Source organism: Panulirus ornatus, chromosome 51 (genome assembly GCF_036320965.1).
Source record: "Panulirus ornatus isolate Po-2019 chromosome 51, ASM3632096v1, whole genome shotgun sequence".
NCBI lineage: Eukaryota > Metazoa > Arthropoda > Malacostraca > Decapoda > Palinuridae > Panulirus > Panulirus ornatus.
The window spans coordinates 952766-1024854 of NC_092274.1; the positions used below are offsets into that span (position 1 = coordinate 952766).

Here is a 72089-nt window from a genome sequence, read left to right on the forward strand (position 1 = left end):
CATGCACTCATTATGGTATAGGATGACATGCATTCTCTTGGATAGGGAGGTATACATTCACCAAAAAAGTGAAAGGATAGTATTCCACATGAAGCCTTATGTTATGTAAGTAACTCGATTGGTGTTGGTGAATTCAGCACTGGTGTTTTGCTTATTGAATTTACAGATTTGAAATCATGTACAGTTACAACTGCAAGAATAACTTGAGTATTTTTAAACGTGAAAAGCTTTGTTGATATTTGCTATGATATTCAGAGTACTTCAAATGTGGACAAGTATCACCCAGTTAATCCATTGAAACAAGATTGTGCACATATGGAATTAAGGTATGTAAAATTTTCCCTTTATCCGTTTGAAGGTAAGGTTAACAAAAATGCAGTCTCCTCTTACCCTTCCCGCCAAGAAAATAGCTTTTGAGTTACATCATACTCACATATTCAAAGTCTGACAGAGTAGTGTGCCACTTGCAGTCCCCATTGAACATTTCATTTTCCAAGCCCCAAGAGGTAGTAGCAATGCTTGACGTTAATCCAGACACTGCTGCCTGTTGGTTTGGCCGTCACATCATTCAGATATATTAAGTAGGTTAAGCAGGAATCAGAGATATATAAGAATGATAGGATTTAATTTCAAAACTGTGGTTTTCTTCTCTGCTATATTTGTCCATTTACCATTTAAGCACCATAACTGCTCCTCCTGCTCAACTGTAAAGCACATTTCAACTATTACGCGTAAAGTTGAGTAATGAGATTTATGTAGAAAATAACACTGTACTTTCAGACAGAAAAATATTAAGCGACATGGTACCATCTAGTCATGTAAATATCGGATTTAAACTTCGCATGGGTGCTTTTATGGTCCTTACTAAATTTAATCTTTTAGTAGGGATTATGATCGATTATTCAATTCCACTGTACTTGAACTCAATGTCTACCAGGGTTAATGTGTTGTTGCAGTATGACATGTTGGTGTGAGTCATAACTTACTTCTGCTTAATGCTTGCATAGCCAAAATTTTGAAGTAATAGATGACTTGCCATATTGTAATTCCAATATTATGACTTGATATGTCATATTTAAGTATGGGTTTTGCCCAGTAAGATAGCAAGATTTATTGAACAAGTATGTGCATAAAAGCACAGTATTGTCATATACTGTTGTTAAGTATTCATGACTTAGTTACTGTGGTACATAGCTACTCATTTGTTAGAGTTACCTCGATAATGAAGTTGTAAAGGCAGTTTTATTTCAGATTTCATGAATGTTTTGTATCAAAATTTATTACTCTAATTTTTTTTATACAGTATGGTATTCTTATTCTAAGGCTTATTTCATTGCACTTTTTTATTTTCATTATTTCTTTTTTTTTACATATTTCTCTTGTATTTCTATACTTCACAATATTATCAAGATGACATAACCAAGGACTTTTACTTATTTTTTGTGATGTAAATCTCCCGCACTCAAATATGAAGCATACATAGAGTATTGTATATTCATTGAAATATTGTAGATATTCTGCTTATGCCCTTATCCTTGATGCTGGACATAGCATGATATATGTCTGTTTTTGCACTTGTTTGCTTTTTTGATTTTAGAGAAGGAACAACTGAAATGGCCTCATTTGCTCACATATTCTCTCCAGCTGTTGTGTATGATGCATTGAAATGAGAGTCCTCCATCCACATTAGGGCCCTGCAGATTATTCCGTGGTTTCCCTTGGCTACTTCATATCCCCTGATGTTTCCCATTTACTGCACATACCCCATGTGCACCACAGTGCTCCAATTCATTCTACCTCATGCACATCTCTCACCCTCCTCAATATTCTGACCCTGATATTTCAAAGCCTTTTTTATTTTATTCCTCCAACTTCACAGTCTTCACTTTCTTCGTGGTCCCTCCAATTCTAACACATATATCTTCTTTGTCGCTCTTTACTCATCATTTCTGTATGTCCAAACCATTTGGCAACCTGTTTTCTTCTTATACTCTGTTTACTAACACATTGTTCTCTAACACTACCATTCCCTATGTTATTAACTCAGTAACACCAAATATCATCCTCAAGTATTTCATTTCCAACACTTCACCCTTTTCTGTGCTTTTCTAGTATGGGCCCTCCCAATGCAGCCTTAAATTCCATTTCATGCATACACCTATCTGAAATTACACTCCCCAGGTTTGTCTGAGTTACTCATTTACTTTCTGGGTACCACCTCTCTCTATAACATTGCAGACACTAGTTCAGTATATCACATCTCACCCATGATGCAGCTTCTATATTGAAGACACTGAACACTTACTCCTCAGCTTACCTGTTGAAATGCTTTGGACATATTGAGAGAATGAGTGAGGAAAGATTGACAAAGGGGATGTATGTGTCAGAGTTGGAGGGAACAAGGAAAAGCAGGAGACCAAATTGGTGGTGGAAGGATGGAGTGAAGAAGATTTTGATACATGAGGGTGTAAGGCATACAACAGTGTGAGACAGTGATTAAGTATAATAGATAAAGATATAGATAGATATATATTTATTTATTTATTAATTATACTTTGTCGCTGTCTCCCACAGATGAAAGAATGGCCCAACCCACCCACATACACATATGCACATATTCATACCTATACATTTCACTGTATACATACATTATATACATAGACATATACATATATATACTCTTGAAGTGGCACCCCCTCTCCCCTGTGCACACGCGAGGTAGTGCTAGGAAGAGACAACAAAGGCCACATTCATTCACACTCAGTCTCTAGCTGTCATGTGTAATGCACAGTGTCTAGCTGTCATTTGTAATGCACTGAAACCACAGCTCCCTTTCCACATCTAAGCCCCACAACACTTTCCATCGTTTACCCCGGACTCTTCACATGGCCTGGTTCAGTTCATTGACAGCACGTCAACCCCAGTATACCACATCGTTCCAATTCACTCTATTCCTTAATCGCTGTCTCCCATGTTAGCGAGATAGTGCAAGGAAACAGACGAGGAAGGGCCCAACCCACCCACATACACGTGTATACATATATTCCGAAACAGGCACATGTACATACATGTACATTCATTGTTATTTATTATTTATATATACGCAGACATATACCTATATATACGCATACATATATTCATATGTGCTTTCCTTCATCCATTCCTGTCATTACCCTGCCACACAGGAAATAGCATCACTACTTCCTGCTTCAGTGAGGTAGCGCCAGGAAAAGAGATAAAAAAGGCCACATTTATTCACACTCAGTTTCTAGCTGTTATGTGTATTGCACCAAAACACAGCTCCCTAACCACATCCAGGCCCCACAGACCTTTCCATGGTTTACCCCAGATGCTTCACATGCCCTGGTTCAGTCTATTGACAGCACGTTGACCCATATATACCCACGTATACCATATGTTCCAATTCACCTATTCCTTGGAGGCCTCTCACCCTCCTGTATGTTCAGGCCCCAACTGCTCAAAATCTTTTTCAGTCTATCCTTCCACCTCCAATTTGGTCTCCTGCTTCTTGTTCCCTCCATATATATATATATATATATTTTTTTTTTTTTCCTTGCATCAGTGAAGTAGCTTATGTGTGTGTGTGGATGCTGTATATATGCTTTTTGCTAAACAAGTTTACCATAGTGATCTTTGACATTAGGTTGAGGTTGAATATTATTAGTGTCAAAGAGCATGTGCAATATATAAATGCCATATGTCATAAAGTTTTAGTTTGCCTTATGTCAGACCCAGTCTTCTTATTACATGCAGGACCAGTTGTTAATAATTCATCATGTGAATTCATCTTCTGAAGAATAAAAAGTAGCACTTAGTGTGATGTGTGTTTGTAGGAAAAGATTGCACAAAGGGTTATTTTAGCTTGGCTAATTTTGTAAATGCATACTGCTGATGGAAATTTACCATGTGTATTGATTCATGTGAATTTACAGAAATTGTATTGATTCTTGTACTGGAACTAGTATTGTCATGAATAGTCTCTCTTGGAGAGAGAAAGGCAGATAGATGTCAGAATGTGAGCATCAAATGACTGACTATGTCAGTTGGTATTTACTGCATGGTAATTGATAAAATTTTATGAAAGTTGTAGTACTTATTATGATAATGTTATATTCAAATTCAGTTTATACCAGTTGTCCACTTTTTTGTTGTAGATTATTTTGAATCTTAGTATTTATTTAAAGTCCTTGTGCCATATTGTGTTATGTTAAAGAATTGTCCTTTATTTACATAGTAGGTATTGTATATGAGTATGGAATTATTGGTCATATTTGATTTTTCATTTTCCTGAAAAGTATGAGGATCAACCCATCTTGTAAACCTCATTCTTTCAATAGCCTTCCTGGATCATCCAAAAAGTGTACACAATTGTATTTCTCTTTGGGGATCAGGATGGTACATATCCAAGTTTAGCTCAGACAAAATTAGTTTTGACATCGTTTTTACTCAGTCTGTTTACATGTTTAACTCAGGTGACCTTCATAGTGATTATAGCACAGAACTTGTTTTCCTCAGCAGGACCTTGAAAGAACCAGGTTTTAATTGGGAAAATATCAAAAATGAATACTGCTGAAGAATTATTTGTCCATCATCTTTCTCTCTGAACTGATTTTGTGGTGATTTATGAGCAGTATATGAGCTGTTTACCAAAGAAACCTGGGTGACAGCAATCCTATGTGATAATAGAAAGGCTTTAATGCATCCCTACTATCAGTTCTTTTGCAATTTGCATCAGTAGTTTCCTGTAAGAGAAATTCATTGTACTATGTACTATGGTCACTAACTTAGGTAACTCAGCAGTATCTACTTCATGATAAGCAGGGTCATGCTCAGTTCCATACTGAACATAGTGAATAGTCCCCAGGGATATGATTTAAGACTCTAGGTGACCAATAGCTAGTGTAGAGGTTATGGTGGATATGGCAAAACAACCTAGAACTTTAACTGTTGTATGTTCAAGCCTTCATAAGATGTAAGGGATGAGCCATAACATATACTGTCTTTTGCTCTCTTTTGACTAAATAAGATAGGGTTACATTTCATTAGCTTCACATATAACTGTTTTTGCAGTTGATTGAAGTCTTCATTTAAGTCAGCACATACTTCAGTATTTATAAGTCATTATCATTACTTCATTTACAAAACATATTCATTTAGGTTGATTGATAAATGTAAATGATGAGCAATAATGCTCTGACCACTAATCTTGTGGGTTTGTAGATGGATGGGGCATTGGTTAGTATTCAGCATGTGTATGTATTTGCTTTCTTACCTCATTTTGCTAGCTGGTTGCCTTTGTCTTTCATTTTCATCTCTGCTACATTATCTTTGTTATTGGTAATTGCATTTGTCTTTATCCTTGTTACCCTCTTCACCTGGCCCTCATCAACTGTACAGAAATTTATTAGTGGTATTGCCTTCTGTGAAGGACCTCATGCCTCTTTATTGTGGTTGATCATTTGTAAAATGTCATTCCTTTACTTTAGTGAGCAATTGAAATAGTTTTTCTACCTGATATCAGCAGTTTTATAACAAGTCATGATTTAAAGGTGTATTTTACTCTGCTAGTAGAATGAATGCTTAAAGGAGTGTTTTTCCATCTCCCTCATTGAAGTGGGTGGAATGACAGCACTACGATTCTTTTTTTTGAAATACAATTATCAGTGTTTTGAACATGTAGAGATAAGAATATGATTTAAATTTTTTAGTAAGATTTACATCGGTTTATCCTGTTAACAGAGATGTTGCAGAGCCTTCATGCTTGAAGATGCTTAACTCCATCAGTATTGGATATATGTTTTTTGGAAACTTATGATCTTTATGATATGATTTGTATAGAATAATGATAACAGCTGCAATTTAGCCCATAAGCTTAGTTTTATAACTCATGTACCTGTACTGAGTATTTTGGAGTATGTTGCATCTCAGCTTTGACCCTGTTGATGCTGTAACTGATATTGCTATATCCTCTCCCATCTCCATATGTTAAGTGTCTTATTCAACTGTATATACTTTTTTTATTCTAATGCTACTGTTTCATCTCCTTCCATGTCTTATTGTGGTTTCAAACCGATTTTCTGCCATCTTTGAAGTTTATTGATTAACAGGCTTTCAGGTAAACACAAAACTTCTCCATGAATCAGGCCAACTTGATGGCAGAAATATGAATGGGAAACAAAGTCTGAAAGAATTTTTTATAATGAAACTATGCATTTCGTTAACTGAAAGACTTGGGCAACTTGGACCTCATCACTCTGTTGTGACTCACAGATATAGGCCCAATAAAAAGATAGAAGATACAATTTGTTTTATTTAAGCTTTTCATAAATTTGATGACATCATGCATTTAGATATTTTTTAAGTGTGTGCATGGTGGTTCTAATATGATTTTTATTTTTTCTGAGTTAAGCAAGGTGAAGGTATTGCATTTTTCACACATTACACACACACACACACACACACCATATATTGAATATCATGGGGAACTGTATAAACAAGCTTTTCCATACTTAACTCCATTTTATAGCAGCAAATCCACTTTTTTTCCATATAGAGAATGTAATGTGTGTGAATGGGAGGGGTGAGAATGTAATGTGTGTGAATGGGTGGGGTTTTTAGGTTCAGTGGGGTTTAGGAACAAGTTAATTGGGAGGTAAGTTTGAATGGAGAAAAACTGGAGGAATTGAAGTGTTTTAAATATCTGGGAGTAGATGTAGCAGCTGATGGAACCATGGAAGCAAAAGTGAATCACAGGGTTGGGGAGGGGGCGAAGGTTATGGAAATGTTGAAGAATGTGTGGAAGCTAGAATGTTATGTTGGAGAGCAAAAATGGGTATGTTTGAAGGAATAGTGGTTCCAACAATATTATATGGTTGTGAGGCATGGGCTATAGATAGGGTTGTGCGGAGGAGGGTGGATTTGTTGGAAATGAGATGTTTGAGGGCAATATGTGGTTTGATCAAGTAAGTAATGAAAGGGTAAGAGAGATGTGTGGTAATAAAAAGAGTGTGGTTGAGTGAACATAAGAGGGTGTATTGAAATGGTCACATCAAGAGAATGAGTTAGGAAGGATTGACCAAGAGGATATATGTGTCAGAGGTGGAGGGAATGAGGAGAAGTGGGAGACCAAATTGGAGATGGAAGGATGGAGTGAAAAAGATTTTAAGTGATTAGGGCCTGAACATACAGGAGGGTGAAAGGTGTGCAAGGAAAAGTGAATTGGAAGAATGTGGTATACCGGGGTTGACATGCTGTCAGTGGATTGAACCAGGGCATGTGGAAAGGGAGCTGTGGTTTCTGTGCATTACACATGACAGCTAGAATCTGAGCTTGAACGAATGTGGCCTTTGTTGTCTTTCTTGGAGCTAACTCGCACGCGTTCTGGGGGAGGAGGTTGCCATTTCATGTGTGGCGGGATGGCGACGGGAATGGATGAAGGCAGCAAGTATGAATGTATACATGTGTATATGTGTGTGTATGTATACATTGAAATGTATAGGTATGTATATGTGCGCGTGTGGGTGTGCATATATATTTGATTGATAGGCGCATGAAAGAGAGACTTTTGGATGGTAATGTGCTGAGAGGTGCAACTGGAGGGATGTCTGATCATTATCTTGTGTAGGCGAAGGTGAAGATTTGTAGAGGATTTCAGAAAAGAAGAGAGAATGTTGGGGTAAAGAGAGTGGTGAGATTAAGTGAGCTTGGGAAGGAGACTTGTGTGAGGAAGTACCAGGAGAGACTGAGTACAGAATGGAAAAAGGTGAGAACAAAGGACATAAGGGGAGTGGGGGAGGAATGGGATGTATTTAGGGAAGTAGTGATGGCTTGTGCAAAAGATGCTTGTGGCATGAGAAACGTGATAGGTGGGCAGATTAGAAAGGGTAGTGAGTGGTGGGATGAAGAAGTTAGATTACTGGTGAAAGAGAAGAGAGTGGCATTGGATGATTTTTGCAGGGAATTGATGCAAATGAGTGGGAGATGTACAAAAAAGAGGCAGGAGGTCAAGAGAAAGGTGCAAGAGGTGAAAAAGAGGGCGTATGAGAGTTGGGTTGAGAGAGTATCATTAAATTTTAGGGAGAATAAAAAGATGTTTTGGAAGGAGGTAAATAGAATGCGTAAGTCAAGGGGAACAAATGGGAACATCAGTGAAGGGCGCTAATGGGGAGGTGATAACAAGTAGTGGTGATGTGAGAAGGAGATGGAGTACTTTGAAGGTTTGTTGAATGTGTTTGATGATAGAGTGGCAGATATAGGGTGTTTTGGTTGAGGTGGTGTGCAAAGTGAGAGGGTTAGGGAGAATGATTTGGTAAACAGAGAAGAGGTTGTAAAAGCTTTGCAGAAGATGAAATCCAGCAAGGCAGCGGGTTTGGATGGTATTGCAGCGGAATTTGATAAAAAAGGGGGTGACTGTGTTGTTGACTGGTTGATAAGGTTATTTAATGTATGTATGACTGATGGTGAGGTGCCTGAGGATTGACAGAATGCTTGCATAGTGCCATTGTACAAAGGCAAAGGGGATAAAGGTGAGTGCTCAAATTACAGAGGAATAAGTTTGTTGAGTATTCCTGGTAAATTATATGGAAGGGTATTGATTGAGAGGGTGAAGGCATGTACAAAGCATCAGATTTGGGAAGAGCAGTGTGTTTTCAGAAGTGATTGAGGATGTGTGGATCAGGAGTTTGCTCTGAAGAATGTATGTGAGAAATACTTAGAAAAGCCAATGGATTTGTATGTAGCATTTATGGATCTGGAGAAGGCATATGATTAGAGTTGATAGAGTTGATGTATGGTGTGGGGGGGCAAGTTGTTAGAAGCAGTGAAAAGTTTTTATCGAGGATGTAAGGCATGTGTATGAGTAGGAAGAGAGGAAAGTGATTGGTTCTCAGTGAATGTCTGTCTGTGGCAGGGTTGCGTGATGTCTCCATGGTTGTTTGATTTGTTTATGGATGGGATTGTTAGGGAGGTGAATGCAAGAGTTTTGGAGAGAGGGGTACGTATGGAGTTTGTTGTGGATGAGAGAGCTTGGGAAGTGAGTCAGTTGTTCGCTGATGATACAGCATTGGTGGCTGATTCGGGTGAGAAACTGCAGAAACTGGTGACTGAGTTTGGTAAAATGTGTGAAAGAAGAAAGCTGAGAGTAAATGTGAATAAGAGCAAGGCTATTAGGTAGAGCAGGGTTAAGGGACAAGTCAATTGGGAGGTACGTTAGAATGGAGAAAAATTGAAGGAAGTGAAGTGTTTTAGGTATTTGGGAGTGGGTTTGGCAGTGGATGGAACCATGGAAGTGGAGGTGAGTCTTCTGGTGGGGGAGGGGATGAAATTTTGGGAGCATTGAAAAATGTGTGGAAGGCAAGAACGTTATCTCTGAAAGCAAAAATGGGTATGTTTGAATGAATATTGGTTCCAACAATGTTATATGATTGTGAGGTGTGAGCTATAGATAGAGTTGTTCAGAGGATGGTGGATGTGTTGGACATGAGATGTTTGAGGACAGTATGTGGTGTGAGGTGGTTTGATTGAGTAAGTAATAATAGGGTAAGAGAGATGTGTGGTAATAAAGAATGTGGTTGAAAGAGCTGAAGAGGGTGTTTTGAAATGGTTTGGCCACATGCAGAGAATGAGTGAGAAAAGATTGACAAAGAGGATATATGTGGCAGAGGTAAAGGGAACGAGAAGTGGGAGACCAAATTTGAGGTGGAAAGATGGCGTGAAAAAGATTTTGAGTGATCGGGGCCTGAACATGCAGGAGGGTGAAAGGCGGACAAGGAATAGAGTGAATTGGAAGGATGTGATATACCGGGGTCGACGTGCTGTTAGTGGATTGAGCCAGGGCATGTGAAGCGTCTGGGGTAAACCATGAAAAGTTGTGTGGGGCCTGGATGTGGAAAGGGAGCTGTGGTTTCGGTGCATTATACATGACAGCTAGAGACTGAGTGTGAACGAACGTGGCCTTTGTTGTCTTTTCCCTAGTGCTACCTTGCGCACATGAGGGGGAGGGGGTTGTCATTTCATGTGTGGCGGGGTGGCGACAGGAATGAATAAGGGCAGACAGTATGAATTATGTACATGTGTATATATGTATATGTCATACTATTCGCCATCTCCCTCGTTGGTGAGGTAGCGTTAAGAACAAAGGACTGAGCCTTTGAGGGAAATCCTCACATAACCCCCGTCTCTGTTACTCCTCTTGGAAAGTTAAAAACGAGAGAGGAGGATTTCCAGCCCCCGGCTCCCTCCCCTTTTAGTCGCCTTCTACAACACGCAGGGAATACGTGGGAAGTATTCTTTCATATATATATATATATATATATATATATATATATATATATATATATATATATATATATATATATATATAAATATATTAAAGTGTTATATTCATGATTCCTTGCAGTTGCCGCTAACCGCGTTTCAGTCCAATGTATTCCTTGACTTCATTTGAACGAAAATAAATAAAATTAAGGTTTTGCTTTCGCCTGATAGTTACTAGCTCGCTGATAGTGCTTTAGTACTTTCATGGTTATAGTAAAGAAGTAATTACGTTTGACCATGATACTGATAATAAGATTTTGATTGGTTGTGAGTTCTGACAATGTTTCGGAGACAGGCATGTCCCGACGCAGCCGAGTGTGTTTGTTGTTGATGGAAGCTAGGTGAAGGGGTTGACAGGACGAGAAAAGCAAACCATCATTTATAACACCTATTCTCCTCGCTTAGCCGAGTTCAGGTGAGCAGTATGGTACAGTCCGTGAGCTTGTGCTGGTCAGAACTAATAGTTTAAGAAGAGTGTGACAGGAGCGAGAAACATAAATAGTTAGTGTCCCGGCATAATAATGTCCTTTGAGGCACAAGTCACGAAGAAACTGTTATTAGTAATATAAGATTATACCCGTGTGAGGCATTGGTGCAGATGCCAAGGTCTTTCTTGGTATAAGGATGCGGCGATTAGTATAATAATAACGACTTCATTGGAAATGAAAATATTTGTGTATACCCTGTGTCATCCTCTATGATTATATATATATATATATATATATATATATATATATATATATATATATATAATATATATATATATATATATATATATATATATATATATATATATATATATATTTCTTTCATACTATTCGCCATTTCTCGCATTAGCGAGGTAGCGTTAAGAACAGAGAACTGGGCCTTTGAGGGAATATCCTCACCTAGCCCCCTTCTCTGTTCCTTCTTTTGGAAAATTAAAAAAAAAATAATGAGAGGGGAGGATTTCCAGCCACCCCGCTCCCTCCCCTCTTAGTCTCCTTCCACGACACGCAGGGAATACGTGGGAAGCACCCCCTCTCCCCATCCCCAGGGATAACATATATATGCATATATATATATATATATATATATATATATATATATATATATATATATATATATATATATATATTGGTATGTTTGAAGGAATAGTGGTTCCAACAATGTTGTATGTGGTGTGAGGTGGTTTGATCGAGTAAGTAATGAAAGGGTAAGAGAGATGTGTGGTAATAAAAAGAGTTTGGTTGAGAGAGCAGAAGAGGGTGCGTTGAAATGGTTTGGTCACATGGAGAGAATGAGTGAGGAAAGGTTGGCCAAGAGGATGTATGTGTCAGAGGTGAAGGGAACGAGAAGTGGGAGACCAAATTGGACGTGGAAGGATGGAATGAAAAAGATTTTGAGCGATCAGGGCCAGAACATACAGGAGGATGAAAGGTGTGCAAGGAATAGAGTGAATTGGAACGATGTGATATACTGGAGTCGACATGCTGTCATTGGATTGAACCAGGGCATGTGAAGCGTCTGGGGTAAACTATGGAAAGTTCTGTGGGGCCTGGATGTGGAAAGGGAGCTGTGGTTTCGGTATATGATACATGACAGGTGTAGACTGAGTGTGAACGAATGGGGCCTTTGTTGTCTTTTCCTAGCACTACCTTGCACGCATGCGGTGTGGGGGGTGTCCTTTCGTGTGTGGCTGGATGGTGACGGGAATGAATAAGGGCAGACTATGAATTATGTACATGTGTATATATGTATATATCTGTGTGTGTACATATATGTATACGTTGAGATGTATAGGTATGTATATGTGCGTGTGTGGATGTGTATGTATATACATGTGTATGTGGGTGGGTTGGGCCATTCTTTTGTGTATTTCCTTGCACTTCCTCGCTAATGCAGGAGACAGCAGCAAAGTATGATAAATATATATATATATATATATATATATATATATATATATCCCTGGGGATAGGGGATTAAGAATACTTCACACGTATTCCCTGCATGTTGTAGAAGGCGACTAAAAGGGGAGGGAGCAGGGGGCTGGAAATCCTCCCCTCTCGTTTTTTTTTTAATTTTCCAAAAGAAGGAACAGAGGGGGCCAGGTGAGGATATTCCAAAAAAGGCCCAGTCCTCTGTTCTTAACGCTACCTCGCTAAACGCGGGAAATGGCGAATAGTTTAAAAGAAAAAAAGAAAGAAGATATATATATATATATATATATATATATATATATAGGTTATTAGGTACAGTAGGGGTGAGGGTCAAGTCAATTGGGAGGTGAGTTTGAATGGGGAAAAACTGGAGGAAGTGAAGTGTTTTAGATATCTGGGAGTGGATCTGTCAGCGGATGGAACCATGGAAGCGGAAGTGGATCATAGGGTGGGGGAGGGGGCGAAAATTTTGGGAGCCTTGAAAAATGTGTGGAAGTCGAGAACATTATCTCGGAAAGCAAAAATGGGTATGTTTGAGGGAATAGTGGTTCCAACAATGTTGTATGGTTGCGAGGCGTGGGCTATGGATAGAGATGTGCGCAGGAGGATGGATGTGCTGGAAATGAGATGTTTGAGGACAATGTGTGGTGTGAGGTGGTTTGATCGAGTAAGTAACGTAAGGGTAAGAGAGATGTGTGGAAATAAAAAGAGCGTGGTTGAGAGAGCAGAAGAGGGTGTTTTGAAATGGTTTGGGCACATGGAGAGAATGAGTGAGGAGAGATTGACCAAGAGGATATATGTGTCGGAGGTGGAGGGAACGAGGAGAAGAGGGAGACCAAATTGGAGGTGGAAAGATGGAGTGAAAAAGATTTTGTGTGATCGGGGCCTGAACATGCAGGAGGGTGAAAGGAGGGCAAGGAATAGAGTGAATTGGAGTCATGTGGTATACAGGGGTTGACGTGCTGTCAGTGGATTGAATCAAGGCATGTGAAGCGTCTGGGGTAAACCATGGAAAGCTGTGTAGGTATGTATATTTGCGTGTGTGGACGTGTGTATGTACATGTGTATGGGGGGGGGGGGGGTTGGGCCATTTCTTTCGTCTGTTTCCTTGCGCTACCTCGCAAACGCGGGAGACAGCGACAAAGTATAAAAAAAAAAAAAAAAAAAAAAATATATATATATATTTATAAAAGATTTCCTAGTTTGTCTTCAGACACTTCAGAGCCTTAGCTGCTGGTTTTGCACATTGTGGACTTGCTTTCAGGTCAGTCCTGATCCACACACCTAGGTCAATCTATTCTTTTACTGCAGTACATGCAGTGTTCCATCTTGGATAGCTTTTGTATATATGTTTCCTTTATTACCTTGCCCCATATGCATCTTCTTGCATGTCTCCTTGTTATATGTGAGGAGCTTGGTACTTGACCACTAATCTAGGATTTTCAGATCATTTTGAATTGTCTCTTTTTTGACTCTGGTGAATAACATGGTATCTTGTTGTCAGTAGTGATGTTTCATACAGGTTATTAATGTATTTGATGAATAGAAAATATCCACTGGTAGAGCCCTGTAGGACACTACTAGTGACTTTTGCCTATTGGGAGTAGTTATCTCCAAGTCAAAAATCCATTGTTTAATGAATGAGGAAGGCTGTAAAAATATTCAGGATTTTTATGTCAATCCCATGGGCCTTTATCTTCTATGATAATTGTTAATAGGGCACAGTGTTAAAGGATTTTTTAGTGTCCCAAGAAATAGATTAGCACCATGTTCTTTGTCAAGGGCTTTTGTCCATAATTTTAGTACCTGGAGTAGATCTTTGAGATAGGATTTGTTCTTAAAAATGCCATTTTGTTGTATTGTGATCAACTTGTAAAGCTCCAAGTAATTTAAACTGCATCACTAAATATACTCCTAAGATCTTGCAGATAACACTGTTAAGATGTAAAGGTATAACCCATATCACCATATTTTATGTTTTACTGGGTTATTTTCTCTGGATTATTTGTATACCTTTTAACTTTTACCACACCAGTCTGTGAGTTTCTGATATCTTCCATAGTCACAAACAGCCTCAAAAGGACCCATTAGTATGTTGCTATTTGCATTCCTTTGTTTTCAGTAAGATATGATGCTCCAAATCATGATCTGTAACTGATTGAGTGTTCTAAACCCTATGCTATCCTTGCAGAATAAAATCACTTGTTATGCTAAGCTTACAGTGTTGTGAGCTCAACAAATGAATTATTGAACACTTTCTCACCTGCAGCAATTACTTTGCATTGTATGTAGTGAAAAAACTATTCCAAACAAGGAACCAAACAATCTAGTGATTGCTGCCGGTGGACCAGTGCTCTAAAAACAGAGACAAATTCATTGATGTGATTTTGGCAATTGTTATTTGCTATTGTAGTGGTACCATGAACTTAAGTATTTCTCAGAGAAGAAAAATTGTGGATTATGATTGATTGTCAGTGTAATTCACTGCGAAGGGCATAAATTTGACCAAACAGCTAAATTGCATGGTTGTATTAAGAGAAAATTAAAATTGATACTGGTAAGTGTTTTCTCACTTTACACTAGCATATGTCAATGTATTTGCCTACTTATGATTATGTAAGTTGTGGCAGTAGCATCATATCTATCCAAATGTTTTACCCTTTATGAGGTACTGGCATATTTTGTTTTCTCAGGTGTCTTGATGACGTATAACATAATCTAACTTGTTTTTGCAACTCCCAGGCAAGAAGAATAGCTACTTGCCAGTACTTCTTGAAACTTGGATCAATCCTAGGTTCTCTGGGTTATCCAACAAGCTTATCCAAAAATTGTGTCCTTTTTTGCTTTTTTTGCCTTGATATATGTCCATTTGTTAATAATCTATATCTCCAGCTAGCATGGTAAGTATAACAAGAATGGGGTGGTATTGACCTTAGTCTTTGTTGACGTATGAGTATTTTTCGATGTTTATAGAATGAGAGTAATGTATCATTGTATCACAAAAATCACCTCAACCAGAATATTGTACTGTGTTTGTGCCAGTTTTGATCAATTTTTTCCATTTTCTGCACCCTGGTGGAATTGTCACACGTATGTATGAGTTTTCCTTGAATGTAGCACTATTTTTGTTTAAAGTTTGAAATATATTGCCTTATATCACTTGCACAATGCATAAACCTAACTTAAGATATCACATGCATTAATATCTAAGGATATGGTGGAAACACACTGTGCATGCTCTGAAGCTATAGCATGTGTACTGAGTTTGGCAGTCTTATATTTACCCAACTTATAGTACCTATCATTAAAAAATGAAACTCATTCAGGCTTCGCAATGGAAAAGACTCCTCTGAAGCTGAAATTGAAGCTAGGTGTTGGAGGTCCTTCTACTCCTGAACAGAAAAAAGCTTCACCAGCGCATCCCACAATTATCTCCAATATGGGTGATGAGGATCAGGGACAAGTTGTGTCAGAGGAAGAAGTAGAGGAGGAGGAGTGTGCTGAAGATGGTCAGGTGAGATTTTGTTGCAATTTATCTGTTGGCATTGGACAAAGTCACACAGCATAAGTCTTTACTAAGTTGTGGATAAAGATATAATTTTTTTTTCAACAGATATATTATTTTCTAATGATGATCCAACACCAAAAGTTTTTGTTGATGCCATTAATAGCTTTTAATGTTGATATCAATATCTTCAGCAAGTATAAGAAACAGAAATTTTTGTACTGGTATTATTATTCTTCTGTGTATTTCATATTAGGTTAAGAAATATTTTCATGTTAAAATATTCCCTAGAGTATGCTTTCTTTATTAAGTGTATGTGAAAAAAGTCCTTCTGAGATATTGTACTGTAACTACATAGTCATAAGAAGGGAAATGAACATAATATGGCACAGTAATTTATTAAGTGATATAAGTTACTGCAGTTATGCAGAAAATTAGAGAGAGCTTAGAAGATTTGATTTTTCTCCAAGTTCATTCCAAATTTGATATCTTTTTAACTTTAAATCTTTGAACATAGTAGACCTGTAGTTCATCAATAAAATCACTTATATCATGTACTGTACATTTATGCAAGAAAGTATTTGAAAATGCTGTATGGCTCTGAAGACTTTATTGTCACACTTGTCTGTAAAATTTCATACTTATTCTTTTTATTGTTATTTACATTGTTTAATGGAGCATTGGCTTAAATTTTGCAGATAGCGACACATGACAAAAATGGCTGATGACACCAACATCAGTACATCACTATTATTTTCTATACTGTCTATGAATGAAAGTTTTATTAGTCTTATTTAAGTGTAATCAACAAGTTCTTTGTGCTATTTTAACTATACCATTTCAGCAAGGGGAGGAGGAGCTAGTTGTGGAGGAGGAGGGAAGATCACGATCACGGCATTCACACCATGATGAAGGAGCACGGTAAGTGCCTTGATTGGCTAGAAGTCAAAGTTGTCTTTGTACTTTTTGCTGTACTTACTTTCAAGAACAGCATTGTATAAGATTGTATCACATGTTTTGCATGATGTTCTTCAGTTCATCACTGGTACATAAAGTCTTTGATAGTGAGAATTGTAATAATGAAGCTACTTTTTGAATGATCGCCATAGTCAAAATAAGTAATTTTTGTTCCTTCTCCTTCCTTCTTCATGTTTTTGGCATTGATAATTTGAGGAATTGGTATTTGCCTCTGCAAACAAGTTAAGATCAGAGCATGGAATTGTTGTAGGATATAGCATTCAAAGCAAAGATTCATTGTTGCTTGTCTGGTTAGAATAGAATTTATAAGGCCATTGTGTTACGACCCCCATGAGTACGAAGGTATGACCACCAGATATCACACTGTGGTACGACCCTTGACCACTGTGGTACGACCTTTGGCTATGGCGGCGTCGTACTGAAGTGGCTAAAAACTGCGATAAAAAAAAAAAAAAAAGATTGTAATTTTTCGTGATTTCTTGCTTTGTTATGTTGTCACACCTGACCTTGTCACACGCTGAAGGTTACGACATGTGACGGATGTTGGACGGAGTCGACTGAGGTCTGTTGGTTACACGTCACGGATCCGGTGACAACATATAGGTGAAAAAGAATATATATATATATATATATATATATATATATATATATATATATATATATATATTGATAGCCAATCCTTGAGCAGGACGACCCTGGGTCGAGTACGAGGAGGACATGTCTCTCCTGTGTGTCGTTGAAGGTGACTACGAGGGGCTGGAGCGGGCGAGTGTGGCTGGAGATTCTTCCCTCCTGTATTACTTTCCCCAAACCCAGGAATAGAAGGAGAAGCCAAACAAGGATTCATCTTCAACACAGTTGAGGTTTTTAGACCCGAGTTGAACATTTCAAGTCATCCTCGTCATCCGGGACAAAGAAATATGCTCTTGAAATTGTCGTAATTTCTTCCAAAGATAACGAAAGAATTGCCTCTCCCAGTAGTCCATCTCTTGAGGGGGGAGAAGGGAGGAGATTATTGGTCAGCCATGTTGATGGACCCGGGCCAGGGCTGTGTTAAGCGTTATCACTGAGGCCTATAGTGTAGCACTACCTGTGTTAAGGGCCTGATACCTTATCATACCACACACACACACATCTCCCAACACTATATTTATGTATGTATATATATATATATATATATATATATATATATATATATATATCTTTCCCTGGGGATAGGGGAGAAAGAATACTTCCCACGTATTCCCTGCGTGTCGTAGAAGGCGACTAAAAGGGAAGGGAGCGGGGGGCTGGAAATCCTCCCCTCTCGTTTTTTTTTTTTTTTTTTTTTTTTTTTTTTTTTTAATTTTCCAAAAGAAGGAACAGAGAAGAGGTCCAGGTGAGGATATTCCCTCAAAGGCCCAGTCCTCTGTTCTTAACGCTACCTCGCTATCGCGGGAAATAGCGAATAGTATGAAAAAAAAAAAAGAGAAAAAAAAAAAGGCCATTGTATTCAAAATTGACTTAATAAAAGTATTGTTCATTAGAATCTTATGGGTCATATCTATTTGGCTGTGATTTTCTTTACATTTCTCATGCTTCTTATTTTTTATCACCATGTCCCAAATTAGCGAGGGAGTGTCAGGAAGAGATGAAGAAAGGTTGCATCCGCTCATATTCATCCTCTCGCAGGCATGTGTAATGCACTGAAATCACAGCTTCCTATGCACAACTAGGCCACACAGAACTTTCTTTGGTTTATCCTGGACGCTTTGCATGTCCTGGTTCATTGTACTGACAGCATGTCGGCCCCAGTATACCACATTTTTCTAATTCACTCTATCCCTTGCATGCCTTTCACCTTCGTGCATGTTCTATCCCTGATCACTGAAAATCTTATTCACTCAATCCTTCTATCTCCAATTTGATCTCCCATTCTCCTCATTCTTTCCATTTCTTACACACATATATCCTCTGTCAACCTCTCCTCACTCATTCTCTCCATATGTTAAAACTATTTTAGCACACCCTCCTCAGGTCTCCCAGCCACATTCTTTTAGGCAGAACATTTATTTATGATGAGAAAAGAAAGTTGAGATGAATTCACCTCCATTTTCTCCCAAATTGAAGGAGTAAATCTGTGAACCATCTTGACTTCTGGGAATAGTTTTGTTGTGACAGTAATGTGTAAAACAGTAACTAATTCATTGATATGATTTTGTCAGTTGTTATTTTCTAATATAATGGCACCAGTGGGTCAACTGTTCCTGTAAAAGTTGAATAAATTTGTCTGGGCTTGGCAAAAGCAGAATAAAATCATCTGGCATGAGCTAGAATCAGTCCCAAAGTGAAGCATTACTTTGATTTGGGGGCCCTCGAAAATCTGTATAAAATCATCTGGTGATAATCAGAATAAAAGTCCTAAAGTGAAAATTTAGTTTGAAGACCCATGGGCCCTGTAAAAGTTAAAAAAGATCATCTGGCAACAGTTAGAGGCTCCAAAGCTTTATTTTAATGACCCTTGGGCCCTGCAAAAGTTGAATAAAATTGTCTGGCATCAGCTAGAATAAAAGATTCAAAGTGAAGCTTTAGTTTAATGACCCTTGGGCCACAGAAAAGGTGAATAAATTGTCTGGTGTCAGCTAGAATAAAAGTCCCAAAATGAAGCTCTAGTTTAATTAATGGCCCATGGGCCCAGCAAAAAACGTATGAAATCATCTGGTGTCAATCAAAATAAAAGTCCTGAAGTGAAACTGTAGTTGATGACTCATGGGCCCCAGAAAAACTAAGAAGAATTACTGGCATGAATTGAAATAAAAGTCCCAAAGGAAAGCTTTAGGTTGATGACCCTTGGGCCCTGCAAAAGCTGAATGAAATTGGCTGGTGTCATCTAGAATGAAAGTCCCAAAGTGAAGCTTTTTTGATTTGATGACCTACTGGCCCTACAAAAGCTTTATGAAATAGTCTGGCTTCAGGTAGAATGAAAGTCTTAAAGTGAAGCTTTAGTTTGATGACCCATGGGCCTAACAAAAGCTGAATAAAATCATCTGGCCTCAGGTAAAATGAAAGTACCAAAGTGAAGCTTTAATTTGACAACCTCTTGGCCCCACAAAAGCTATATGAATTCGTCTGGCAATCAGCTAAAATAGAAATGTTAAAGTGAAGTTTTGGTTAGACAAACCCTCAGGCCCTGCAAAAAATGAAAAAAATCCATTTGGCATCAGTTAAGATAAAAGTCCCAAAGTAAAGCTTTAGTTTGACGACCAGTGGGCCCCGCTAAGACTGTATGAAATTATTTAGCATCAGGTACAGTAAAAGTCCCAAAATGAAACTTCAGTTTGACAACCCTTGGGCCCTGGAAAAACTAAAAGAAAATAATTTTGCAGGATATAACATTCAAAGTTATCATTCATTGTTGCCTCTTCAGTTAGAATAGAATTTATATGTTTATTGTATTCAAAATTAACTATTATAAAATTTTTGTCAAGAGAAGTTTTTGGGCTGTATTTATTTGGGTGTGATTTTCTTCACACTTCTCCCTTTTTTCATCACTGTTTCCCACAGTGAGGGAGTGCCAGGAAAAGATGAAGAAAGCACATCCGCTCACATTCATTTTTTAGCTGTAGTGTATGATGCACGGACACCATCGCTTCCTGTGCACAACCAGGCCCCACAGAACTTTCTTCGGTTTATCCTGGATGACCAATTTTAGTCCATTAACAGCATGTTAGCTGCAGTATACCTCTTCATTCCAGTTCACTCTATCCCATAAACGCCTTTCACCCTAGTGCATATTCTGTCCCTGATCGCTCAAAATCTTTTTCACTCCATCCTTCCATATATAATTTGGTCTCCCATTCTCCTTGCTCTTTACACTTCTGATACATATATCCTCTCCTTACTCATTTTCTCCATGTGTTAAACTCATATCAGCACACCCCCTTCTGGTCTATCAGTCACATTCTTTTATGGACCACAGTAATTTAATGTTTTTCGGCAGGATACTGTGATGAAAGAAATTTGGAATGAGTTCATCTCCATTCTTTCCCAGACTGAAGGAGTAAAGCTGTGAAGCATCTTGACTTCTGGGAATCGTTAGGTAGAGACAGTAATGGGTGAATGTTTTAATATTTCATTGCTTCATGTATCCTTGATGTGTGGTTGGCCTTATTTAGCAGTGCTAGGTCAAGATATTAGTAACATGGGACAAATGTAATATTGTATAATAAATGGAAACCCTGTTCATTTAGGAGGCAAGATTGCATATTTGTCCTCAATATAATTTTGTTTACAGAGGCATGATTGTTATGACCTTGTATGAATATTTATTTTTGTCTTTATATTGAGAGTATCATTGAGTTTCCAGTGAATAGATTGTTTGTTTTGCTTCCAGAGAGAAGCATAAGAAATCGAAAAAGAAGAAGAAAAAAAAAGAACGTGAGAAGGACAAGGAAAGACATAAGCATCGTCATCATCGGGAAAAGATAGAGGTAAATGCAGGGTTTAACACTTAAGCTATTTATAAACACTTGTACATAATCTGCTGTTTTTTCTGTGTTTAGTTTTTTGATACAGAGGCAACTTGACAATGCAAGAAGTGTTGTAGGAGGAAATGGCTTATATCACTGCTGTGAGTGTTGGAAGCAGTATGTACTAAATGCATACTAGAGATTGGATTAAGGATCAGCCATCACCAAAGCCACATATATATATTGTCTTGTATATGCTTACAAAGTTAAAGACTTTTGAACTTCCAATGATCCCTGGACTTTTGAAAGGGTTATAGGATATTGTTAGCCCATGAATCTTGTCTCTCCATCTGCATGTGATAGTTCCTTTTTCATATTTCATTATATTTGCCATTGATTTCCTCAGGATATATCTCCATATCACTTGTTTAGTAAAGTTTGATATTATTCTATTTACATGTATAGGTTTGACTCATGGGCCAGAATTATATACAAGTGCATGGTGCACACTTCTCAGTGTAGGGATATGCATTCTTTTGATTTTAGATAACTAATAAGTAATTGAATTCAGGACTAACAGAGTTCATAAATGGCTAATTGTTGTCAGTAAAGTTACCAAGTGTTTAATTTATTTTTTTTTTTTTTTTTTTTTTTTTTTTATACTTTGTCGCTGTCTCCCGCGTTTGCGAGGTAGCGCAAGGAAACAGACGAAAGAAATGGCCCAACCCCCCCCCCCCATACACATGTACATACACACGTCCACACACGCAAATATACATACCTACACAGCTTTCCATGGTTTACCCCAGACGCTTCACATGCCTTGATTCACTCCACTGACAGCACGTCAACCCCTGTATACCACATCGCTCCAATTCACTCTATTCCTTGCCCTCCTTGCACCCTCCTGCATGTTCAGGCCCCGATCACACAAAATCTTTTTCACTCCATCTTTCCACCTCCAATTTGGTCTCCCTCTTCTCCTCGTTCCCTCCACCTCCGACACATATATCCTCTTGGTCAATCTTTCCTCACTCATTCTCTCCATGTGCCCAAACCATTTCAAAACACCCTCTTCTGCTCTCTCAACCACGCTCTTTTTATTTCCACACATCTCTCTTACCCTTACGTTACTTACTCGATCAAACCACCTCACACCACACATCGTCCTCAAACATCTCATTTCCAGCACATCCATCCTCCTGCGCACAACTCTATCCATAGCCCACGCCTCGCAACCATACAACATTGTTGGAACCACTATTCCTTCAAACATACCCATTTTTGCTTTCCGAGATAATGTTCTCGACTTCCACACATTTTTCAAGGCTCCCAAAATTTTCGCCCCCTCCCCCACCCTATGATCCACTTCCGCTTCCATGGTTCCATCCGCTGACAGATCCACTCCCAGATATCTAAAACACTTCACTTCCTCCAGTTTTTCTCCATTCAAACTCACCTCCCAATTGACTTGACCCTCAACCCTACTGTACCTAATAACCTTGCTCTTATTCACATTTACTCTTAACTTTCTTCTTCCACACACTTTACCAAACTCAGTCACCAGCTTCTGCAGTTTCTCACATGAATCAGCCACCAGCGCTGTATCATCAGCGAACAACAACTGACTCACTTCCCAAGCTCTCTCATCCCCAACAGACTTCATACTTGCCCCTCTTTCCAGGACTCTTGCATTTACCTCCCTAACAACCCCATCCATAAACAAATTAAACAACCATGGAGACATCACACACCCCTGCCGCAAACCTACATTCACTGAGAACCAATCACTTTCCTCTCTTCCTACACGTACACATGCCTTACATCCTCGATAAAAACTTTTCACTGCTTCTAACAACTTGCCTCCCACACCATATATTCTTAATACCTTCCACAGAGCATCTCTATCAACTCTATCATATGCCTTCTCCAGATCCATAAATGCTACATACAAATCCATTTGCTTTTCTAAGTATTTCTCACATACATTCTTCAAAGCAAACACCTGATCCACACATCCTCTACCACTTCTGAAACCGCACTGCTCTTCCCCAATCTGATGCTCTGTACATGCCTTCACCCTCTCAATCAATACCCTCCCATATAATTTACCAGGAATACTCAACAAACTTATACCTCTGTAATTTGAGCACTCACTCTTATCCCCTTTGCCTTTGTACAATGGCACTATGCACGCATTCCGCCAATCCTCAGGCACCTCACCATGAGTCATACATACATTAAATAACCTCACCAACCAGTCAACAATACAGTCACCCCCTTTTTTAATAAATTCCACTGCAATACCATCCAAACCTGCTGCCTTGCCGGCTTTCATCTTCCGCAAAGCTTTTACTACCTCTTCTCTGTTTACCAAATCATTTTCCCTAACCCTCTCACTTTGCACACCACCTCGACCAAAACACCCTATATCTGCCACTCTGTCATCAGACACATTCAACAAACCTTCAAAATACTCATTCCATCTCCTTCTCACATCACCACTACTTGTTATCACCTCCCCATTTACGCCCTTCACTGAAGTTCCCATTTGCTCCCTTGACTTACGCACCCTATTTACCTCCTTCCAGAACATCTTTTTATTCTCCCTAAAATTTACTGATAGTCTCTCACCCCAACTCTCATTTGCCCTTTTTTTCACCTCTTGCACCTTTCTCTTGACCTCCTGTCTCTTTCTTTTATACTTCTCCCACTCAATTGCATTTTTTCCCTGCAAAAATCGTCCAAATGCCTCTCTCTTCTCTTTCACTAATACTCTTACTTCTTCATCCCACCACTCACTACCCTTTCTAATCAACCCACCTCCCACTCTTCTCATGCCACAAGCATCTTTGGCGCAATCCATCACTGACTCCCTAAATACATCCCATTCCTCCCCCACTCCCCTTACTTCCATTGTTCTCACCTTTTTCCATTCTGTACACAGTCTCTCCTGGTACTTCCCCACACAGGTCTCCTTCCCAAGCTCACTTACTCTCACCACCTTCTTCACCCCAACATTCACTCCTCTTTTCTGAAAACCCATACTAATCTTCACCTTAGCCTCCACAAGATAATGATCAGACATCCCTCCAGTTGCACCTCTCAGCACATTAATTTATAAGTGTGAATATTCCAGTACATTATGATATCCATCAGTAGTACATGTTTCACTTATATTTGCTCCTTAGAAATGACCAGAGTAGAATTTCCCATATTAATCAGCTTGCTTGAGATGAGATAGTCCTGATTGTACTGAATGGGGAGGAAGTTTCACACTCTTGGGGCCCCATCTCTTGAACATTCTCTACTGTCATTCAACCTCTTAGATTTATATGTTAAAGATCCAACTATTGTGTAGCTCCTAATATTGTTTTCTATCAGGGTGAGGATGTTACTGATGAACCACCCAGCAAAAAGCAGCATCTAGAGGTCAGTAGTATAGGGACATCACCATCCAAGGAATCGAATTCTCCCCTTCCCAAGAGCAAAGAGCCTTCATCTGCTCTTAATGTAAGTTGCCTGAAGGAGGGTCAGTAAGGAGAGGTTATTGTCTTTGAGGGCAAATATGGGATGTTTGATGATATAGTAGCCCGTGCAATGTTGTATGAATGCAAGCCTGAGGCTGTTAATTCAGATGAAAGGAGGAAGAAGGACATATTGGAAATGAAGGTTATAGAAGGTGGAAAAATTTTAAGCTAGATGGCTTTATAGTTAGGAGACTCCTTGTCCCAGAGGTGAATAATGGGAGTTTTTGTATTATAGTAGGAACAGAAATGATGATAGAAATTAAGATTAGAGATATGATAGTGTAGAGAAGAAGCATCCTTAGACACGGAAAGAAGTTGATACATGGTAATCTACAAAGGGAAGTTTAGATCTTTGAGGCCATGAATGTTACAAAAATTGGGTTGCGTACAAAGGAGTGAGGTAGGTTCCAGTTGCTTAATGTTATTCAAGGGGGCCCTTGTTGACCAGTGGCACTGTTCTAGTATGACACCAGAGAATCCAGTTTATATGTTACTGCCATGATTTCTGTATAAGAGGAAGAATAAACTAGTTGAGAGTAAAGGGTCATATGTTGTACATTGTTAAGTGCTGTGTTTGAGAAAGAGAGGGTATATGGATTAAGTGCCAGTAAGCCATGTGTTGGTGTGTTGTGCCATCATCACTAACCATACTGATACCTTACTTGTATCTCTGGTGTTTGCTGTTATGGATTTGTACTCTTATTCCATCACATGCATTTAGGAATTATGTTTAATGAAAGAGGTGCTACTGATATAAAAACTTATGCTGGAAGCTTTTAATTTTTTTTTTTTTCATTTTACAACTCACAACAGCAACTTCTTGAGCATCTGTTAATGTTACTGGAGAAGAAGGATCCGCAGCAGTTCTTTGCTTGGCCTGTCACTGATGCCATTGCCCCAGGTTACTCCTCCATTATATCCAGTCCCATGGACTTCTCAACCATGAAACAACAGATTCAGAACAATAGCTACACCACTCTGAAGCAGTTTAAGGTGAGACTTAATTTTGTTTTGACACTCATTTTATCAAGACTGTATGCAGTAAACTAAATTTTTTTTGAGGCTGTTTAGAACTTTGTAATCATTTTGGATCATTTGATTGAGTACATATTCATTATTGGTACTCGTATGTGGTTTATGATTTTGGTGTGACTCATGGAAAATGATTTTCCCAGCACAAGTCATCTTGCCATGAAGGTCTTCTCTGGATGCTTTGTCTCTAGCTTTTGCTATGTAAAGTAGAAATACACTGAAAGTCGTTACATCTGATGTGATGTTAACCATGAGACAACAGAGAATTCTCTGTATTTTACTTACACAACCGTATTGCTGATAATAAGCATTTGAAAGATATGTTCAAGAGACTGAGATTTTGGTGAAACCAAATACTAAGGCTCAGACAGTATATGAGTAGGTTTGACATTTTTTTTTTGTCAGATGTTTAGCATCAAGGTCCTGTGAATGTATGTACATCTGATTAGTGAAGGCATCTCATTAAAACTTTTTCATTTTAACATGTAAGGGTCTCAGATTCACAGATAATGCCTTTCTCTTTTGTAGTCTGACTTCGAGCTCATGTGCAACAACTGCATGACCTACAATCAGCAAGACACGATTTACTACAAGGCTGCAAAGAAGCTATTGCACATTGGGCAAAAATTCATGGTTCCTGAGAAACTTTCAACACTGAAACGTGAACTACCCTTAATGACTACTCTTACAAAAGATCAGGTAATATTAAGTGACCACATTTGTGCTTTGCATTATATTCTCTGTATCCAGGACAAACTTTACTCACAGTGCACTGTGGTTTTTCATGCAGAATGCACTCCATACACCCTCCTCCCCACAAATTTCCACACACTGAGTTCTTCCCTTGTACTTCAATGGTTACTTAATAGTTTGTTTCATAATGTAGCAGATGCAAGTATATGTGTGAGAGACTTTGAGTGCCTTAAGACCTAAACTTGCAGGAGAGTGCGATGCTATCTGTCTATATATCACATTCATTTCCCTTGGGAAGTCCCTCAAGCGGGTGGCCATGGCAAAACAGTCTCCTTAGCTGGTGAACTCCAATGCCCCTTTCAAGCCTGTAGTGTCATACCCTTAACAAGCCGATGACAGAGAGCAACTCAGGTGCAGTTTATTCAGAGGCTCATGTCTTGTTTCTACTGATTACTACTACCTAATGTTATTACATGATGTTCCAACCTCTTTCTACCTAATGCTCCTGCCCACTATTTCTACCTAATGTGTGAGGCTTTTTCTCTTTTGATAGCTTGTTGTTGAATATTTGTTTCACTAATACGTTAAGTTATGCTGAACAATCCAAAATTATGCTCATAGAACTGTTGAAGTTAGATCTCTGTTTGGCAGTAAAAGTCAGCTCTAGGATGTACTATTTTCATGTATTTTTTCAGTAACATCAAATGAATTACTCATCATTGCTATTATTTTCTACATTTACCCAAAGCTTGGTTTTGATGTCAACCCTACTCTCTCCAGTGGAGAAATAGATGATACCATGGATATGGAACCCTTGGAGTCTATGGATGAGGACACAGATAGCAAGGAACCACAGAGGTGAGTAGCATCGTACACGGTCATGCTTACCCATGTCTTTGAGTGTAATATTGCTATAAGCATCATAATTTTGTGATTTTGTATTTTGTGTGAAATAGGTTGAACGGCAAAAACAATATGATTTTGCTTTCTGTAGCAGATTTGAAGCAGTGCAAGATGATATGACCTCAGAAGAGATCTTAGAACAAGTTCAGAATGCTGCTTGTGAGGCTGCAGAGAAACTGACCCAAAAGAAACCAGCCAGTACGGTCAGTTTCAATTTTCATAGTACCTAAATCAATCATCATCAGCCCTTAAGCATGCTCCTGTAGTTTTGTGGATGCATCATCCCAGATCTCTGACCCACACCATAACCTACAGATACCTCCATGAAGGCACCCCTTTCTCACACATATGCTATCAAGCCAAGCTTGTACATATGCACTCTATTCTGTCTGTCTTTCTTACCCTTAGACCCTCTTTGTATCAACTCCCAGTCACTTGACACAGATACAGTGTTTTAGTTATAATCTCATTGTTTTTTCTTTCTGCAGAGTGTCCAAATCACTTTAGTAAACCATTGTGTATTATGAAGTATGAGGATAGACCTGGTAACTCTCTATGATATTCATACACTACTTTAATATTGACATCCTGGGAGTTCTTGTTGCATCGTAATGTATGGATTAATCATCAAAGAAATTAGAGTTATATAGAAGAAACTTAGGCCTTTGGATACTGTAGTTAGTGTATAGGTCCTTCAGGAAAGGTAGGGAGAATTATTTTTCTAAGAAAGTGCTTAAAATTTAATCATGTATAATGCTAAATTTATATATGAATCTATATGATAAGTGAAGCGGGTTTTTCTTTTTTTCAATTTTCCAAAAGAAGGAACAGAAGGGGGCCAGGTGAGGATATTCCCTCAAAAGCCCAGTCCTCTGTTCTTGACGCTACCTCGCTGACGCGGGAAATGGTGAATAGTAAAAAAAAGAAATGATAAGTGAAATGATGTGTTTAAATGAGACCTATGTTTGTTTGTTCCCAACACTTTCTTGCAGTAGCAGGAAAGACTGTCAAGTGTTAATTAGAATTGGCGATTAATTAGATTTTTTTATTATTATCGTACTTAGTCGCTGTCTCCCACGTTAGCGAGGTCTCTTTGTCAGTCTTTCCTCACTCATTCTCTCCATGTGACCAAACAATTTCAATAAACTTTTTTTTGCTCTTTCAACCATACTCTTTTTATTACCACTCATCTTTTACCCTTTCATTACTTACTCGATCAAACCACCTCACAACGCATATTTTCCTCAAGCATTTCATTTCCAACACATCCACCCTCCCCTGCACAACCCCATCTACAGCCCATGCCTCTTACCTATATAACATTAGTGGAACACCTATTCCCTCAAACATACCCATTTTTGCTCTCTGAGATAACCTTCTCGCCTTCCACACATGTGCTGCCTTTAAGTTAAGGCAGAGTTTGATTATTGCTGTGTAAAGCTGAATAATCTGGCTTAGTGTATGTACCCATATGAATGATGATATCTAAAAAAATAGCATAAACCATTATATATGCAGAGAGCTGTAATGTATCTTATCAGCACCCATCATCTGTACAACTTGTCACAAGCCATTGTAGAAGAGGGCAATGCTTATTTGACATTTCTGTTGTGAACAGAGTACAGCATCTGTTGAATTAATCTAACACTTCATAACATACTAATCTTACAACATCTTGCAAAGTGTTATTTGGATTAGATGAGTTTGTAGCATCAGTGTAAGAACTTTTTTCACGGGTTTAAAACCAACTCTAAACTCAGTTCCATGCAAACATCCATTAAACTGTCACAGAACTTGCATATTACCAAATATCGTAGCAAAACCTTCATAAACCATTACAAGAGATATATCAGGATCCACAGAGTACCTTGCAATTATATCACAGATCATCCTTTCATGTATAGTACAACAGTCTCCAGGCACCATCGCCAGATCATATTTACTCCCTGTCCCTATTAGATGAATATCCCTGAGGGTTTGTGGACTTTTGACGATATGAAAACATTCAATAACTGTATCATCAAAGAAGTAGTCTGTCTGAGGTGTCCATTATGGATACTGTCTACTATCAGAACTCTGGTCCCAATGTAATGAAGTGGATAAGATGCAAATAGTGTCTGCAATCTCATTCATGTATGTCCTCAACCTGTTTATATTGTGTTATGAAAAATGGACATCCAAACTTCAGAAATTGTTTCTAACTTTTCCCCTTTACATGCCAAGTTGATTCACATACTCTTAGCACGCAATATGCTTCCATAGCATCTGATTCCCAAGCATTCTTCAGATGTCTTCATCTAAAATATCTATAATCCAAATTAGTTTCCTCACTTCATTTATCTGTCTCTACCACCCTTTGCTTCTCTTGCATATATCTTCTTACTCTCTATATCTTATTCACCAGCCTTTTATTTGCCATATTTTTTGCATGACCATCATGATGGACTCATCCATATGCCTCTCCAAGGATTTTTTCACTCCTTATAACCCTCTTACATCTTCATTATGTTTCTCCTAGCTATAGTATAGAATGCAAAGTAAACAATACAGATGATTTGTTATTCCTGCATTAAGTATTAAGACATAAGAAGCTCCCAATAATGTTTTGATGTTATGATATTATCTCCATAGCTTGGGTTTTTACGTCAGCGTGGGGATGGCACTACCACTCTCAGTTTTCTAACTGGATGTGAAGGAAATGACCCCAACCTTAAGGAGAAGCCTGTTAGCTTAGGACTTCTGACTGGGAAAATCACCCAAGGCTCGGCTATGCTCCACAACTATCGAGATGATAAACGAAGCATGGCTAAACCGAGTATGTAATGTTTTTTATATTATGATTGTCAAGCAGTTATATCATAACAAATTTTTTACTTCATAATTATTTTTTTTTATTATACTTTGTCGCTGTCCCTCACGTTAACGAGGTAGCGTAAGGAAACAGGCAAAAGAATGGCCCGACCCACCCACATACACATGTATATACACACATGTCCACACATGCACATATACTTACCTCTACATTTCTTGTATACATATATATACGTAGACATATAGATATATACACATGTACATAATTCATACTTGCTCCCTCCATTCATTCACGTCGCTGCTGTGTCACACATGAAATGACACCCCCCTCCCCCCTCATGCACACGAGGTAGCACTAGGAAAAGACACTCATAATTCTTGAGATAAACTCATTGTAAAGGTTTGAATTTTTTTTGTAACTTTTTTCATACTTTATGAAACCCAAGTAGAACAGGGATTCTGTTACTGAAGGAGGGTTTGGAAAAAGGTTTATTTTAAAAGAAAATTTATTTTCATAGACCCAGGTAAAGCACATGATTGTTAAATACATTAAGGACTGAGGGGAAAACATAACTATGATGAGTATAGAGTTCATCTAGATGATTTTAGGGTTTTTATAGTGGAAATTAGGGAAGAGTCTGAGTGAAAGATTTGAATATGAATATGTGGTATGAAACATTGTAGCATTGTACTTGATGCACACAAAAGTAATGGAAAACACAGATGTATACAGTACTTACACACACAACCACTATCCCTCCCACACAGATCAACAAGAGGATATAGCTGGAAATAAAGTAAGAACTAAAATACACCATATATCAAGAAATGTGTGTGTAGTAACAAAGCTGTGAACACATGAAGGAAGCTGGAGGAAGCTTTGAAGGCTAATAGTATGAAATAAGTCCATAAGATGTTTGATACAGGTTTAAAGATTGGGCTCCTTGTGTGTGAAACTCCCTCCTCTTATTGCAGAATTCGGTAATCAGACACACATTTTCAGAAACTCTTGCTTTCTCCTTCTTTCGGTAAGTAATTAAGTTTTCTGAAAGTTTTAAGTGAAGATGAGATGATTGTTTATATGAGTGTTTATTTTTTGCATGATGCTACCTCACCACACTGAGAGAGAAGATGAACAGGTATTGCTAATTATGCATGCCAGATAGAGTGCATGAAATTTATATCCAGTTACATCTGTCAAGTGAAATTTACACAGTGGGAGTTTGAAAAATATAGAAGTAACATATGTAGAGGCATTTAGTAGTGTGTGGTGGAGTGCATACTGAAAGGTTTGAATAGGAAAAACTGACTGGATGAATATATCTATAATACTTAGAGATGATGTGAGAACAAGCCTGAATGGAAGATTGCTTGTGCAGCTGGGAATTTTTTTTTTTCACAATTTTTGTGGGATTTTGAATGACATGATTGTAGAATTCTTTTTTCTTTATGATATTCATTTAAGGAGGTTTAATTGATGACATAATTTACACTGGTAATGTTTTGTTTTTGCAGCCATTGGGGACCAAGTTTCGTCCCTGTGCCAGGCATAGTTTGCTGGATGTTATTTGCAATCATTTATTTGAACTGCTTCTTTGTATTGTAAGACCATGTGCTCCTGTATTAATAATAACTATTTGTTTGAATTTACTAAGCTAGAGAAGTCAGCAATATAGATCTGTTATTTCCTGTTATTCTGTTTCCATTTATGTGTTCAAATATTTCTTTCACAGTTAAACCACTATATTATGGCTCCTACTCATCCTTTTGCCCATCATATGACTCAACCTTTGCAAACCTGACCAAAGAGGAAAGTGAGATGGTATATGCAACATACGGCAATGAAACTGCAGTTCAGTATGCAAAAAGGTAAGTTTAGGGTGCATGGGAAGCATTATTTCAAGAATATTTTCCTGTTCTTTGACAAGATTACATGACTCCTCTTCATAGATTCCTCATATATATATATATATATATATATATATATATATATTTTTTTTTTTTTTTTTTTTTTTTTTTTATACTTTGTCGCTGTCTCCCGCGTTTGCGAGGTAGCGCAAGGAAACAGACGAAAGAAATGCCCCCCCCCCCCATACACATGTACATACACACGTCCACACACGCAAATATACATACCTACACAGCTTTCCATGGTTTACCCCAGACGCTTCACATGCCTTGATTCAATCCACTGACAGCACGTCAACCCCTGTATACCACATCGCTCCAATTCACTCTATTCCTTGCCCTCCTTTCACCCTCCTGCATGTTCAGGCCCCGATCACACAAAATCTTTTTCACTCCATCTTTCCACCTCCAATTTGGTCTCCCTCTTCTCCTCGTTCCCTCCACCTCCGACACATATATCCTCTTGGTCAATCTTTCCTCACTCATTCTCTCCATGTGCCCAAACCATTTCAAAACACCCTCTTCTGCTCTCTCAACCACGCTCTTTTTATTTCCACACATCTCTCTTACCCTTACGTTACTTACTCGATCAAACCACCTCACACCACACATTTTCCTCAAACATCTCATTTCCAGCACATCCATCCTCCTGCGCACAACTCTATCCATAGCCCACGCCTCGCAACCATACAACATTGTTGGAACCACTATTCCTTCAAACATACCCATTTTTGCTTTCCGAGATAATGTTCTCGACTTCCACACATTTTTCAAGGCTCCCAAAATTTTTGCCCCCTCCCCCACCCTATGATCCACTTCTGCTTCCATGGTTCCATCCGCTGACAGATCCACTCCCAGATATCTAAAACACTTCACTTCCTCCAGTTTTTCTCCATTCAAACTCACCTCCCAATTGACATATATATATATATATATATATATATATATATATATATCTTTTTTTCTTTCATACTATTCACATTAGCGAGGTAGCATTAAGAACAGAGGGTTGGGCCTTTGAGGGAATATCCTCACTTGGCCCCCTTCTCTGTTCCTTCTTTTGGAAAATTGAAAAAATATATATATATATCCACAATGTGTGGAAGTCGAGAACATTATCTTGGAATGCAAAAATGGGTATGTTTGCAGGAATAGTGGTTCCAACAATGTTACGTGGTTGCGAGGTGTGGGCTATAGATAGAGTTGTGGGGAGGAGGGTGGATGTGCTGGAAATATGTTTGAGGACAATATGTGGTGTGAGGTGGTTTGATCGAGTAAGTAATGAAAGGGTAAGAGATGTGTGGTAATAAAAAGAGTGGTTGAGAGAGCAGAAGAGGGTGTTTTGAAATGGTTTGGTCACATGGAGAGAATGAGTGAGGAAAGATTGACAAAGAGGATATATGTGTCAGAGGTGGAGGGAACAAGGAGAAGTGGGAGACCAAATTGGAGGTGGAAAGATGGAGTGAAAAAGATTATGAGTGATCGGGGCCTGAACATGCAGGGGGGTGAAAGGCATGCAAGGAATCGAGTGAATTAGAACGATGTGGTATACCGGGGTTGACGTGCTGTCAATGGATTGAACCAGATGAGGAATGGTCCAACCCACCCACATACACATGTGTATACATAAATGCCCAAACATGCACACATACAAGCATGGACATTTCAATGTATACCTAAATATACATACACAGACATATACCTATATACAAGCATATACATATCCATACTTGTTGCCTTAATCCATTCCTGTTGCCACCCTGCCACACATGAAATAGCATATTGTTAAAGTTAGCCCATAATTTATATCGAAAATATGCATAATGGTTTCACTGCCTCATTTAGATTATTTTGGTGAGGAGTCTTTTTATGCAAGTTTTCATGTTTATGCATTTTATGGAGTCAGAATTCACTTTAATTCACTTTACTTAAAACTGAATTAGTACTGTACGTTGTAGTTGGCACAACCTCATTAGCTAAAGCTCATGCAACAAAAGTATAATGTGCTTGGTTTTCTTTATTAATCAGAAATGCATGATGTTTTGATTGAAAACTACTGTCATGGTCTTTCTCAGGTTATGGTTTTTTTGGATTATTTCTTACTGAATTTTTCTTTAGAAAGGCACAGTCACTACATCCAGCCATTGGCTATAGAACAGTATTATCATTGTATGTTCTTACACTTTGTGTGAAACATCTTTTGCATATGAGTCTTGTACTTCAGTTTTCTAAATTTTTGAAGTAGCTTTATGCTGCAAGGATTTAGAATAAAGCAGTGCCTTTTAGTTTATAGTCCTTTATTTTCAGCATATGTGACTTTTCTCAAGATTGTGATATGGCCATGCACTTGGTTGACCAGCTGTTAAACTTATTAACTCATGAGCAGCATTCTCGAACAAAGAGTATCATTGAAGAACGTCGTCGAATGCAAGAGGAGGAGGAACGTATCAACTCTCTTTTATGTCCTTCTGGGTGAGTTAAAAGAATTGGATTAGTAAAACTAATGACAAAAATTTTTTCAAGTAATGTACTTTTACTGACCAGTAGATACCTCCACACAGTATCCATGAGTATTTCGAGTAAACTAGATTGAATCACGTTGACTTGACATGGGAAATATTCTTTCTCCCCCATCTCCTATATATGTATATACACAATTGTAATTCTGTGTCTCACATTTCTTCCCACTCTATCACTTGCACTTCCTTTAGTAATACAGTACTATTGATTTTTAGAAATGAATTATTGTTTCATTGTAGACAATGCTTATTCCATGTACTCATGTGATTCTTCTAGCTGTTGTCAGTTTATTATCATAAATGGTTAAGCATATCATATAGACTTCTGTTCCAGTAAACTGCTTCCAACCTTTTCTAATTTGATAAGAATTAAATGTTTTGTATATCTTTCAGTGATTTTGGAGCATATACTTCACTGTCAGACCAGAAAGGCAGTGCAACAATAGACTTCAGTTCCCTACGCTCTCTCTCTGACCTTGGCATTGATACCGGTTTCTTGGGTCACTTTGGTAAGCCACATAACAAGAAAGTTTTGGAATTAGTTTTGTATATGAAGATGGTATAAATGGAGACCTTGATATCAGTTGATGTTTCAGCTGAGGGTGTAAATTGAAAAAGTATGAAGTGCTTTTATAAATGTGGAAGTTCATTTTTCACTCTAACTCACTGAACATGGATTGATGTAAATATAAGAGGTTTGGGTGAGTGATATAGCAGAGGCTGATCCACCCCACTGAAGTGGCAGTAGAGTGATAATGAGAATTTCGGTAGAGAAACTTGGTGGAAGTGAAGTGTTTTAGATATATGGGAGTGGACATGGCAGTAAATAGAACCATGTGGGCTAAGGTAAGTCATACATTGAGTGAGTGAGTGAAGGTCCTAGGAACATTGAGGAATGGGTAGAGAGATCACTCACTATCAGGGAGGGCAAAGATAAGCAGTGTTGTCTTGATGCACATCATGGGTTATAGATAAAATGCACAGAAGATGGTGAGTATATTGGAAACGAAATGTTTGTGGACAATATATGGTTTGTGGAGGGTTGATTGATTACGAAATGATAGGGTAAGAGGTTAGTGTGGTATTAAGAAGAGTACGGTTGATAGAGCTGAAGAAAGTGTAGTGAAATAGTTTGAACATATGGAGAGAATGAGTGAGTAGAGTTTGACATTGAAGATATATATGCATCAGAAGTGGATGGGACTAGGGGAAGGGAAAGCCCTCATTAGCTCAAATCCACTCTTAAGATGTCATTTATGATACACTGAAACCAAAACCCCATTCACAACCATGCCCCACAGACCTTTCCATGGTTCCTGCTAATGTAAAGAATTAGCCAAATTTATGGAATATTTTGTCCTGGTTGAAGAGAATAATAAACTATTACTCCAATAATGAGTGTTCTCCATTGTTTGATTTTGAATTTTCTTTATGGTGTGGTATAATGGCTGAATATGTAAATTCTTTTTTGAAAATTCTCTTTTTTTGACCACCCATACAGAGGAACAGGAAAAGCGTGAGAACCAAATCAATGCGCAGCTGGAGGAGAATGCTACACTTCTGGAAAATCTGGCGAAGGAACAGAAAGATCGTTTGTCACGGCCTCTTCCATCTAATCTCAACAATGTACCCCATGCATCTCCACAGGAATTAAAACTAGGTATGTAAGCAATTTGTTTGTGAGTAATTGATACTAATACCTCCTTCTCTAGCCCCTAGTCAGTTGCGTCTAAATTATTTTGTCTGTGGTTACTTTGATATCAGAATGGAATTCTGCCTGTCTCAGCTTGGGAGAGGGGAGGGGGATTAAATTCCTTGGGAAGTTACTGTTACTGTCTTATATATTAATTTTATAAGACTAGCTGTTCTAATTGTTTGCTATCTGGGGCATCTCTCCTATCTCCTTACCCAATCATACAGGCTTTAAAGTTGTGACATACTGGTACACTCATCAGCTATGCATACGAAGAAGTTAGAGGAAGGTTAAGTCAATTTTGTGTAGATACTGGCAGCAACTTGCAAAAGAACTCAACAACACCAGTGATTTGATCAGTAGCATTTTTACTGTCACCCAATCCTCCATTAAGTTTACTGTGCATTTGGGCCTGTCCACTTTGCCATGATAACAATGGTTAGGATATGAAAAATAATGATCAAGGCCAATTTTAAAGTAAAATCTTTGCAGTTTGAGCTCTTGAATAAGCTGTGGTTGTAGTAAATTTTGTGTGTGGGTTTCTGGCAGTATTTGATTGCTCTGCCTCTTGATATTAACTTTTCCCTTTTGTATTGGATTAATTAGCTCATAGGTTTATTTTGATTTGTGTTTTTCATTTGATAATTTCTTGTATTTTATGTTTTTCTGCCTCATTGTAAAAATGATATGTTTAGATAGTTTACTTTTAACTGTTACTTTCAACTATTCTCTTGCAGTGGAGAAAGTAACAGATGGCCTGACTATGGTAGCCAAGCAGGCAACCCCTGGCGCTTTGGCACCAGTGCCCATTGTGCGCAGAGCAATGGGCATCACCATGCACCCAGTCACTTCTGAACCCAGTGAGCAGATTGAGGTATGATAAATTCCACATAAGATATTTAATAAAAAGACACCCATCATGAAAGTATAAGTAACGGTCGTGACCACGTTGAACGACTGCCACCAGTCACGAAATTAGGCAGCAGTTGATGTGGTCAGTAGTTGACATGGTGGATACTCAAGAACCCGATATATGTTGGCAGGATCTGGAGGACTAGTGACTAGTCTGTTCATCCTCTTAACTCACAAGGGTGTGGACAAGGAGGAAGGAAAAAAATTTTTGTCTGATGCATTTGCTTTTTTTTTATTATTATTTTCAGGAAACTGCATTTCATTTTGACCTATAGTTTTGCTCATGATAGTCTGCTGATATGAAACTTAGAGTGAGCTTGAACTTTAATACCTCAGGTGGATATAGAGGGAACTTCATCCCAAGAGGAGGCCACGCCTCCTCCTCCACCTGGGAGCGGTGGGACGGAGGCCAGCACAAAGGGCAGCAACACTGATCTCGAGTCACAACTACGACACATTCTTAACCAGGCCGATGCCACCTCTCCTCCACCCGTCGCCCACACACCTTCTGATATGACAGATAAAAAGTTAAAGGAGATTCTCGGAAATTGATGTTAGGCATATTTGTAGCTTCCTGTGAAGGTTCAAATTCAGATGTACGTATTAGAGTGTTATTTGCTAGAGTATATTGTACACTTTTTTAAGGACTTTATGTTTCAGTGTAAGAACATAAGGACTTTTGACTTATTTGGTCTATGTCAAAAGCAGTGCTTTTCTTTTATAAACTTCTTTATATAATTGCTGTTGTAATTTTTATCCTGTTTTGGCCATATAATTTTTTATTAAAGAAAAGTCAGATTTTTTTCATTTGTTGAATATGATGACATTTCTCATCACATAAAAGTATTACCTAATTCAATTTCATACATTTTAAATGGTAGTTCTCATGAATGACCCTGAGTAACATAATTGATACCATGTATGATATCAAAATTTTTCCTGTGTTCAGGTTAGTGATTACACTAAAGCCTTATTGTTTTGAAATCTTTGGTAATTTGGGATATTTCAAACACACTTGCCACAAAATAAATCCAACAATTTCCTTTTAGAATAAGACTTTCATACGTCACATTTTATTTCTTGAAACAATCCGATACTCGCTTACCGTGGGAATATCATGCCAGGTATTATGATACACTCTTAGAAGTAAGATATGATTTGCTACCTCAGTTATCCCAAGGTACTGAGAGTGGTAGGATGCAATTCATGTTCTTTATCCTTCCATTTAGGGACATTTTGCTATTTCTGTCCAAGATATATTTTCTCTTCCAGTAAAAAAGAAAAAAAGGCCCATATTCTGGCTTGGAAGCAAGAAAAATACCATATAAACAAGGTTTCAAGATGTACTGGCAGGGCCAAGTTCATCTTTTTTCTTTCTTCTGACATCATCTCTCTCTGAAAAGTTTCATTAGCTTGACGTAGGAAGACCATTAAGGTAATCAATAACCTGATGAAGCATAAGGTGTTGTAAAACCTATCCCTATCTAGTTATATGCCACCCTATAATCAAAAACTTTCAACAATCATTCAAAATATTCTATCTCCTCATTACCTCATTTCTGCCCGTTACCATTTCCCCATTTGTCCCTTCATTGATTTTCCCTTTTTTCCTCTTGTTTTCTAGGACTACAGCCTCCTTCCAAAACATTTTCTCAAAACCTTGATGATACTTGCTCACCCCAATTCTCAGTTGCCCCCCCCCCCCCCCCTTTTTTTTTTTTTTTTTTTTTATCATCCCCTGTACCTTTTTTTGACTTTATGTTGCTTTCAATCACATGCATTCCTTACCTGCAGATTATGCCCATACACCTCTGTTCTCTTTCACTGTCAACTTTGTCATCCCACCTCTCACTTCCCTTGCTTGCCTAAGATGAATGGTAAAATTTTTCTTTTTTTTTTTTGAACACCCCTTTGGCAGATGAAAAGATCAACAGTTATTTTTCCCTACACAAAGGTAAAATGTGCTAAAAAGAAATTTCTCATTTATCAAAACAGTGTAGGTATTAGAATATATACAATTACCAGGAAACACATCTACCAAGTGATTCAGATAAAGTTGTCACAGCTTTTGCTGTTTTTGGCAAGGAAATGGGAAGCCATCTTCTTAATAAGGCAACAATATTTTCTGCTGACATAATGGCCTTATTTCTTTCAATAGAATATAGAGAAGAATGACTTTTTTCATTCTTTTTATTTTTTCACCAGATTATCCTGCTTGCTAGCAGTCCACCTTCAAACTGACTCTTTTGTGCTATAGCTCTTCACTATACATCTAGCTCTGGTCGTTTTGGGGAGAAATTTATATTACATTATGAATTGTATTGGCATGAATGATGGCTTAAGAACAGAAACTATAGAAGCAAATGCATTGAAAATGCCCATATCTGATTATGATTCTTTTGTTCAGTTCTTAGTTTTATGTTCAAGAATATATTCATTAGTCCTGGGAGCATTCTTGTCAGTCAGTCAGTCAGTCAGACTTGTGATAGGTAAGTGGTCTTCCTTCCCTTGAGCTGTCAAGTAGTGGAAGAACATACAGTTCTTTTTTTGTAGGACATGCTTATCATACCCATTCCTGCCTGGTTAAACAAGAATCCCAACTGTATTAATTTCGTTCTAGTACCCTTTAACTGTTAAAAACAATATGTGAATTGACTGACTGACTTCTAAAGACAAAAGTATTTGGAATGCTTCTTCTGAAGTGCTCTTACTGAAAATGCATTCAAGTAAAGTTTTTTATTTTTAAGAATAGGTGTTCATTTAGATACATAACTTGCACATATTAGCTTTGTTTAACATTTTATTAGTGCCCTTTTTTAAACTCATAATTTTTATAGCTTTTCCTCTTATTATATTATATTCAGTAACCAGCCTACCCTTTTCTTGTATGGTTAAATTTTTGCTGCTAAATGATTTTTCTCCATCTTTGCTCCATTGAATCCTAAGCTTACACTAGTCTTCAGGACTTCAAACAAATATATTATGTAAATTACAAGTGTAAAATGTCATATATTTACTATTTTGTCGCTTGCCTTATTGGACCAGATAGAAACCTAAATGTTCCTGCCATATGTTCCAGCCTACTAATTCTACTTATTGTTCCTACCCACTACTTAGTGTCTGCTTAATTCTCCTCTACTACTTATATCTGTTCCTCCTACCATTATGCTTTAAAAGTGTCTTTCACCATCAAAACTCCTTTGAATTATTTGTTCCTCACATATATTTACATCATCTCTAATAACTCTTCCTTTTAAATCCCACTGACAGACTAGTTGCTCTTGAACTGATGATTCACTCACGATGAATTTATGGAAAAGTTTTGGATTTTCTTTTGCTTTTTTCAAGCATATTCTGTGTCAAAGTTTTTTGGTTTATTTCATCTTGTTATACTCATTTCTTGCTCTCTTATAACTTATAAATGCTGGTTAGCTGAAGTGCTGCCTATATCTTTGTTATTGTGAAGTGTAAGTTTTTGTATGTCTATATCTGTATGTGTGTGTTGTAGCAAGCATGCACTGCTATGAAGATGAAAGAGAAGCAATATGTTACAACACACCAGACTGGCTTCACTGTGACATTGACCAAGAGTTGAGAGGTCGTCCACTTACCTCTCGACCCCCAGCTTCTGGGAGATTCTTATTTCATATGGCTTCACAGGCTTAGCACAACACGTGTGCTTATATATATATATATATATATATATATATATATATATATATATATATTTTTTTTTTTGCTTTGTCGCTGTCTCCTGCGTTTGTGAGGTAGCGCAAGGAAACAGACGAAAGAAATGGCCCAACCCACCCCCATACACATGTATATACATACACGTCCACACACGCAAATATACATACCTACACAGCTTTCCATGGTTTACCCCAGACGCTTCACATGCCCTGATTCAATCCACTGACAGCACTTCAACCCCGGTATACCACATCGATCCAATTCACTCTATTCCTTGCCTGCCTTTCACCCTCCTGCATGTTCAGGCCCCGATCACTCAAAATCTTTTTCACTCCATCTTTCCACCTCCAGTTTGGTCTCCCACTTCTCCTCGTTCCCTCCACCTCCGATACATATATCCTCTTGGTCAATCTTTCCTCACTCATTCTCTCCATGTGCCCAAACTATTTCAAAACACCCTCCTCTGCTCTCTCAACCACGCTCTTTTTATTTCCACACATCTCTCTTACCCTTACATTACTTACTCGATCAAACCACCTCACACCACATATTGTCCTCAAACATCTCATTTCCAGCACATCCACCCTCCTGCGCACAACTCTATCCATAGCCCACGCCTCGCAACCATACAACATTGTTGGAATCACTATTCCTTCAAACATACCCATTTTTGCTTTCCGAGATAATGTTCTCGACTTCCACCTATTCTTCAAGGCTCCCAGGATTTTCGCCCCCTCCCCCACCCTATGATTCACTTCCGCTTCCATGGTTCCATCCACTGCCAGATCCACTCCCAAATATCTAAATCACTTTACTTCCTCCAGTTTTTCTCCATTCAAACTTACCTCCCAGTTGACTTGACCCTCAACCCTACTGTACCTAATAACCTTGCTCTTATTTACATTTACTCTTAACTTTCTTCTTTCACACACTTTACCAAATTCAGTAACCAGCTTCTGCAGTTTCTCACATGAATCAGCCACCAGCGCTGTATCATCAGCGAACAACAACTGACTCACTTCCCAAGCTCTCTCATTCACAACAGACTTCATTCTTGCCCCTCTTTCCAAAACTCTTGCATTGACCTCCCTAACAACCCCATCCATAAACAAATTAAACAACCATGGAGACATCACACACCCCTGCCACAAACCTACATTCACTGAGAACCAATCACTTTCCTCTCTTCCTACACGTACACATGCCTTACATCCTTGATAAAAACTTTTCACTGCTTCCAACAACTTGCCACCCACACCATATATTCTTAAAAAAATATATATATATATATATATATATATATTTTTTTTTTTTTTCCACACATCTCTCTTATCCTTGCATTCCTTACTCGATCAAACCACCTCACACCACATATTGTCCTCAAACATCTCATTTCCAGCACATCCACCCTCCTGCGCACAACTCTATCCATAGCCCACGCCTCGCAGCCATACAACATTGTTGGAACCACTATTCCTTCAAACATATCCATTTTTGCTTTCCGAGATAATGTTCTCGACTTCCAAACATTCTTCAAGGCTCCCAGAATTTTCGTCCCCTCCCCCACCCTATGATTCACTTCAGCTTCCATGGTTCCATCCGCTGCCAGATCCACTCCCAAATATCTAAAACACTTTACTTCCTCCAGTTTTTCTCCATTCAAACTTACCTCCCAATTGACTTGACCCTCAACCCTACTGTACCTAATACCTTGCTCTTATTCACATTTACTCTTAACTTTCTTCTTTCACACACTTTACCAAACTCAGTCACCAGCTTCTGCAGCTTCTCACATGAATCAGCCACCAGCGCTGTATCATCAGCGAACAACAACTGACTCACTTCCCAAGCTCTCTCATCCACAACAGACTGCATACTTGCCCCTCTTTCCAAAACTCTTGCATTCACCTCCCTAACAACCCCATCCATAAACAAATTAAACAACCATGGAGACACCACACACCCCTGCCACAAACCTACATTCACTGAGAACCAGTCACTTTCCTCTCTTCTTACATGTACACATGCCTTACATCCTTGATAAAAACTTTTCACTGCTTCTAACAACTTGCCTCCCACACCATATATTCTTAATACCTTCCACAGAGCATCTCTATCAACTCTATCATATGCTTTCTCCAAATCCATAAATGCTACATACAAATCCATTTGCTTTTCTAAGTATTTCTCACATACATTCTTCAAAGCAAACACCTGATCCACACATCCTCTACCACTTCTGAAACCACACTGCTCTTCCCCAATCTGATGCTCTGTACATGCCTTCACCCTCTCAATCAATACCCTCCCATATAATTTACCAGAAGAGGGGGTTTTGAAATGGTTTGGTCCCATGGAGAGAATGAGTGAGGAAAGATTGACCGAGAGAATATATGTGTCAGAGGTGGAGGGAACGAGAAGTGGGAGACCAAATTGGAGGTGGAAAGATGGAGTGAAAAAGATTTTGAGTGATCGGGGCCTGAACATGCAGGAGGGTGAAAGGCATGCAAGGAATAGAGTGAATTGGAACGATGTGGTATACCGGGGTCGACGTGCTGTCAATGGATTGAACCAGGGCATGTGAAGCGTCTGGGGTAAACCATGGAAAGTTGTATGGGGCCTGGATGTGGAAAGGGAGCTGTGGTTTCGGTGCATTATTACATGACAGCTAGAGACTGAGTGTGAACAAATGGGGCCTTTGTTGTCTTTTCCTAGCACTACCTCGCATACATGAGGCTGGAGGGGGTTGTTATTACATGTGTGGCGAGGTGAATAGATAAGGGCAGACAGCATGAATTATGTACATGTGTATATATGTGTATGTCTGTGTGTGTATATATATGTGTACATTGAGATGTATAGGTATGTATATTTGTGTGTGTGGACGTGTATGTATATACATGTGTATGTGGGTGGGTTGGGCCATTCTTTCGTCTGTTTCCTTGCGCTACCTCGCAAACGCGGGAGACAGCGACAAAGCAAAATAAATAAATAAAACATAATATATATATATATATATATATATATATATATATATATATATATATATATATATATATATATTTTTTTTTATTATACTTTGTCGCTGTCTCCCGCGTTTGCGAGGTAGCGCAAGGAAACAGACGAAAGAAATGGCCCAACCCACCCCCATACACATGTATATACATACGTCCACACACGCAAATATACACACCTACACAGCTTTCCATGGTTTACCCCAGCCGCTTCACATGCCTTGATTCAATCCACTGACAGCACGTCAACCCCGGTATACCACATCGCTCCAATTCACTCTATTCCTTACCCTCCTTTCACCCTCCTGCATGTTCAGGCCCCGATCACACAAAATCTTTTTCACTCCATCTTTCCACCTCCAATTTGGTCTCCCTCTTCTCCTCGTTCCCTCCACCTCCGACATATATATCCTCTTGGTCAATCTTTCCTCACTCATTCTCTCCATGTGCCCAAACCACTTCAAAACACCCTCTTCTGCTCTCTCAACCACGCTCTTTTTATTTCCACACATCTCTCTTACCCTTACGTTACTCACTCGATCAAACCACCTCACACCACACATTGTCCTCAAACATCTCATTTCCAGCACATCCATCCTCCTGCGCACTACTCTATCCATAGCCCACGCCTCGCAACCATACAACATTGTTGGAACCACTATTCCTTCAAACATACCCATTTTTGCTTTCCGAGATAATGTTCTCGACTTCCACACATTCTTCAAGGCTCCCAGAATATATATATATATATATATATATATATATATATATATATATATATATATATATATATATATTTTTTTTTTTTTTTTTTTTTTTCATACTATTCGCTATTTCCCGCGATAGCGAGGTAGCGTTAAGAACAGAGGACTGGGCCTTTGAGGGAATGTCCTCACCTGGCCCTCTTCTCTGTTCCTTCTTTTGGAAAAAAAAAAAAAAAAATAAAACGAGAGGGGAGGATTTCCAGCCCCCCGCTCCCTTCCCTTTTAGTCGCCTTCTACGACACGCAGGGAATACGTGGGAAGTATTCTTTCTCCCCTATCCCCAGGGAATATATATATATATATATATATATATATATATATATATATATATATATATATATATATATATATATATATATATATTTCTTTCAAACTATTCGCCATTTCCTGCGTTAGCGAGGTAGCGTTAAGAAGAGAGGACTGAGCCTTTGAGGGAATATCCTCACCTGGCCCCCTTCTCTGTTACTTCTTTTGGAAAATTAAAAGAAAAAAAAGAGGGGAGGATTTTCAGCCCCCTTCCCTTTTAGTTGCCTTCCCTGGGGATAGGGGAGAAAGAATACTTCCCATGTATTCCCTGCGTGTCGTAGAAGGCGGCTAAAAGGGGAGGGAGCAGCTGGCTGGAAATCCTCCCCACTTGTTTTTTTAATTTTCCAAAAGAAGGAACAGAGGAGGGGGCCAGATGACGATATTCCCTCAAAAGCCCAGTCCGCTGTTCTTAACGCTACCTCACTAACGCGGGAAATGGCGAATAGTTTGAAAGTATGATATATATATATATATATATATATATATATATATATATATATATATATATATATTTTTTTTTTTTTTTTTTTTCATACTATTCGCCATTTCCCGCGATAGCGAGGTAGCGTTAAGAACAGCGGACTGGGCTTTTGAGGGAATATATATATATATATATATATATATATATATATATATATATATATATATATATATATATATATATATATATAAATAAAATGGCGGTTAGTTATGGAGGGATTTGCGTGTGTGTGTGTGTGTGTGTGTGTGGGCGGGGGTTTAGTGTTGTTGCTGAGAATTGAGTGCAGAACATGTTGAGATGGGACTGTTTTGGGAGGATGTTTGTTTTTTGGTTCAAGGTGAATTTAAGAAAATATGGCTTCGGTTATTTTTTTTTTATTCCATAATGGTTCAGCTTCGTTTTACAACACGGGCATCGGTCTGACCCTCAGCACCCAACTTAACAGGATTGAAGCCTTGCAAGTTACTGAGGCAGGCGAGCCAACTCGGATGTATTTACAAAACATTCAGGCAGGTGTTTATTACAGGAAAGGTCAGCTTAGCAATTACCGCCAATAGGCAATAAACAACTGTCTCCTGAGTACACGAATTATTGTAAAAGTTAGATAATATACAGTATTATGAATGTAATAATATACAATATGTACAGTATGATTAAGCAGAGGTTGCCCTCGGAATGTCTGTTATGCCACGTATGGTGTCCTTTTCTGGATAAATGTGATCCAGTTCTTTATGACAACATGAGCATGTCTGTGTTAGGACACTAGATGGCGCCGTCCTAAAGTACTATGATCGGACCAGTGTGAACCCACGGGTACCGTCTGGCCCTCGTGGGGAGCGGGTCACCCGTGGCTGCTGCTGCTGTTGGTGATGGTGATACTGTTGGTGTTGGTGATGGTGATACTGCTGCTGTTGATGGTGGTGGTAGTGATGCTGTTGTTGATGGTGGTGGTGATGTTGCTGTTGGTGGTACTGTGCCCGACGGAAGGCAGCCGGGGAGGAAGGCGTTGAGAAGCTGCACCAGCGATGTGTAGGGCGCGGCGATGGCTGGGGCGTGAGGTGTCTGGGTCTCTGTTGCCACCAACTTCTTCTGCTGGGGCTGTCCTCGCCATCAGAGGCGCTCGACTCCCGCTGGACCGGGCTTAGTCTGTACCGTCCGCCTTTCAGACGTTGACGGAGCTCGTCGGCTGACACTCCGCTCTCGTTCCTTGTCCTTTGACCCTTGGGCGTGGGTGAGGTCCTGCTGGAGGCTGGGGAAGTACGACGGGACCGGCGGAGGACGTGTAATGTTATGTGTGGGTCGTCCAGGTCATGAAGTGCCCTGGCAGCTCCCCACATGTCCTCATACTCCACCACAGCGCACGTGGTATTGCTCACCTCCGGCGCCTGCGGCAGCAGATATTGAAGGTCTGGATGCACGCCGCCTCCCGGCTTGGGTCGCACCACCTGCAGGGAGGCCACCGCGCCGTATGTCCCGAAGAGCACGGCAAGGTTGGCCATGGTGGCGTGGTGCGCGGGCACGTTGACGGCCAGGAGGGTACGAGAGGTAGGTACCTCCCACAGTAGTCTAGGTGGGAGAGGCGCCGTTCGCCTCACCTTGCTGCCCTCCTCATTTACCTGTAGTGCCGCAGACGTGCGCGCCGCCGCCGCCAACCAGCGCCAGTTACGCGAGAGTTTCTTGATCTTCTTGTATCCCGACAAGAGCTTGAGGGAGACAAAGCCGTCTCGGTGACGCTTGACGTGCTTGAGCAAGAAGAGGTCTTTGGTAAGGCCGTCGTCGCTCAGGTATTCTTCCAGCTGCCTGACGAGGGCGTTTAGAAGGTCTGGCGTGAGGGCCGCAGGGTCTACCTCCCGGCCGCATTCGCCACCCTCGCTGGTGTAGTCGGAGCCGACGTCCGTGGTGGTGAGGGAATGGCCGGTCGCCAGGTGCAGCATCCCCGCCACCCGCACCGTATCTTGCTCCTCGTCCTCGCTGGTGCTATGCACCACGATGCGCGGTCCATCGCTCTCCGACGAAGTGATGGACACCTGGCTCCAGGGTCCTCCGCTACTCTCCGTGTCTGCGTCAGACATGACCCTCTTCTCGCACGACACCTTGTGTTCGCTGACCTTAGTTTCTGGAGTCTCGTCTTGACTGCCGCGTCGCCACTCCGGCACTGGCTGCTCCGCTGCTGCCGACGCTGTAGGCGCCATCGTGAAGCCGTACGACCGTTCTTTCTCTCAAAAAGTTGGCTCCTATTTCGTGTGTGTGTATGTGTGTGTGCCGCCTGGTGTATTGTGGGAGGCGGTGGTGTCTGTGGTCCGACCTCACGGAATGTGCAGCGCCGCCAGCGGCGGACCCTCTCATATATCCCGCTCCGTCCCCCCCAACTAAACCCCCTCCTCCCCCAACAGCCGCTCTGACGCAGACGTAGAACATGCAGTGTCATCACTACCCGCTACCCACGACCCTTGAGCCCAATGGATGGGATGGTATGGCCTTCCATCTAACTCCTAAGCGTCGTGTCAAAGGCCAGACCAGCCCATCATACCCAGGGGAAGTATTGTTGTGTTCTTGAATTGCATCCTCATGTTTAAGGGATTTAAGACCGAAGAGTGTGTGTGAGCTGCCATGATGAATCAAGTAGTGAGGAATAACGCCTACACGTCTTGCATTAACCTGTCATGAAGGAGAAAAGCTACGGCTCCTCACGAGAAGGAAAAGTTCAATGTTCTCCACGGCACATCACGAGACTGCCTTTTAAGGCTTCGGCTTGTACATGACGTAATGAGAATTCAAGCCTTCCGGTAGCTGAGTTCAAGCTGGTATTTTGAAACAGCTGACGCTCGTGTTTTCCTTTGTCGGATGGTATGTATGGAGGAAGACGAGGAACTCGCCTGTGTGTCGGGGTTAATGGAGGATGAAGCCTCACACACGAGCTTCTTATCCAAGTACCGGAGGTCTTATGGAGCAGCGAAGACATGTTTACACCCGCCAGCTCGCCCTACATTGTGACTTAAAATATTTAGCCATGTTATCTCTACGTTAATTAGAATTCCAATAAATCGCACATTATTGTATGTCGGATTTCTATATAAGATGATATAGGTTAAGTTCTCTGCTCATTCTGATCAGCCACCGGCATTTCTAAAGCACTCTTAAACCATCGTAGTCAAAATTATGCTAAATGATTAAGTCTAAATTAACCTAACCGAGCTACGCTCTGGTGATTTACATCAACTAAACTTGAAGTACCAAAACAAAGTTCAATATAATTATCCTGATGTAGACCTTAACTTATCTGAAATAACTTGGATAAACCGGACACAACGTAGCTTCATGGAAGCACGCCTAATCTAGTGAAACCAACCCACCTTCGTTGTAAGCCTTCCATGTTGATAGGATATATTTGAAGAAATGATCCATGTGTCATACACATTATGAATAATAATCCAGATACCCCACTGGTCTGTTCGTATTATCAGGTTAACAGTAACCATTCTAACCTGCCATACACTATATACGCCTCGTCATAACGAATATGTAAACCTATTAACAACGTACCAACATATACAGAAAGAAAAAGTCTACCCAATTTCCTCTTGGGCAGTGTAAGGTGTAGGGGCAACAGTGTGGGAAACTGGACACCTGGTTGTGTCCGCTACCCAAGTCATTTTAGGCGTTTCCGTCGTTATCGGCATTTGGCATTGCGACCATCTCGCCACTGATAGAGCAAGGTGGTCATGTCTCTCTAACAGCGATTGTGATTTAGTAATGCTACATCCGGCTACCACAGACGTCATCAACAAACATGCAGTCTGGCCAAACTATTACTCCTTGTACCGATTGACCCAGGGATGACCTCAACCACCTCGTCATCATCAGACAGTAGTTCGGGTTTGTTTCGCGTACTTAACAGTCTTCCTCGAGGCATTTTTCTTCGACTTGGTGGCGCTCCCTACCTAACGCGGGAAACGGCAATCAAGTGTATTATATGTAATCGATTCTTTTCATAATTAGTTTAGACGGTACAGGCAACTCAGGCCCTAATCACGGCTGTCTAGTTAACTCTCTCTCTCTCTCTCTCTCTCTCTCTCTCTCTCTCTCTCTCTCTCTCTCTCTCTCTCTCTCTCTCTCTCTCTCTCTCTAAACACACACACCCTAAGTATCCATTTTATTTCCCAGCCCCTGTAGTAGGATGAACCTTTGGATTGAGTGTGGATCTACTCCCACAACCAGGGTTCGACCCTGGGAGGCCCGTGAATGCGCAATGGTCAGGAACACCGTGTTTACTGCGCAAGTTTGTCAAAGTACATCTGCTATTATCGAGGGATACACTTTGGATCATCACCAAAAATTCATAACCAGGCATTACAGAATGACATCTTTGTTTCCTATATAAAGTCTGAGTGGACTCATTATTGGTTCTGAAAAAATGTCGGGTGTTCAGGTGTTCATGACCCTGGGTTTCGAGAGTAGGTCAACCAGCTGACTTTATTCCCTCCCTCACTTTCTTTAACCTTAATCAAACCTAACACTTTTTTATACAACATAGTTACAATACGGTACTTCACATAAGTGTCTATCGACACTGAAGATCATTTCTACAGCTGTTATCATTAGGATTCCCACATGCTCAAAAAAGGATAAATAGGCCATTGTGGTTGTACGGATTCCTTGGTGTTGCAAGTTGTGGTGGTGGAAGTCTTCTCTTTGTCACCAACAACTGACGTTTATTTAGGGCACTGCGCTATCATGACGTGGAGGATGGTGTGTGTCATATTACTTTTGACTCACCTTCCAGAATATTGTTGTGAAATGGGGATATGAAAGCCTTAGACTTGTCTCATAAAATGACCTCTACCGTGAAAATTTTGTGTAATTGAATTTACTTATTGTATGTGTAAACAACGCAAAGAATTTGCCTTCACATCGTAATATAGTTTTTATGAGAACAGTGTAGATTCCTTGGCTATAGTGTTTATATATAAATTCTCATTCGGGCATTTTCATTTTGACAGTTACACGAAGTCGAAATTAAGCTACATATCAAAATTATGAGAATCTTGAATTTGAGAGAATATTACCCGTAATGTTTGCAACAGAAAGTAGAATTACAGGCGACGATAATACGTTGGTCATCATACATCAGGCAGAACGGTAGTATAAACTTCAATTTTTATAATCACTCAGCCTGTATGATAAACTATTATATTTTTATTATATTTTTATTTAGAAATATTCTAAAGTATTTTTAATGAATTATTGGATAAATTGTATTGCGATTTTCAATTAGAGAATAGAACCAACGTATAAGGTCAGTATGTAGTTGGTGTCACTGATATGGCGGCAACATCGGCAGGAACTACCGGAATTGGCCACATTGCACTGTTATCAATAATGTCGTAGCAATAGTGAGTACTACAGACAGTGATTAGTGTTAATAGTTTCATCATAAGTGGTATAATGACGGTGGATATTACCAACTGAGTGATTAACGAAAGTCAATACATTCTCTGAGCACCAAAACATTACTTCTGTTGCAGATGTATGCTAAGACCCAGAGTCTCCTGCATGCCATAGAAGAACGTCACCAGATCAGACGTTTCAGGTAACAAGAACATAGTCTTCGAGAGGTAATAACACGATAAAGAATGAAGCACTTGCTAGCTTAACTTTTCATAGGTAATTTCATCCTTCAAGTAAGTTCGTTGCACTTTTTTTAACGTGAATTCTTTGTGGTGTTTTAACGGCAGGTTTTTGGGTTGTCATGGATCATGGAAACTTTGTGTGTTTTCATTCGCCATAATGTTAGAATAATACTGAGAATAATACTGGTGGTTAAGAAACCACAACAGGTAAAATATATACGACCCTTGGTCATGACGATCAAATGTCATGCTGATATACCCGAATGTGGTCCTTGAGGTTTGGTCATGTTGAAATGCACAGGGACATATTCATGATGGTCAGGGGACCATACCAGGTGTACAGCACGACCCTTGAGGATGGCGGTCCTAGTTCTGGTCATCGTATGCCAGGATCGTGCCGGTATGCACAGGAGGTTGAATATATTGTTCCATGTTTACTCCACCGACTGTGTATTTTTCCTACATGTATTAATCTTGATTGTATAACAGTAAGATTGAACAGTCTACACAGCTTCAGATGTTCGTGATAATTTGCTTTTTTATGATATAGATGATATATATTAATCTACTTTCAGCATTTTATTGTATTATTTAACTATTCAATGTTTTTTTTTTTTCCTCCATTCTTGTTTTCTTAGTTAGCAAGGTAGCGCCAGATACAGACGAAGAAAATTAGGTCTTATCATATGATTTAACTTTTTAAGTCTTTTATTTACAGTGAATTTGAAAAAAAAAAGTTACATTGTTAGAATTTTTCATTGTGTATTAGCTAGGTTAGGAAATTACATGAACCGTTGCGTTTACAAAAGAATGAAAAATAGTGGTAAGATTTAGATAATATTTTAAGAGAAATAGCTGGCGTGTGAATTGTAACAGATTCTGGAATGGACTATCACTGTGTGAATAACGTTATTTTCCTGTACAGCGAGTCACTGAACATTTTAATTTTGTTACATTATCTTCAGATGTGTTTTGATGTTAGCTGATAATGTGGTAAGATATGTAATTCAGATGTTAACTCCAAAGTGTAGGTGTCAGATGTTCCTAATCTATGATGTGATACCTGGGGGTTTTCCATTAAGGAAAACAACTTTGGACAAGACTTACTGAAATGTAGATATTGCTAGGAAATGCTTGCCATGTTTAATTAGGTGGTGTTGACATATGTTATTACTATACTCTTTCATATATGAAATAGTCATTAATGTTATTAATGCTTATTTTATTTTATTGTAGACATTTTTATTGTTGCCATGATAATGATAAGACGAGATTATTATTGTTACTGTTATTATTATTATTATTATTATTATTATTATTATTATTATTATTATTTATCTGGGTAGCAGGGTAACAAGTCTACCCCAGGGAATTGGGCGTCCCTGCCCATTGCCAGCCTTCAGGATGGGGTTGGGATCTCCAGTCTTGCAAAATTGATTCCAATAAAAGTTTCAGGCCTGTATACATCTGATCCATGGAGATGGGAATGGATAGAATTATGATAACTTCTTTTTCTTATTATTGATATTACTATAGTTTTTGTTATTGTTATTTCCATGATTACTTTTATTGCTGTTGTTGTATCTGTTATTATTAGTTATTTTTATCGGTATTATGGTGCTATAGTTACAATTAATGTTATTTCAAGTATAGATGCAAGTCTGTATACGTCAGATGCATGGAAGTAGGAATGTATGAACTGATAATTTTATTATTATTATTATTATTATTATTATTATTATTATTATTAGTAGTAGTAGTAGTAGTAGTAGTAGTATCATTATTTTCATTGTTATTATTTCCATGATTACCTTCATTACTGTTGTTTTGTTGATTTTCATTCTTATATGTATACTATGCCGCGAAAGTTATAATTACTGTTATTTAAACTATAGTTCAGTAGAATTATAGTATGTTCTGTACGAGAAGAAATTTCAGGGATGGTCTTACTTTGCATCAGTGGTAAAAAAACGCATTTACGTCCGGGACGTAAAGCATCACACAGGCCCGTTATTTACACCACAGAGAACGCCCTCTGTGCTCAGCAACAGACGAAACAATCGGAATTCAGAGATACCTTTGTCCATTTGTACCCGGATAACGTTATCAGTAGGTTATCACAACCACAGCCGGCCCGGCGGGGCTTGCCTCTGGACTTCCAGCTTCCCACAGTTATCAGGGCAGCTTCCTGGGGGCTTCTGGTGGCGGCTGAAGGGTAAGGCGGGAGCTGAGTCACATTCCTAGAAGGTGTATGTGTGTGTCACACCTGAGGGCTGGGTGGGATTGAGTCACTCGTGGGAGGGATAGAAGGGAGAGGGGATAGAGGCACACGTAGGAAGAAGGGGAGGGGAAGAGAGGGATTCGGTCACGTAGGAGGGAGAGGAGGAGAGGCTGAGTCATACTCTTAGAGGAGGAGTTGGTGCTCAGTTTGGCTTCCAGTCTTCCGTGACTCATCCATTCAAATCCTTTCGTGTTACAGAAGCAGGAAGATAATGAGTATACAGCAGCGACAATTATGGTGTTTACCGTATAGCTTTTTCTTATCAGTAAAGAAGTGCGTTATGTAGACCAGTTGTAAATATGAGAGGTAAAAAAAATCAGTATCGTCTTCTGTTTACATATCGCCGTGGCAGTCATTACATAGCAACCTTGAACCTTGAAATGAAATTTATCATGGGTTTTGTATCTTGTCCATGGGTAAATACCTCTTTATTTTTGTTTACCCATCAACAGTGTGTGTGTGTGTGTTACGGGGGGAGAGTCATACACTCGTTATGCCCCGTCTTTTAACCTTGTATATATGTGCAGTTTCTTTACTCATAGACACACATATACACCAGCCTAAGCCGGATGCGCTTATAGCGAATAACCCCGTAGGGGAGGTTGAACAGCTGGGATCGGCTGTGGACCGACTTCCGCTCCCAGTTCCGCTCCCAGGCTTCGAGTCATTGGTAGCCCGACCCCGATGGGCCCTTGGTGATTCATGATCGGTAACGTTAGCCACTGTCTCTTCATTTGTGTAGCACCCACCACCTACTGTGTGTGTGTCTGTGTGTTTATGTGTGTGTCTGTGTGTGTGTTTGTTTATGTGTGTGTGTGTGTGTGTGTGTGTGTGTGTGTGTGTGTGTGTGTGTAAGAGCTCATGGGGTAATCAGTCTGGGAAGGAGACATTTGCAGTAGATAACCTCCTTTCCCCACTAGTAGCAGATCACCCCTCACGTGGCCTAGTGTATGGTATCTCATGTGTCAGTTTTACCCCTTCCCATGGTAGAAGATACCCCGTCCCTTCTCCCTCCTCCTCACGTGGCCATGTGTGTGTTGTGAGCGCCTCAAGGTTTACCCCTCCCGAGGCCAGCAGGTCCTGCCCCACGTGGCCCAGTGTATGGTGTGAGTGTGTCAAGGTTTAACCCTCCCGAGGCCAGCAGGTCCTGCCCCACGTGGCCCAGTGTATGGTGTGAGTGTGTCAAGGTTTAACCCCACCTCCCCAAGTAACAGCATGAGAACGACAGTTCAGTTCGGCACACATGGCCGGGCCTGTGGCATATATATCCCAGACGTCAATCCGCATCTGACACTTACCGTGCGCTGTGAGCGGATTCGGAGTAGTAATGAACCAGACATTCCCACAGAATGTCCGGTCGTGTAGTGAGAGAGACGTAGATGTGTAGAGGGAGGAGAGGTGCATGAAGGAAGAGGAGGTGGTGATTGGTTGAACTGGAGCGGAGACCGGCTCTCCTGCCTCTCCTAGTGTGTTGTGTCGTCGTGTTCCTCTCCGTTGCTGTGTCGTGTGCACAACTGTCTACCCTCAATAATGATGATAGATTATACTTGATTTAATGAGATGATAGTAACTGTTCCCAGCGGTTGGAATGTTGCTTATCGTTATGGTGGTCTGTGACTAGGAATGAGCTCGTGTGACAGCTCGATGCTGTTTTGGTGATGACCTGAAACTCGGGAAAGAGGGATCCCTGGTGGAAGGATGTGACGGTGGCGAGAATTGTTCTCTAGGTTCTTTGCGATCTGTGGAATGAGGCCCAGGTGATGGTTAGAGAGAGTCGGGAGTATCATTTTCTTGAACGACTCATAAATAGTGGTGAAAGAGATAGAAATCATTGTCTCGTATTCGTTTTTCTGCAACTTTTTTTTTTTAGGTAGTTTATGCTGTGTGATGGATGAGGAGGAGGAGGACCAGGCGAGGGGGGAGGTGGTGAGTTTGGGAAGAACGCAAGCTGTGTAGATGTTCTGTTCGGGTGGGGGGAGCACGGGTGTGTCTGTCTCGTGTCTACAGATGATGTAGGGACGATAGCTGGAGGAATATTTGATCATGGAACTTCCAGGTTGATGGGTCTTCCAGAGTGACACATTGTTGTTACCCTTTGTGTACACATCTTCCTGCTACAACGTTGATGTGTAGAAACATTTCTGCTTCTGCACTAGAATGAACACACCTGCCTTCCACTCCCTCTGTCCATCCAGTATTTAACTCGCCCTATGAATGTTGCAGAGAGCCGAAAAGAAAACACACAATATTTTCTTACTTTTTATTGTTTGTTATATCTAATGTTTTTACACAACTGGAGGTTAGGACTTGTCGTTCTGTGAGAAGTCAGTTGACGTGCCTAATCCATACATAACGTATCTAAACAACACTTTTATCCACGACTCCTGAACCACCTAGCAAACCCGCGGACACTGGGGGGGTCGTCCGCCTTGCTGATGTGTTTGGGTCTGAGCGAGAGTTTGCTCTCTGAATGTATGTAGTATATATATATATATATATATATATATATATATATATATATATATATATATATATATATATATATATAATCTGCTGCTGCTGCTGCAAACGCCGTCGTGTTGTTGTCACCGCGATCTGTGTCCTGGATCTCGTGCGGTTTTGCTCGCTGAACAGAGCTTTTTTATTTTGAAATAGACGCTGCGAATTGTGGGTCTGATTTTTCTCGGGGGGTGGTGTCTATATATATGCATTGGCTCAACGACTGACGGAGTTTGAGAGTATGTTTCATGGTACGGCTTGACTCATGATCCAGGGGTCAGGATGCCCGCGACACACATACACACACACAACGGCTTTGGTTCAGTATATATATTATGATGCATTCCTCACGTGAGCACAAAATTTACAGACTTGCACGTACAACCATCCACATGACATGTATACACCGGGACCCTTCCCTTGGTGCCATATGAGTTGCAGATTTTGCCTTAGTGCTATGATAAGCTGAAGACGAATGATTTCTGTGTTGAGTTTGTATCTACAGTATTAAAGGTCTCCAAGGGCACAAAAAACACGTTCTTCCACGTAAACCATAAAAAGCTACTTAAGCCAACAGAATCCGGAACTGACATCACACCAAGGGTAGAGTTCCGGGAGCTTTTGTTATGTAAACAGGAGAAGGAGACGAGATTAGGCCGAACCAGACGTAGGTAGGGGAAAGGGTCGTAACAACCGTGACGTGACTAGTTCATTTTGACCCTCAAGTATATCTTTAGTAAGGCTCATATTTCTGGGTCAACCCAGTCATTAGCTTTATTGACGACGCTTCCCTCAAGATCTAAATCCCTAATCACGTGACTTATGACTATTAGTTACTCGTGACTACAAAAGAATTCAGATGTGCCAAACCTACTTAGGCTAGAAATTTGATGCTATTAACTTTGTTTTCGTCGCATATCATATACAAAGAGCTTTGAAGAGGACATACGATCCAATCGCACGCTTAGAGGATCCAACTCGATATAGACTTTTGCCAGTGATGATGATTGTTAAAACTTTGGATCCTATTTATAAGGATCTTGAATGCCGTCTGTCACGCGTGTTTTGGAGTTTATGGTGTTTTTTTTTCTGAGTATTAAAGGTCAAGGTCATTTGAGAGGAATATTGGATTAATGATGTTATATTGTACATTACATTTAAGCCACAAACAGTATCAGAAAATAATATGTAACGCCGTGAGTTAAACCTGTTAAGGGCATTGACCACGCTCTCGCACTGAGTACATACGTACATACATACTTACAAAAATCTATACACACGAAGCGGTGACACTGAAGGAAGTCGAGATAGAAACTCTTTTTTTTGTTTTTGTTAGAAAATTTGAAAGTGTGACAGACAGCATATCTGAATATCTTTTTTTTTTTTTTAATCCATTGACTAAGTCTGAGTAAGCATGAATTGAGAACAGAAAAAGTTGGCGATGTTTCCACTACACAGGAGGAGAGTGACGAAGCGAGGAGTTAGAGTGGAGGAAGAAGGAGAGGATAAGTTATGGAGCAAAAGGAGACACCAGGAAAACAAAGGTAGAATTACAAAACACCGAAAAGAGAATAACTAAAGTGTTAATGAAAAGAACGATAGTCGATAAAAGAGATGAACGAGAACACAGAAGACGAGCTCCGAATAGATATAGGAAGAGAGTGAACACACAAGAGAGATGAGGAACTAGACTGAAGACACACGAATCGAAACAGGGAAACAAGACAGACGAGACAGAGGAAGGAGCAGTCAAGAAATACAGAGATGGGAAGATAGAGCAAGGAGGGATGAACGTAGGGTCAAGACAAAGGATGGCACCCCGTTGGAAAGCTCTTGGGAGTCCCTGATTATATGCTGTAGACAAGAGAGCTATCCATTGACTCGAGCCTGCCTGAGCGTCCTCAGGTCGGGGTCATGCATTCCCATGTCCGGTCTACAACTGAAGCCACAGAAAACCCGCTAAAATGATCCCCAGAGAAACCACAGAGGTGAACCTCAGGGGAACAGTCTCATAGATATGAACCCCAGGAGAAAACTACCCATATGGTACGCGGAGAAGAAGCTCTAAGATAAAACCCCAGGGAAAGCATCCCCCTTAGATGAACCCTTAAAGAAAAAGAATCTTCGCTAAAAAACAAAACGGAACAGACCCATAGATCAAGGGTTTGTAAATGTACTTGAAGGAAAGGCTGTTACATACACCCCACAGAGGGAGTCAGTTCGAACTCCCCAAGTAAAGTCCTTTTAAATGATCCATAGAGCAAAGAGGCCTCCGGGATGCATCCTGGAAAGGGAGCCCCTAAATCATATTCAGAGGAGGTTCTGTAAGTGATTCCCCGCCAGTGGGAACGGAACGGAACGAAGCGCGAAATTAGGCGGCTGTAAGATAATTGGTCATGCCTTCTCGATTTAACGCCTCCTCAGAGTCCTTGAGGATTGGGTTCAAGAGAGCGTTTGATGATGCGAATATCCTTTGTGTGTGTGCGTGTGTCAGTCTGTTGTGTGTGTGTGTGTGACCATTATTAACTGAACTGGACGTGGAATTAGTCTACAATAAAGCTAAATGAGGCGATGGTATGATACGGGCTGTTCTTTCGACGCGTTTTCTAGACCCTGTCCCCATCTGATATGAGATGATCGGCACATGATATCAACAACACAGAGCATGGCCTCACACGGCCGAGAGGACTTCGCCCCGAAGGCACAGAGATCACGGGGAGCCAACTGAGAAGACACTACTGCCACAGCTGTGGCGGTGGTGGTGAGCAGCGGGAGGACAGTTGGTGTCGGCACGCCCTGTCACCCATGGGTCTGGCTCAGCCAGTTCACTCACTGTGGCATCTCTGGTGTCGTCTGGGCTACCAGGACACATTCGAGCCAGTCAACATAGGAGGAAACGGATTCGTCGTCCAATGCAGGTCTGAATAAGGCGAGGAGAATTTAAAGGATAGAAGGCCGGATATGTTCTGGTATTGATCGGTCCTATGGAGTGTGGACCTTACACTATACAGGAATTATCCCCACCCTGGGCTAGTCTCACACTTTTACAAACTATTTTTTTTTGTTTCATAATTCCTATCAAATGACTAGTCAAAAGGCTCAACAGTAATAAGTAATAATCCAACGAATCACAGGGTTTCATAAAACATACACTATTGTAGGAGTCAAACAGTGAACATGTAAATTATATATAAATTCCATATGGCACATGGAACCCACGGGTGTCCTGTGAAGGCCAGGAGATACACTTGAAAACATGGAAAAGACCATAACATGGGGTTTAGGTTAGCCATATCTATTATGTCTTGTTTCTAGAGAAGAGGAGAATGTCGTGTGTTGTAAGTAGATTTACCTAACCATATTACTGTACACTGATGTTTACAATGGAACACCGTCAATGTTTATATATGGAGATGAATACACCGACGTATCCTTTAATATAAACATTTACTCTCCAAAACATAGCAGACATATAAAATGAATGAATGATATCTCTGGACCGAGACGCTTATGAAAGCCTAACCAAACCACTACTGCAAAAATGCTAACCTGCCAAATGAAAGCGGATTTTGGAATTCTCTTCCCTGGCCAGCATGGACGATGCCAGCCACACCTCCCCCAAGGTTTTGATCACCCGGGGTCGCAACTCATAACACCTACAGTATTATCTATACATGTTTTCCGGTCTACACTTCTATCAAACAATACACAAGTGTAAGAACTTGAATGATGAAAAATAAAATGCTGGCCAGAGTTAAGAAATGCTTGGGATGACCCTCGATAAATGCCAGTATACCACTTGTATACTATGCGCTTCAGCCTATGGTTAGGGCAGATACAGACCCTTACCCTTTATAAAGAACACTGGCTATAGCGTTCTTAAGTTCTCTCCTAAGGCGAGTACAGATTAGATGAGACGTTTGAAATATCAAATTCTGTGGATAAACTCTGACTGGACCAGACAAAGTTTTCCCATGTAAACTAATATTTGTCAGACCCGCTATGTTTTTAATTCCCTATATTATCTTAATGATACTCTTTGGTTTAAGCCAGGATGCACATACCAAGAGAGCTATGCATCAAGGAAAAGTGGCTACGTAAGATAACCAAAATAAACAATAACAACATCAACTACCTTCACTAATCAACAAAACAGCTTTTGCCGCGCCTTCAGACAAATCCCCAAATCACTTTTGTTTTTGTTTATCTTTCACCCCGCTATAGCCTGGGGCCCAGCTAGCGTTCGCCAGCCATGTGGGCCGTTGCTGCTACAAGTAGCGTCCCTCCTAGTCACGTAACGGGGGCGTCCTCGGGAGTGCGGAAAGGCGATATAGGTTGATATTCGTACACCAGAAAAAGGTTCTCAGGCGGTATATACGATGAAGACCCCGAAGTTACGTAAACCTCAGGAAGTGGTTAAGGGACGCCGCTGGGCCTGGATACTCGAACCTTCTGCTACAAGAATTCCGACTTCATAAAGAGTTCTGCTTGACTTATCTCTTAAACGAAGTCGGAGCTGATCGTCTTCAAAAAGGCTTGAGTTAACTGCAGGAAGTTAGATTCAGCCTTGTTAAATATTGAGACTCGATTCTTTATTGTTTTTTTTTTAGAAGAGTTTACACGAAACTCCTGAAAGGTATTTCGGATCTGCCTCTACACAGAAGTTCGACACAGACCCAGTGTGTCTTGAGGAGCTGCAGAAGAGAGTTTGATTTTCTCTATGGATCATCTTTTTTCGTCCAGCTTGGTTCATTTACACTTTGTTGACTGTATACAAGAAGTTGGACCAGTTATATTAGAGGTAAAAATTGCTATCTTAGATTTTTTTCTTTGTTTCACTACATTTAAATAGATATGCAAGATGGCGTTAGACCGAATTCCCAGAGAACTCCTGATATAATTCACACTAAAAATAAAAAAAAAAAGTGATGGCACACTAGGTTATCCTAATTATTTATATAGAATATCTTATTCACATCTCTTTATATAAGAGTTCCAGTCTACGCCTGCTGACAGCTCTATCAGTCTCTCGATATACTAACTATAAACTGTAGATAGTCGTGAAACAAATCATACACTGCCGCAAATATTAAGAAAGGGGTTTTTTACACTAGCTCCACCTCATCTAATTACAGGAAATATGTCAAGAACCACAGTTTGCACAAATGCTCATGAAGTAAGGAATTCGGTCCTGGTTTATAGATCCAGCACTGTATCTCATTATTTATATCAATATTTCTGAAGACTTGGCTTGCCTCTTCTCGGATGATCAGAGTCCATCTTGCATTCTCACAGGCTACCGGTGACAGCATCCTGGAAAACAAATGAGTCATTGAGTTATATATAGTTCTGGAATACTGATGGAGGAGCCAAAGTGATGATTACTGTCTGGAGATATACGACATGAGTATAGTGGTCTGGTCATTTGTGCTGGTTACAGATACAAACCTCACCTACTTTACTCCTAGAACCCCTTAGCTTCTCCTATTCTTATTCCCTCCCTCCCACCCCAGTTTCTACTACGCTTATGCGTCTCGTACTCAGCTCCTGATGTACACACAGTCTTAACGTCCATTTATCGTCACATGTACAAAAAGGTTTTGTATTACATCTCCCGTAATTACCCTCCCTTCCACGTTGACGCCCCCCCCCCCCTCTCTCTCTCTCTCTCTCTCTCTCTCTCTCTCTCTCTCTCTCTCTCTCTCTCTCTCTCTCTCTCTCTCTCTCTCTCTCTCTTCACTCGCTCACTCTTCTTCACCTGCTAGATTCACGTTAGTGTCGAACTCGCTCACTCTTCTTCACCTGCCAGATTCACGTTAGTGTCCAACATGTCACCTCCCATCCATACGTTGCGGATCGTTTCCCGCTTCTGTTCCCTAGGAACTCGTACCGTGTCACACTAGATATGTTTCTGTATGTTCATATTTGTTATTAAGTGGTAAGAAGATTCCGGACCTTCGTCTGCTATGCTCCTCTGGAGGCCCTGTTCAATGGATGGTTTGTCCACCTTGATACTGGGACTGAAATTGATTGGTATATAAAAGTTAACCCTCTTGGTCTTGGGTTCAGCTGAAAAACAAAATCATGGAGGTAAATGTGTGGGGCGCAGTATTTGACAGGCTTAACTCATTAGAGAAACTGTTCGGTCGTTCAGCACAACGGTTCGATCTCCGTTGCTCAAGGTCGTACCTGTTTACTTCTGGGTGAGAATGGCATCGGCCTCCTCTGGATCCTTCAAGGTGTGCCACTGGGCGATGGGCCGCCGCGGGGAGGCCAGCATGTCTGACCAGTGGCGGAGTTCGGTGCCCGTCGCGTTCATCCCCAACACGCACCGACCGATCGGCTCCGACGTACCGATGCGATCGTAGTCCACCACAGTCACTTGCAAGTTCACCTTCTGCTGGGGTAAGCGCGTGTGAAGTGTCGGCCATGACAAGACAGGCGATGGTGATAGGAGGTTGGAGGGAGGGGTGTGTGGTGACGGGATGGATTTACATACAGTATTATAAATACACAGACCACACAGACCCACAGTCCATACAAGGTAATGTGAATCATATCAGTGGGTGCTCACGGGAGGCTGAGAGACCTACAGAGACAGTAGGTCAGGGAGATGTTGAGTAACGATGGGGTTTTTATGATATTGAGGGGATTTAGTTGAGGAATATACTTAAATCTGGTGAAAGGAAGAAAGGGTAAGATGGTGGATGGTCTTAGGGGACGCCAGAGCGAGAAGATGGCGAAGGACGAAGATGAATGTAAGCAAATCATTTAAGGAACCAGCTGATATACTGGGACGAGGAAAGGAAAAACGCTAAATTAAGTTGACTATGTTGCTGCAAAATGATATTATGTAAACTAAAAACACAGTAGGGTCCTCTGTTACTGTGACCTTATAACACATTAGGCCCCCCCCTCTAGTTGTGTAAACTTACAACACTGTAGGATTCTCGATGAGTAACCTTACAACATATCGGAGCCCTTTAGTTGTGTGACCTTACAGGACAGTGTGTGTGTGTGTGTGTGTGTGTGTGTGGCATTGCAACAACTGCTTTCCTCGACTGCATCAGTTGCTCATAAGACAGTGTCAGTGTTACGTCGTCAGCTCACAAGGCTCTGGAGAACCTTGCTGTATCACAATATCACATCATCGGAGAAGTCTATTGTGTCAGGTCAAACAGCTGTGCCCAAATCGCGCATATTAAACCTACGTGACAGGCTTGTCATTGCCTTTCCTTGTGACAGGCAACATACTGCATGACAGGACTGTAACTTCTCTCCCCCCGAGACAGGAGACTTACATAGCTTTCATGAGTGGGATATCACACTCACCCGGACCATGACCGACCCGAAGTATGTCGTTGCTAAGTAAACCATCAACATACGTCCCAAGAACTCAACAAAATATAGATAACCAACTGTTCCATCTCTGAACAGTCCATGCAAAACAAACTGGACTTCTTCGAATGTAAAATGCCCGTGCAAAACAGCTTTTGGTATTCCCTGGGATAAGGTCCCTGGGTAGTTCCCAGAGCTCTGGGTCTGGATGATTACCTCAGCTCCCTCACCTACAGAGGGACTATGGTTAATGTGGCTGGATTAATTCGTTCCTCCTGATAGACTGGTTTATATTCCTGGATCACTTCCCACGTTCCGAGGATATGGATAATCTCGCTGGATCAGTCCCAACATACCAAGATACCATGGATAATTTGGCTGGGTTAAGTCCAGCGTCCCTACAGATTGTGGTTAACATACCTGTATCAATATCTTTCAAAAATCTGCGAATCTTACCTGGATTTGTTCGAAGGGGATTTCGAAGGAGAAGGATTCATTATAATAAGGGTTGAGAGTGCACTTCTTGATGCTTGTTTTCTTCTTCTTCAGTCGCTTCCCATTCTGGATGAGACAGATCTTCACGTAAGGATCTGTGGGGACACAAGACCGTCAGTGCTGTGTTGCTGCTTCACCTGTCTTCGGACAGACTTGACATATTAATATATCTTAATGAACGGATCTCGGGAACGAAACTGTGGTGTGTGTGTGTGTGTGTGTGTGTGTGTGTGTGACGAGTGTCACTTGAGCGCATGCGTGTGACAAAGGATTGAGTATTTAAATGAGTGTTGTTGTTTATGTGACAGGGATGTTTTGGGATATAGATGACTGGTGTGTCAGCCATGCTGAGGGCTCAAGACTACGGTATGGTTGCTGTGATGAATTCTTACACCGTTATTGTGAGTCTATTAACTGTAGCTGCACATGTCTGCGCTGGAGACTGGGAGGCCCCCAGCCACTGGGTTTTCCGAACCCACTTGCTGAAGCTTCAAGCTCACATACAACTGGAGCTTTGAACCAACATACTGGGTGTTCGAGACACATACTGTAGCCTGACTTAAGTCCTTGATCTCAAAGTCCCTCGGTCCACATTGTGGTTCAGCCAGAACACAGTGGCTTGGAGTCATCTCACTAGGGCTAGGTGTCCACTAACTGGGGCTAGGAGTCCACGCAAATAGGGCTAGGAACCCACCTACTACGGCTAGGAACCCACCTACTGCGGCTAGGAACCCACCTACTGCGGCTAGGAACCCACCGACTGCGGCTAGGAACCCACCTACTGCGGCTAGGAACCCACCTACTGCGGCTAGGAACCCACCGACTGCGGCTAGGAACCCACTCATGCGGGTGTTAAGCCCGCATTCTTGAGCTTTGAACCTTCACACTAAGGTTCGGAACTCTAACTAGAGCACTAAATCTCATACTTATGGACTGAGCCAATTTCATGGAGATGTGAATCACTGACCAGGGCCTCACATTTGCTCACCCAAAACGTAAATATTGAGAGAAAAACTGAATTTCACGTGTCATGATGTCGAATCGTCACACAGCGGCATTGAACTCGTTTTCCGAGGACCTCGAACCAACGATCCGACTAACCCCATTCAGCATCCTGAACCACTCAGCAGCCATCGGGCAGTTGAAGGACCTAGGCTTTTGGGAGGGTCTTTAAAGCTAGTCGTGTGGTCTGTATCTGGTCAGCAGGAACATTATCTCGGTGAGCCAGGCATAAAGATCATGACCATATTAAAGCTGAACTTTTCAAGGTTGATGAAAGAACCGTACGTGATGTTACCATAACATACCCACAGTGACCATCATATACCTGGAAGTAAGTTGAAATATTAATGTCCTACATGAAGTCTGGTTAGCCTGTAAAAGAGGCCAGACGAAGGGAACCATATAGCTTATACCCAAGTCACAAACATATAGCTTATACTAGGATTTCTATGTTGTATATAATAACCTCATCCTTTGAGTTGGTACAAATTCTCACAAACACTTAAAGACCTTCGAACACGACGGCATGACCCCCCTCTCCTCAAGCACGACAGATTGTATCGTACCGTGGTCAAGGGTCGTACCGTCGTGCTCGCGAGGTCGACCTCTGCAGTCTTCGAGTCTCACCTGATAAGCCGCCGACGTCCATCTTCTTGAGGTTCTTGGCCTCCAGGATGACGACGGTGAGCTTGCCGGCCGTGGGAACGTAGCGCAGCGAGAAGCAGATGTCGCCCAACTTGTTATCCTGTGCGCGCGCATACACACATGACCGTTAGAAACGTTACTCGGTGCCGGGCGGGATCACTCTCCAAAACTCGACACTTTTTGTTTTGATTTCTAAGAATGATGCTTTTGAGACATGACGGGAGCTTTTGATTATAAACAAGTGATTACACTGAGGGGGAATACAAGAGCTTTCTCCTTTATATCAAACTGTATTAAGTGATTATATCTTCATTATGATTTGTGTATATCTTTACTGGCACATCCATTCCAGAGGACTGCAAGGGGTGTATTTTGTTTCTGGTATTTTTTTTTCAAGACAAAATCCTAATATACTTGGACAAATACAATTGCTGTGGGTTAAGAAATTTCTTCTATCCAATGGCATTGCATTCAAGTTGTACCGTTATTATGATCTACACCTCCGGTGCCAAGTGTTGACCTGTTGGAGTGTCACGATGCCTTATGTACTACGTGAGTGCCTTACAGACTACGACATCGACAAGTCACAAGTCAATACAAGAGTTACAAGATCAGTGGAGGAGTAGAGTTGCCCGATCCGCAGTCTGGGACCGTTTCGTGGATGACGAAGAGAAGGAGGAGGAGGAGGAAAGATGATTGTGTGTTTCACCTGAAGCTGCGCGGAGACAGTCGCAGATAGGGTCGAACAAACACAGAACAAGTGGAGGAATATGATGAGTCGGAATTATGGCTTAGATGGAGGCTAGAGACAAGACCTGTGAGCAGGACCTTTGCCGTGGGTCACTCGGCAGAATCATTGTAGCTCGGGTTTTGGATCGTTCGACCTACGGTCAAGTGGAGAGAGAGAGAGAGAGAGAGAGAGAGAGAGAGAGAGAGAGAGAGAGAGAGAGAGAGAGAGAGAGAGAAAAGAGCAACAGCGATTTGTACAGAAGTTGTTCACGCTTAAACTGGAGGGAACAGACGGGGGGGTAATAGACACGTCTCACAATCTGTTGATGGCTGGCCACAGACGGGTTACCCCCCTGCGACGGATTTAGATCTGTGTGTGCTCAACTTGTGTGTCTGGTGAAGAATTACTGGTGATCAGGGAATTCCTAGCTGCAACGGGTCGGATTTTTGAAACACCATTGATCTGCGACAACGTCCTTAATTCATTTTTTCTGTACGTTCTTCTGTGGAAGTTATGCCGAAATGAAAAAAAAAATTGTACCATTCAACATACAAAAGGTACTTGAAGTGTCCCGTAAGTGAACGACTGTTAAGGGATTTCGCAGGAGTATCGCTCAGTGTCGAGGAGTCAAGGATGGGAGCCATAGTATGATATGTGTGCGTGAGCGTGGCTGTCTCCCGCATCCTCTTGCCTGTGTCTCAAACCCGCAGTGGACGAATCCTTGCGACCAAAACACAGCAAGAGCTGTTGACCCCAGACTGGCTCTCCCGCAAACCGGTGACCTTCATCTCTTAACCAGTTCACGATGCCTGATAAAGTCTTTTTCCCATTAGGACACTTTTTTTTCTTTTTTTGGTAGGGATCGATCCCAGGACAATAAGGATGAAGAGTCGATAGTTTTACCAATGAGCCAAGCCATCCTAACGTAAGTGGTTGCTATTTCGGACACAATCCTCTTCCATTTTTTCCTGATTAAAATTTTCTCAAATCTGTTGTTAAAACGTGACTTAGAAGAAAAATATTCTGTTTTAAGAGAATTATCTTCACTATGCCGATTGTTCTTCACAAAGATTATGTATCCGAGGAAGAGATAAGGGGATACCAAGTGATACATTGGCTCTTACCGGATATCAGAACGATCAACTGGTTCTTCTGCCGGATATGAGAATGATTGACTGACCTCCTGCCGGATATGAGAATAATTCACTGGTTTTCCCGATACGATATCTTAACCTTCTTCCGGATGATATTGGAATGATATACTAGCCTCCTAACGGATATATTAGAATGATAGACCGTCCTCTCGTCGCACAGTGTGATGCAGGAGTAACTTTTAATGAGACGGTATTCCAGCCTTGAGCAGCGATGAGGCAAGAGTTGTGTCCTTTTTCTTTTCGTGGATGTTGGCAGCGTGCATATCTGCGTGGGGGGGGGGGGGGGGGGCATGATAAGGGACTGGTAGCCGCTATGGTTTGCACCACAGTTCTCACCATCTCTGTTGTATGGAAGTACCTACCATCCACAGTTCGTGTGGCCTGGAGAATTGGTGGTGGGGGAAGGAGGAGGTGATAGTTGAACTGTTGTATATATTAAGTGTGAGACTGAGAGTCAGGGGGGGCGAGCGGGGCGGGGGGCCCCCCCACTGAAATTAGTCCTGTGAATTGTAACTCAGATTCAGGCGACCTTGAAAGAAAACTGGGAAAATGTTATTTGGATATTGACTGACATGACAGGAGGGGAACGGTTTGAACACCTAAATACTCTGTACGTGATGACAGTCTTGTGTATGTGTCTCGTATATTGCTGTTCTCATTCTTGGAGTAAGAAAAAAAAAACTAGACTGTGTTATTTTGGTTACTCATGGGATGGTTGTTCTGCACACTGGGAAATATATATGAAAAAAAAAAAAAAGGTTGTGTGAGTTGAAGTTATCAGGAGGTGTTTCCGGTGTTCTCCAACAATTTAGAAGGAAGAGAGAAAAAGTCATACTATATTAGGATGGCCAGTAGGTGAAACTGTTTGGCTGCGCGTTTCTCTCGTGATCTGTAAATAACACATGATATAAGGAATATCATGAAGGTGCTTAAGTCTAAAGGTTAAAACCAGAGCCCATATGATAACCTTTCCCAGACTTACCCTCAGGACGGACATGAACAATTTGCATCGAGAGAACACAGTGGAGAACAGTTTACAGTGATTGTGCAGGTGCTGTTAGTACATTGTTCACACACCCCTTCTGCTGCACCCAACAGTTGGATAAAACATTAGGGAATAAAGTTTTTGAATATCAAAGCATCTAAAGAATTGATCCCGAAACTTGACAAATGCAGTTCATAAATTTTACTGATACCATTGTGGTACGAATGACATGAAATCATGACTTAAAATGTATATTCTCTCGTCCGTCTTATTATAACCTCGTCAGTTTTGACAAAAAATAGCCAAGTTTTGTCGCACAAGGAAGGAGAGAGATGCTGTAACCCCTCGAGCACCATGGCCGTGCAGGAAACAATGAAATTAAGACAGCCAAATCAACGTACTCCGCAGGCGACATTGTCGTACACTTAGGCCAAATTAACGTACTCTGAGGGTGAAGGTATCGTACTAAGCCATCGTGCTGGAGGGGCTGAAACATCGCTTCACCTTAGAAGGCACAACTTAAGGAAAACGAGGCTAAATATTATCCTCCCAAAAACTTTATTCCCTCGATTAGTACAACAAAAGAACACAATAAACGGAGATGGTTTTGTGCAGACAGTAGCAATACTTACGGCGAGAGGGATGACGTCATGGGAGTGTTGAGGAGCATGCGCATCAAGTGGTCAGAGAGGGAGCGAGCGAGCATTGATAGACGACAAGCATGGCAGAGAAGAAACAATGTGAAAAAAGAGGAATTGTATATCTCATCAAATCCAAGTCATCCTTTTTTTTTTTTATTCATACCAAACTGGGTTCATGATCTTGGCTTTGTTAATGAAGGCTCATTTGGTAATGATAAGAAAGCTAGCATGGAAATCCGGATCAAAGTTGGTACCAAAAGGCATAATAAAAATGTGGTAATAATAATAATAATAATAAGAATAATAATAATAAGAAAGGATTCATGTGTACCAGTCTCACGAACTTCAAACTGAAAGAAAAAGAAATTAAATTAAATAAATCATATATGCAGTTCATTCAACAGGCAGCAAAACATCCCCAGGCAGTAGGTCTTAAATAATAATAATGATAATAATAATAATAATAATAATAATAATGATAATAATAATAATAATAATAATAAGAGTAGTAATAGTAATGACATCATCATCATCATTACTATTGCTAATATTAATAATAACACTAAGAGAATATTGATTACAAATCATAATAATGTAAGGACCAAGGTGAATGGTCTTGTAGAAGTCAATGCATGATGGAATATTGGACCCCAATACAGTATCTGAGTGGCATAGTATGCACTGTGATGCTGACAAGGATAAAATGTCAATGCACTGGAAGCTTCATAGCGTCTCCGTGATGAAACCCCGTCACTCACTCACTCACACATACACAAACGCGCGCGCGCGCGAGAACCGTTACACAATGTCAACGGGTTTTTTCTGTGTTTTGCCCCTGAATATCTAAAACCTGAGGAATGTTGATGGTTTTTTTTCCCTTGTTAAATTTATGGAAGTTGTTGTTTCTCAAACAGAAAGTTAAAGAAGTTGATTTAAAGCTTGGAGGAGAGAAAGGTGATCAGATTTCATCACTGGACGATACGAAGCGATAAAGATTGTAGATGATGCCATATGAGGGACGACCTCCAGTCTACTCGGCAACATCTACGACCCGGCTGTGTCAAGCTGGTGTTCTATGTTTTGTACACACAATGTCTAGAATTTTATTATGGATTTTGAAACATAGATATGTGTCTTAAGTCTGATTAGAATATGATGCCAGAGAGAGCAGTGAGGGGACTAACAAGTCGCTAGACACAGGCCGAGTTGTAAGAAGTAGAGTCTCCATGTAAAACCGTATTGAGTAGCAGAGTAAAACATATGAGCAGGAGTGATTGTAAACACAGAGGAGCTTGACTCCCAAGTGAGAATTTCAAAGCAAAATGATAGTTAAATCTGTCAAGTATGATTGTCTAGTGAACACGGCTCTGCTCCGGGTTGATGACATGATCTTAAAACCTCCTCTTGAGCACGACGGTACGATCCTTGAGCACGACGACGCGACCCTCCAGCACGACGATGGAAGCCCCTTTTAAACACGACGCTACGACCCCCTTTTGGGTACGATGGCCTGACCTCTGACCTAGCCTCTTAAGGGGTCAGGTCAGATATGAACATCACCAAACCCAAGGGTCGCACCATCCTGCTCATGGGTCGTACCGTCGGCATGATCAAGGGTCTGAAACTGATCCTCCTCAAGAATAAGGTTTTGTCGTATGGGAGCCAGATCGAGAAAGGTGAACTTTTAGTTATAATCTGATGCAGAAAACATCCTTAAATCCTTACAACTTTAACAGGAAAAAACAATTAGACAATGCCTCACAGAGAGCTATATAACTGACTTACGTTTGTGTGAGCAGATTACTTAAGAGAAGTTGTTTATTTACATTATGGAGCAGAAGAATTATTATATATATATATAAAGATTTTTTTTTTTTTTTTTTGGAGACACTACTGGAAGGCCAATCGAACTGTTGTATATCTACGGTATATATCCATCTGTTTTAGAACGGACCATTTCTGTGTCCCTCCTTCGACCTCACATGCATAGGCGTTAATGCTAAAGATTCTCTATTGGTTCTCTAAGACTCTCGTGTATATATGGAGCAGAGGGATAAAAATATTGTAGATATATATATATTTATTAATCATTCGTGGAACAGAGCATCCTGAATCATCTTTTCAAAGCATGCATAAAAAACCTTCTGAATGTCAATGGTTCTGTCCATGTATTATCCTGTAGTTGGAGATGAAACATACGATAGATCTGAGCGGGTGGTAGAGTGTTGAGGACTGCGCAGGGGGAGAGAGACAGACAGAGAGAGAGAGAGAGACGCGCACACACACTCATGGCGTCTCACAGAGGGAGAGGCTGCTAGGAGAAGGAGAGTTATTCACCAATTGGTTGCTGGGGGGAGAGAGTGCTCGGGCCAGATGCCAACTCGCGGAGAACAAGAGAGGCGAGTACAGTGACGCAGGTGAGTTGGTAACAGAAATAATGAGTACAAATGAACAGTTAAACAGCAGTGTGATGATGGGGGGGTGAGAAAGAGCCCTCACCGTCCCAGCCTGAATTATGGGGATGCAGGCAGCCGGCCACTGAGCAGTAAGGGTTGGGTTCCACACTCATGTGAGGAGAGAAGAATGATTGGATAATCATACAGATAAAGCTGAAATCTGACATATGATCACTTGGTACTGGGGGGCGGCTCGCCAGCAAGCCAGCGACGCCACGAACGTTATACACAGCTTCTTTTTTAGGACACTGGACCGTTCTTTTTAGCAGTGACGTGAGGGTGTGTTCTTTAAAGCATAGGTATGAGTTTCGAAGAACGTTTTTTTTTTTTTTTTTTTTTTTTTTTTTTTTAAGTTCCTCTCAACAACCCAGCTGAAGTTCACAACAGGCAGGCAGGGGACTCACCAACACTTAATTCCAGAGCCTTTAGGCAAAACTGGATAGAGTTTGGTGATCAGGAACTTTATCCAGAGGCAAAGGGGCTGTGAGCCAGACAACCAGTAGCGTCGCCTGCAGGTATCTAATGCTGACGGGTTACTCTGCGTCAGTTATCTTCTTCAGGGAGCAAACACGGACACAGTTTTTATACAGGAACACATATGAAGCCATAGTCAGTTTAAGCCTGGGATTCCTCTTGAGTATTTTACCTCATGGTTTTTGTCAGTACTTGAATGTTTGTGTGTGCGGTCCCACACTGCACAGCTCCTCCATCGTCAGTGCAGTGGATTTTATCGCATCTGAGTGCCTGCGGGACTCGACACAAAGGAACATGTGCAACAGATGCTGGAGCAGG

The 72089-nt window shown here is 40.5% G+C and overlaps 3 protein-coding genes across 34 annotated transcripts in view; 1 reads left to right on the plus strand and 2 right to left on the minus strand.

Annotated features, from left to right (window-relative positions):
• Window positions 1-10619: 10619 nt before the first annotated feature.
• LOC139764798 (bromodomain-containing protein 7-like) lies at window positions 10620-37925 on the plus strand. Of its 4 annotated transcripts, none has more exons than XM_071691690.1 (16): window positions 10620-10750; window positions 15581-15768; window positions 16604-16680; window positions 21110-21206; window positions 24570-24698; window positions 25529-25708; window positions 26276-26446; window positions 27189-27298; window positions 27435-27546; window positions 29975-30158; window positions 31888-32023; window positions 34370-34534; window positions 34975-35090; window positions 36083-36241; window positions 37012-37148; window positions 37523-37925. In XM_071691690.1, the coding sequence occupies exons 2-16, from the start codon at window positions 15589-15591 to the stop codon at window positions 37736-37738; spliced, it is 2169 nt and encodes a 722-aa protein (XP_071547791.1). In that variant the 5' UTR covers window positions 10620-10750; window positions 15581-15588; the 3' UTR covers window positions 37739-37925. The 4 variants fall into 4 exon arrangements, with proteins under 4 accessions (XP_071547791.1, XP_071547793.1, XP_071547794.1 ...); XM_071691692.1 differs by having other exon boundaries at window positions 27438-27546; XM_071691693.1 differs by having other exon boundaries at window positions 10622-10750; window positions 15598-15768.
• A 7874-nt stretch (window positions 37926-45799) lies between these two features.
• Window positions 45800-48149, minus strand: LOC139764799 (uncharacterized). Its single transcript, XM_071691695.1, has one exon. The coding sequence runs from the start codon at window positions 47631-47633 to the stop codon at window positions 46227-46229; it is 1407 nt and encodes a 468-aa protein (XP_071547796.1). The 5' UTR covers window positions 47634-48149; the 3' UTR covers window positions 45800-46226.
• A 7449-nt stretch (window positions 48150-55598) lies between these two features.
• Window positions 55599-72089, minus strand: part of Syt1 (Synaptotagmin 1) — an 89281-nt gene continuing 72790 nt past the window's right edge. For 27 of the 29 annotated variants that reach the window (XM_071691697.1, XM_071691706.1, XM_071691714.1 and 24 more), the window contains 4 exons: window positions 65314-65431; window positions 63646-63779; window positions 62041-62248; window positions 55599-61164 (listed from right to left, as the gene is read on the minus strand). In XM_071691697.1, coding sequence (XP_071547798.1) covers window positions 62045-62248; window positions 63646-63779; window positions 65314-65431 — 456 coding nt within the window. In that variant the 3' untranslated portion in view covers window positions 55599-61164; window positions 62041-62044. The remainder of the gene's footprint in view (window positions 61165-62040; window positions 62249-63645; window positions 63780-65313; window positions 65432-72089) is intronic. The other 2 variants (XM_071691701.1, XM_071691700.1) reach the window with 1 other exon arrangement.

Coding starts and splice junctions, on each gene's coding strand:
- LOC139764798 (XM_071691690.1), top strand. CDS start 15,589: ATGGAAAAGACTCCTCTGAAGCTGAAATTGAAGCTAGGTGTTGGAGGT. Junction 16,681..21,109: donor CACCATGATGAAGGAGCACG/GTAAGTGCCTTG, acceptor TTTTGCTTCCAG/AGAGAAGCATAAGAAATCGA. Junction 32,024..34,369: donor GCAGTTCAGTATGCAAAAAG/GTAAGTTTAGGG, acceptor CTTTATTTTCAG/CATATGTGACTTTTCTCAAG.
- LOC139764799 (XM_071691695.1), bottom strand. CDS start 47,633: ATGGCGCCTACAGCGTCGGCAGCAGCGGAGCAGCCAGTGCCGGAGTGG.